The 70,227-nt window shown below is 46.9% G+C and overlaps 5 protein-coding genes and 2 long non-coding RNA genes across 8 annotated transcripts; 2 read left to right on the top strand and 5 right to left on the bottom strand.

The window, feature by feature from the left end:
• Positions 1 to 4,927: 4,927 nt before the first annotated feature.
• Positions 4,928 to 5,866, bottom strand: LOC101685185 (olfactory receptor 6N1). Its single transcript, XM_004775961.2, has one exon. It carries the CDS (start codon positions 5,864 to 5,866, stop codon positions 4,928 to 4,930), a length of 939 nt encoding a protein of 312 aa, XP_004776018.2.
• A 7,483-nt stretch (positions 5,867 to 13,349) lies between these two features.
• Positions 13,350 to 14,303, bottom strand: LOC101694023 (olfactory receptor 6N2). Its single transcript, XM_004775808.1, has one exon. It carries the CDS (start codon positions 14,301 to 14,303, stop codon positions 13,350 to 13,352), a length of 954 nt encoding a protein of 317 aa, XP_004775865.1.
• A 13,673-nt stretch (positions 14,304 to 27,976) lies between these two features.
• LOC101685499 (olfactory receptor 6N2-like) lies at positions 27,977 to 28,921 on the bottom strand. Its single transcript, XM_004775962.1, has one exon. The coding sequence runs from the start codon at positions 28,919 to 28,921 to the stop codon at positions 27,977 to 27,979; it is 945 nt and encodes a 314-aa protein (XP_004776019.1).
• A 4,923-nt stretch (positions 28,922 to 33,844) lies between these two features.
• On the bottom strand, positions 33,845 to 36,698 carry LOC101685785 (olfactory receptor 10C1-like). Its single transcript, XM_004775963.3, has one exon. It carries the CDS (start codon positions 36,107 to 36,109, stop codon positions 35,165 to 35,167), a length of 945 nt encoding a protein of 314 aa, XP_004776020.2. The 5' UTR covers positions 36,110 to 36,698; the 3' UTR covers positions 33,845 to 35,164.
• Positions 36,699 to 46,083: 9,385 nt separating this feature from the next.
• Positions 46,084 to 47,455, top strand: LOC123393733. The gene is made up of 2 exons (XR_006608542.1): positions 46,084 to 46,425; positions 46,585 to 47,455. It is a non-coding gene; the product is annotated as an uncharacterized LOC123393733 (long non-coding RNA).
• LOC101694304 lies at positions 46,939 to 55,643 on the bottom strand. 2 transcript variants are annotated; one of them, XR_006608541.1, is made up of 5 exons: positions 54,861 to 55,643; positions 54,007 to 54,188; positions 48,436 to 48,571; positions 47,285 to 47,415; positions 46,939 to 47,206 (listed from the first exon to the last, which is right to left on the bottom strand). It is a non-coding gene; the product is annotated as an uncharacterized LOC101694304 (long non-coding RNA). The 2 variants fall into 2 exon arrangements; XR_006608540.1 differs by having other exon boundaries at positions 54,007 to 55,643.
• A 31-nt stretch (positions 55,644 to 55,674) lies between these two features.
• MNDA (myeloid cell nuclear differentiation antigen) lies at positions 55,675 to 66,995 on the top strand. The gene is made up of 8 exons (XM_004775811.3): positions 55,675 to 55,811; positions 55,927 to 56,060; positions 60,293 to 60,577; positions 61,675 to 61,823; positions 62,276 to 62,443; positions 63,431 to 63,853; positions 65,238 to 65,426; positions 66,683 to 66,995. The coding sequence occupies exons 3-8, from the start codon at positions 60,313 to 60,315 to the stop codon at positions 66,815 to 66,817; spliced, it is 1,329 nt and encodes a 442-aa protein (XP_004775868.1). The 5' UTR covers positions 55,675 to 55,811; positions 55,927 to 56,060; positions 60,293 to 60,312; the 3' UTR covers positions 66,818 to 66,995.
• Positions 66,996 to 70,227: the final 3,232 nt, after the last annotated feature.

Genomic DNA, 70,227 nt, shown 5'->3' with positions numbered 1-70,227 from the left:
TTTAGATCGATTCTCTTATAAGCGGCAAACAGCTGGATTAAAAAGATCTAGTATGATAAGCTTTCTATTATAGTAGGTGAGCTTAACCATTTACATGTTTCATGATCTAAATAGGTTTGGAACTGTTTCTACCAAAATATGTGTTTCCTCTTTTCTTTATTCATCTCTCTCAGAATGTTTGTTTCCTTTCTTTTTCTAGTTGAAATGATAGAATTTCTTATATTTTTCCCTATAAACTTTTTTCTCTGCTACTTTGAAGATGCAGATAACCATTCTCCTTTTAATGATTATCCTTTTTCCTTATTTATTTATTTTAAAGATAGATTTAAATATTATTTTAGAAAGAGAAAGAGAACCTGCAAGTGGGGAGAGGGACGGAGAGAGAGGGAGAGAACCTCAAGCAGACGTCACGTGGAGCATAGAACCTACCATGGGACTCCGCCCCACGACCCTGGTCATGACCAGAGCCTAAAAATCAAGAATCAGACGCTTAATGGGCTGAGCCACTCGGCGCCTTTTTTTTTTTTTTTAATGTTTTATTATGCAATATTTGCAAATATTCATGAAACTATAGAATATATTAAGCCCATAGATCTCAACTAATAATATATAATATTCTGTCATTTTTACCTCATCCCTTTTTTAAAAACATATTTTTTAAAGATTTTATTTATTGATTTGATGCAGAGAGAGAGTGAGAGCGTGCAGCCAGGAGAGCGGCAGGCAGAGGGAGAGGGACAAGCAGGCTCCCTGCTGAGCTCGGAGTCTGACACGGGGGGTCCATCCAAGGACCCTGGGATTGTGACCTGAACCAAAGACAGACACTTAACCAACTGAGCCACCCAGGTACCCCCAAAATATCTTAAAATAAATCCCAAAGATGTTGACATTTCCTCCTAAACACATTTTCTTCACTAACCACAATACACTGTCACATTCTAAAGATTCAATAATTTCTCCACAGCGCATGAAACTTGGTCCGCGACCGAGTGCCTCCATCCACCCCATAATCCATGTCCTTTCACATTTGGTTTATTTGGATCAAGATGCATGTGACTTTGGTTGTTGTGTCTTCTAAGTCTTTTTAAATTTAAAACAGCACTTACTCACCCTCCACCCCCCACCCCTTCCCTTCATGTCTCTCTCTTTCCTGTCTCCCTAAATCTAAAAATCATGTCTCAAGGCATCTGCCCTGTGGAGACATCTAGAACAAAGTCCAGTCAACAAGCCAGTGGACAGCATGGCCATGTCCCCATGAGACTGTGTTTGTGCCCCTGTTAACCCCTGACTTCCCACCAGACTCCAACCAGGGCACTGCAGTCATTTTAAAGCAAATATTTATCAAGTTAGCCTAACTTCAACCCTACTTTTTAAAACAGCTTTATTGAGAAGCACTTTATAAGCCATACAGTTCACCTATTTAAAGTATGCAATAGAATGGCTTTTAATATATTAACAGATGCCTGCAACCACCCCCACAGTCAACTTCAGAACTTTTTTAACACTCAAAAAGAAACTCTGTATCTTTTTTTTTAGGTTAGAGCATTCTTTTTAGATTTTATTTAAATTCAAATTGGTTAACATATAGTGCATTATGATTTTCAGGGATAGAATTCACTGATTCATCAGAAACACTGTATCCTTTGGCCACCCCCACTCCCAACCCAGGTGCGCCCCCCACACACTTCCTCCACTAATCCAGTTTTTGTTGTATAGATCTTTCTATTCCAGATATTGTGTATGAATGACATCATAGGGTACGTGGCTTTTTTTGTGTCTGCCTTCTTTTGTGCAGAACAATACTTGCAAGGTTCCTCCGTGCTGTGGTAGGTATGAAGACCCCATTGCTCACTCTGCATGAATATACTTGAGTGTTTGGATAGGTACGTGTTTAGTTCATTTGGTTTTCCATCAGTGGACCTTTGGATGTTCTCTATGTTTTAGCTACGATGAATAACGCTGCCATCAATATTCACGTACAAGTATTTGTATGGACATATACTTTCACTTCTCTTGGCTATACACCTAGGAGTACAATTGCCAGGTCATGTGACAACTCTACTTTTAATCTTTTGAGGAAATGCCAGGCTGTCTTCCAAAGTGGCTGCGTTGTTTTGCATTAAACATAAGGTCCTGATGATGAACATTTTTTCATGTGTCTGATAGCCATTTGTATGTCTACATTAGAGAAGTGTCTGTTCATATCTTCTGCCCATTTTTTTTTAATATGATTGTCTGTTTTGTGTGTGTTGAGTTTGAGGAGTTCTTTATAGATCCTGGATATCAACCTTTTGTCTGTACTGTCATTTACAAATATTTTCTCCCATTCCGTGGGTTGCCTCTTTGTTTTGTTGACTGTTTCCTTTGCTGTGCAGAAGCTTTTGATCTTGATGAAGTCCCAAAAGTTCATCTTTGCTTTTGTTTCCTTTGCCTTTGGAGACATATCTTGAAAGAAGTTGCTGTGGCTGATATCGAAGAGGTTACTGCCTATGTTCTCCTCTAGGATTGTGATGTGTGCAAAAACAATGAATACTGTTACACTGAAAAGAAAAAAAAATAAAACAAAAACAAACAAAACAACAACAACAACAAAAAAAACATAGGTTCCTGGTTCCCTGCCACCACCACCACCGGCATATGTGAGTATTGGGCCCTGTGATGCTAGCCATCCCATGACATGTGAAGTGCAAACTCACCATGGGCTTGATTTGCATTTCCCAACAACTAATGATGCTGACCATCTCTACATGTGCTTATTGGCCACTTGCATATCTTCTTTGAATAAGTGTCTGCTCACATCCTTTGCTCATTTTTCAATTGTGTTATATGCTTTTTTATTATTGAGCTGTAAGAGTGCTTAATATATGATAGATGTAAGTCCCTTACCATATACAGGGTTAGCAAATAATCTGTCTTATTCTGTGAGTTGTCCTCTGCAAGTGTTCAGATTCCAGTGCCCTGGCTGCCATGGTCTGCTTGTTTCCAGACCCATAGCCTAGCTATCCATCTTTTTTCTCCTTTTTCCTGTGCTTTCCTGGCCCTTTTAAAGACAAGAGGGCCCCAGCTGGGAGGCTAAAGCTTTTGTTTTCTTAATCAGAGTCCCTGGCTGACTTGTTCTGTAGTGTTGACAAGTTGTTCCACCTCCCTGGGTTTAAATCTCCAATTTTATGAAATAGATACAATCATTGCTTTCATAAAATAGCTGATTCCGATGTATCCTTTCATTTTTCAGCTTCAATGTAACTTCCTCCAGAAGAGAGGTGGGTGTGTGTGTGTGTGTTTTATAACTAGTTACCACAATTTTTATTAACTTGTTGTAACTAAGTATAAATTAATTACAATGTTAATATCGGTATTCTCGATTCTTCCCAACCAGCTTAAGGCCAGGAACTGGACAGAGTTTATTGTGTTCATCCTTTTATGTAGGCCTTAATATGGCACCAGACACAGTTAGAGCTGAATAAACATGTGCTTACTGCACTGGATGGGGGGGGTGGATGGGTGTTTTTAAGGGGATTGCAATATAAACACTTGAGGATTTCCATAGAAAATTCTATAAAATTGCAGTTTTCTTCCAGTCAGTGTATGCATAATAAACCCTAATGCCAGCTAATAATGAAATCACCACATTTCTCATATGTAAACTATAGGATTATTTTTCACATATTTTCGTATGTTTAAGGAAATAATTAGCTTGAAACAGAATAAAGAAGTAGTCCGATGTAAAGAGTAATCTTATCCTGGCTTGACTCCTGCACTCTCACTGGGAATGGATGTCAAGGCCACCAAGACGGACATGCACAACTGGCCAGAACCCTAGGGCCACCAGCTGGCTCAGCTCTCGCACACGCCCTTTGGCTCCTTTACCGCTTTCCTCTAGGGAACAGTATCTGGGAATTTATTTTTGCATTTTTTTTTTTGCATAATTACATTTTCCTGGATGTTGTTCTAAGGCTCAGTGTAATGATGAGAGGTTTGGGGCAGAATAAAATCTATATCTATATCTATAGCTATATCTACATCTAGATATAGAAATATAATTTTTTTGCTATCAGTTACATGCCAGACACTCTAAGCTAATTCTTTTTTAAAAAATATTTAATTTACTTATTTATTTGACAGAGAGATCACAAGTAGGCAGAGAGGCAGGCAGAGAGAGAGGAGGAAGCGGGCTCCCTGCTGAGCAGAGAGCCCGATTCGGGACTCGATCCCAGGACCTGAGATCATGACCTGAGCTGAAGGCAGAGGCTTAACCCACTGAGCCACCCAGGTGCCCTGACCTTAACACTAATTCTTAAAACAACCTTCAAGAAAATATTTTATACAGATGGTGAAATTAAGAGTGAGATTTTGAGTTACTTTCTAAAGATTATGTAATCAATAAGTAACTGAATGGACTAGGATCTAAACCCAGATGTATGTTGTTAGAATGCTTTCCTCTACGATGCTGGTGTTTTCCATTTGAATACATAAACAATCAGTATACATGAAATACCATTTAAGGGTAAGTGATACAAGGAAAACCAGTTGTATTTGTTCTAAAATTTATTTCACAAATATGATTGTTTAGAATATGACTAAATGCACGTATATTAAATATACAACGAATTTACTCTGTGTGTGTGTGTGAGAGAGAGAGAGAGTGTGTGTGTATTCATAGTAGTGAAGGCGCAGAGCTGACGAAAGCCCGGACGTGCGGTACCAACATCAGAGATTTGAGTATCGCCGCGCTGTACCGTCTTCCCGCCGGGCCGCTGGCTGCGCGTGGCTCCAGCAGACAGAATGTTTGCCTTGGCACTGGGAACCACACCGTCCTCGTCCCAGCTCTGCGTCCTGTGCAGAAAAGCTCTCAAGGCTCATTGGTGGTGACTGAAGACCCCCAGCATCACCGCATGTCAGCCTCCCACACGGCCGGCTCCGCCCACCTTCATCCCAGTGCCCCTGACCCCGCTAACCGCCTCCTGACCGCCTCCTTGATATCCTTGTTGCGGAAGCTGTAGATGAAGGGGTTGAGGAAGGGTGTGAGCACCGAGTAGACCACCGCCAGGGCACGGTCGTAGTCCAGGGAGTAGCTCTTCTTCAGCCGCACATACATGAAGAGGATGCTGCCGTAGAAGATGAGGACCACGGTCAGGTGGGAGGTGCAGGTGGAGAAGGCCTTCCTCTTGCCCGCAGCTGAAGGGATGCTGAGCACCGTGTGGATGATCTGGACGTAGGAGCTGAGGATCAGCAGGAAGGTGGCCAGGATCTTGCAGGAGTTGATAACGAAGTCCACGAGGACGTTGATGGAAGTGTCCGTACAAGCCAAGCTCAGCACGGGAGGGAAATCGCAAAAGATGTGCTGAATGCGATTGGGGCCACAGAAAGGGAGACGGGACACTAAGGAAATTTCAACCACCGGCCCAGCCAGGCCTCCCAACCAACAGCCAACAGCAATCTTGGCACAGAGTTCTGGGGTCATGAGGGTGGGATAGTGGAGGGGCCGGCAGATGGCTAAGTACCTGTCATAAGCCATAGCTGTGAGGAGGTAGCACTCAGCAGCCCCAAGAGAGTGAAAGAAATAGATTTGCAGGAGGCATCCGGAGAAAGAAATGGTCTTCTCCACACTGAGCAGGTTCGACAGCATCTTGGGGATGGTGGCCGCGGTGTAGCCGAGCTCCAGCAGGGAGAGAGCGCTGAGAAAGTGGTACATGGGTGTGTGGAGACGGGAGTCCAGGCGCACCACCAGGAATATCAGCAGGTTGCCCAGGACGGTGGTGAGGTAGATTAGAAGCAACAAGACAAAGAGGTACGCCTGGACCCCCTGAAGATGGGGAAAGCCCAGGATGATGAACTCTGTCACCTGGCTCCAGTTGCCGGGGTCCATAGCTCTCAAGTCATGGCCCTAGATGTGAGGCACGGGAGGATGAGGAAGAATGAGCAGACGTGAGCAGAAGCCCCCACCCCCTGCAGCGTACGGTGCTCCCAGCGAAGGCTTTCAGAGGCCAGAGAATCGACCCTGCCAGCAGCCTCCTTCAGCTTCCACTCTGGTCATCAGCCTTTGAGCACTCTGGTCTCACAGCTCATTCTGTAGTCCCCATAATCTGCTCTGTAACCCAATTATCTTGCTTAATGGAAACCATATAGGTTTTAGAAACTTAAATATTCCTCATCAAGGGTTTATCTTGTTACTTATCTACGTTCCTTGTCTTAGGTCTAAACCATCCTTTACACCGGTAAAATATTGGTCGTGTAATGGACCAAGATTACATCACTTCAATTACATATATTTATTTTTAATTTCAACTGATTTTCTTCTTCAACTTCTGGATACCAAAGATTCTGCCCTTCCATCCTGGGCCCCCTCCCTCGTCCTAACAGAGACCCAGCTCTAGCAGCACCCTCTAGGAGCGTGGAGGTCAGCGTTTCTGTCTTCTGGACACCGACGTGAATCTCAGCCAATGCAAAAGGGGGTAGAGTAAATCTGCGAGTCACAGAAAACAAGGAGGCAAATCTCTCTCTTTGCGTTTCTGTTCCAAACTGTGGCCTCTTCCCTCTACCCTCCACCTTGACCAACCTCAGGCACACTTTGCAGATTTATTGCTTCACAGATGGTAAATATTTACATTGTACACTGAGGTCAATGTAATAAAAATTTATTGAATGTTTTTTGTATGGAAAGCATTATTCTTAGAACAGGAGCTAAATAAATACGTAATAGAGGCGACCCTGAAGTCAGGAAACGAATATTCTAATAGAGAAAATAGAGAAGCAACTAATTGCGAACCAACTGTGTGTGTGTTGGGACATTCCCTCGTCACAGAAACACGCTCCTATTCTCACTTACTCAACAATTAAACAACAAACCCCCCAAATTCCTTCTCCTGACTCACTTATCCCACAGCCACTGGTCTGTTTCCTCCCCTGTTCCCTCAACAATGTTCCCCCAAGGATCTAGCTTTCTCTTAAAGCATTGCAGTCAGACCCCCACCCCTGCCCCTCCTCACTCACACCAGTTACGTAAGAGCCACCAGTTCCCGGTCCTTGGGTTGCCTGGGCTGTCGGCCAGCCTTGGCCAGGGACTCGGTCCTGCCCCTCGGTAGGCTCTCCTCGTTGGTTCTCCGGGTGCCATCCTCCAGAGGTTTCCTACCAGAGTGGTCTCTCCTCAGTCGCCCTTGCCAGTTCTTTCTCTCTGCCCTACCTTTCTAATTCACAGAGCTCAGTGTTGATTCTTCCTTCTTCTTTGTTTCGTGAACTCCCTGCTTTGTCAATGCCATCCAATGTCCTGGCCAAAAGCACCAAATAGGTTGAAGACTTTCCAAATCAAATCTCAGCCAACACTGTGTCCCAAATTCCAGACTCAACACCCTGGTCCCACCTCCCTTGGGACGACTAACAGCCATTTCAAACCTCACTCCTGTGGGCGTCCACCATGGAGGCCTCCCCTCTCCAGCCTGGACAGTCATGGTCTTGTGGCTCACGCACCCAAATCCTTACCATGCTCCTTGTTTCTTTCTTTCTCTCAAATCCAGGATTTTCGCTGGGTTCCAGCTGGGACATCTCTCACCTCTGTCACTATAATCGGCTCCTACCAGATCCTTCGTGTTTATTTGTCTGTCGCCTGATCTTGGGTTTCACTGGATCATTAAAAGTCTTTTAAGTGTAATAGATAGTCCCATCAATTCATAAAAATAGAAAATTGTTTCAAACCACCACCAAAAAAAAGAAGAAAGAAAAAAAGAAAGGAAGGAAGGAAGGAAAGGAAAGGAAAAAAGAAAAGAAGAAGAAAAAGGAAGAAAAAAGAAATGGAAGGGAAGCTCCTTGCTCCATAAGACAATCCTCTCTGTTGCTGAAGAACCTCCATGATACACTGAATCCCCTCATTGACCTGACATCTGACTTTCACCCACTATCCCCAGCGCTGCTCTGTGGAAAATCCCTGTTGTTCTGGTCCAGATTCATGCTTTAAACACTGTCTTCACCATCATCACAGAAATTTCAGTTTGCCAAATTGGTCCCTGTGTTTAGTCTTGACCCTTCTGTTGGCAGCCTACCCTCCTGAGAACACAATTCCTCCCAAATCCGCACATAGACATCTCCTAACTGGGGGGCTCAAGTTCCCCACTTTCTTTCCCTGTCCGCGGCGAACACCAACCTTTCCCACATCTGAATTCCCAGCCATCCTTCCTCAATTTGCTTCCACCTTCAACCCATCATGAGCTGCAATATTTTCCTTTCATAAGTGCTGTGATTCCAAGGCAACTTTCTGTGAGGTTCCTGAAATTAAAATCTCAACTTTATGGCCCACCTCCCAGAGTGCGTGGCACATGTCTGATGCCTCAGAGTTGTGGCAAAAAATAAAAAAACTGATGATAACCAGGATGAGTAGTTCAGACCCTTAGTTCACCAGCTGCTCAACTCCTCCCATGGGTCTCCTGATATTGGAATCAGGGCTCTTATAAAACCTAACACATGTATAAATTAGCATCCATCTTACTTGGGTCCTTTACAACAATACTAAGCCCCTTTACTGCAAGACACTTTAAGAGCAAATCTTTTTCATTTATTTTCTAGTTCTCACCACTGCATTATCCATATCACCTGATTATTTAGGAATAGAAGCAAAGACCTGAGTTAAGAGGGGATGCAATTTTAGATCATCTCGTTCTATGTCTTCATTGTGCGAAAGAGGAAACCAGGACCCAGACGGGGCAAATGGTTTGCTCAGGATCACGCAGGTTAAAACACGGCCAATTTGCTGATTCTGCACCCAGACTGTATGATAGCATCAAGAAAGCAGAATATCTTCGCATTTTATTTAAAAAAATTTTTTGTGTGTTCTGAATGATATGCCTGTGGACCCTGATTATTCTATATCCCTCCCTATTTCCGAACGCCCCATTTCTTCCCAGTGCTCCAACCAGGAAAAAACAGGAGAATAAAATGCCAGAGTGACAATGTCCTTACCCAGAGCTCAACGGTGGGGAGGACTCAGTGGGCCTTACGCTGGGGAGTCCAATCACTGCTCAGAGTCTGGAGCTGCAAGAGCTCCCTGCTCACTTCTCCCCTCATTTACAGTTACAGGGGCACCCCTGGGGCAGGAAGGGAGTGCAACACTTTGACGGAGCCCCTGGGGTTCAGTCACACCATGAGAGCCTCCTCTCCCATGGCCTGTGTCCTTGTTAAGTCCTCAAAGAGGCAGAAGCCCCTGGGCCTTTGGAGCAGCCCTCCCGGAGTTGCCAAAGTGCTCTCTCAGGGAGGGGACTGAGACACAGGAAGTTCATCAGCCAATGGTCCTTCATACCTGTCTGTGAGCTCACCTCAGTAATAGTAACGACCTGCCCAGGTTGAGGTAGAACACCTCTCAGGGCAATGATTTTTTTTCAGCACAACACAGTTATTGGGGTGGGAGCCTGAGTTTCAAATGGGTTCCTGTGTTGTGAGAAAGCGTACACCTTCCAATGATAATAGGACCTTTCTAAAATGTGACTGGCCTCTTGGACCCTGAGTGAGGACAGGGACAGGCCAGCGCACAACACTGTTAATACAGATTCCTGATGCTACCTGTTGCACCTTCCTACAATGGTTTTATCTTCTCTCACACACAGGACCCTCCCCTTTCCTCTCCTGTTCTCTTGGCTTGAAAAGAGCCCTGACTCAGGACTTTGGATTTAAGTCTGGGTTGCTCTCCCAGCCATTTATGGGACACTGGATGCTCAATAGACTGTTAGGTTTCCTGGATCTCCTACAGACAGGCTACTCCTTGAGTCATAGGACTCCTCACACTCACTGAGATGGCCAGGATCAAAGGATGGACAGTAGAGGGAAGGATACAAAATACAGGACCCCGGTACTGCTGATGAGAATGTAAAATGGTGCAGTCATTTTGGAAACCAGTTTAACAGTTTCTCAAGAGTTTAAACCTACCATCACCAGACGACCTGGCAATTCCACTCCTATGTATGTCTACCCAAGAGAATGGAAGAAGAACTTGTAGATGGAAGCACTGATCGTAATAGTCAAAAAGCGGAAATGACCAAATTGTCCGTCAATGGACAAATGGATAAATAGAATGGAGTATTATTTAGTACTAAATGTGAACATTTAACATAAGTATTGATGTGGTTGGATTAAACTCTATGATACAGTATGGATAAACTTTGAACTCATGCTAAATGACCGACACTAGTTGAAAAAAAAAACATATTGTATGATTCCATGTATATGCAATGGCTAAAATAGGCAGATGCCTAGGAGTAAGGGATTAGGGAAGGGTGGGGTGATACAAATGTTCTAAAAGTAGATTGTGGTGAGAGGTGCCCAACTCTGTAAATCTACCAAAAGTCATTGAATTGCACAGTTTAGGAGGTGAAGTGCATAGCATGTGCGTTATATCACAATAAAGAAAATAAATGCTTTTTAAGGAGGTGAAATAAAGACATTTTGAAGAAAAGAGTGAAAGAACTTATTATCTGTAGACACACATTACGAGAAATGTTAAAGAAAACACTTCAGACAGAAGGAAATCAGACTAGATAGAAATTTCAACCTACACAAAGAATGAAGAGCACGAGCATGGCATAAAGTAAATAAATAGCATCAAACTGTGGCGTATTCTGCAACAGCCCTGAGAAGGAAAGCACTACAACAAGACAAGACGGTAGAGGGGCGTCTCAGGAACGCAATCTTGAGTGATAGCAGCAGAATCAAAAGTGTAAGCTGTACAAATCAACTTAAACAAAATACCAAAACATGTCAAATCCCCCACCAGCATCAGATGCCAGGCACTGATCATGAGGGGTGGGAGAGGAGTTGTGTTGGCTGCCAGGGAGCCTGGGGGAGGTTTTGGAGATGTTTCCACTGTCCTATTCTGAACACTCCTTACATGAAGGTCTAATCTGTGGAAGTTCACTGAGCTGCACATCACTGAGTTCTCTATGGATATCTATCTTGCACCTTTTCATTTCTCTGCCAAATTGTAGGCTCTGTGTAATAAAAGGTTGTGGTTCCAAACACAGCAGTTGCACAAAGAGCATCATTTGAGTGAAGGAGAATAAGACAAATCAGGTGGGGGGTGTAAAACAAACTAGGGGACAAGCCAAGAGACAGGCGAGGGCACCCTTCTGTAGTCTCTGGATGCTTTGCTCTCTGTTTTCCACAGAGATTCCTGTTCTGCTGCATTTCAGGTGAGCACGGAGAAGACGGATGGGCGAGGAGGAATGTGCTGCCTTTCTCAGAGGAGGGAGTAGCAAGGGATCGTGAGAATGCCTTCTGCTCTCCATACGTCTAAGGACCATATGGAGAAGAAAGAGTTGTAATGTACAATAATATAGAGAGAAAAATGGATGCAGAAACAGAAAGGAGAGAAATCAAAATAGGTAAAGAAAGAGTAGAGCCATCTCATCCATAAGGGGAGGACCGTGGTTTCTCCCCTCTTTGTTCTGCAGAAGTTGTCAGTTTCCTTATGTTTATATGTTTGCATATTGTATGTATGTACGTGTACATATATGCGTATATACACGTATACATATGTCCACACAAATATGGAACGTTCATAACTTCATAAGCATATGCTGTACACAAGAAAAATAGTTTCAGCATCTAATTAATCTGCATGGCTAAAAAAAGTCTTATGCTTGGGGCACCTGGGTGGCTCAGTGGGTTAAGCCTCTGCCTTCAGCTCAGGTCATGATCCCAGGGTTCTGCGATCAAGCCCCGCATCGGGCTCTCTGCTCAGTGGGGAGCCTGCTTCCTTTCCTCTCTCTCTGCCTGCCTCTCTGCCTACTTGTGATCTCTGTCTGTCAAATAAATAAATAAAATATTTTTTAAAAATAGTCTTATGTTTGAAGGAATTGCTTGAATACTTAGAAAATTTAATAAATCTATTTTAAGATAAAAATCTTAATTTTCAAGATAAAAATCTTAATCTTAAAAGAGTCTGGGAAATGTGTGACTCAGGAAAAAAAAACAAACCTATCATTTTGTGACAAATAGCTAGACTTGGAATTCAAGAATCTTTTGATATAAGAGAAAATAAAGGGTTAAATGGAGTCTTAGAACCACATAATGTTAACAGTGAACATCACCTAAAGAAAGCTTACCTGCCCACCACAGTTTGTGAATAAGAAATAGAGATCCAGAGAGGATAACCGAGGTACGCAGTAATTAATGATTAATTGTCAGTATTATCCAAAGGGATTTAAAGGCGGAGGTCAGCAAGCTGAGGCTGGCTGCGCAGGAGACAGTGGGTGAGTTCACCCGGAGTGGATCAAAGGACTGTAAAAAAGAGTGGGTTCCAGTAGTGATTAGAGTGGGGACCAGAATGTGTTAGTGAGAGCAGTGGGTCAGATTCATTATATTTTTCACTCTTGACATTTTTACTGATACTCAGCAAGTTTAGACACTTGTTAGATTCTCGACATATAGCAAGTAACAAAACTGGCATGATTTCAAACCAAATGCAATTTATAGATTGTAAGAAAGAACAACAAATTATATATTATTTCGATCTCTCTATCTGCATATATGCATACAAATTGTGATACATATTTAGAAGGAAACAAACATAACTTCAAAGAGAAAAAGGAGTCCCATACATTAGATAACATGCACTAGGTGACCATCTACATTATCCTCTCCACGATAATGTCACTGGAATGTGACATCGGAACATCACTCACACGATGAGAAGGGAACCAAATGAAACACTGGGGGGAAACAGTGCAACATTCTTGGAGCCAAGAATAACTCAAAAATCTAATAAGATAGGACCAAAAAGATAAAAAGATGGATTCGAGGAATAAGGAGAAAATGAAGAGATAATGATGCAGTTGAAGCTGAGAAACCAACCTTTTTGAGAAGGAAGAACTGGTCACGTGTGTCGAGAGGTCAAGAAAGAGGAAAGACAAAAAGGGTCTCATGGATTCAGCCTGGGGATCATCATGATCTTGGCAAAGTGTTTTTGGGAAAGGTCTGAGCCAATTCCAGATGGCAACGGGTTGTAAAGTGGGTAGGAAGTGAAGAAGAGGGGGTAGATTGCAATAATCACGTGGAGAAGTTTAACTGGAAATGGGAGCAGAGAGACATAGACCTCTAGCGGGCTGAGAATGTAGGCCAAGGAAATATGTGTGCTTGTTAAGAAGGGAAATTCTAAAGTATTCTTAAATGTTCAAAGCACTGATCAAGTAAAAAATGGAAAACAGTAAAGATACAGGAAATTAAAGAAAAACGTAAACTATGCCTTTGAGAAGACAAAAGGGGATGAGGTCCATAGCATGTGTGATAGTGGGAAGATTACTCAAGGTCAAGACAAAGGCCCATAGAGCTTGAATGAGCCAATATTGAAGTGGAAGACAGACCTTGGTAAAGGGTCAGTGGTGAGTGGGACTGGCTCCCCCGCCTTTCCGGAAGATGGTCCTCCTGATGGCCTTAATGAGTTCCTTGTTACGAAGACTGTAGATGATTGGGTTGACCAGTGGTGTCAGTACAGAGTAGACCACAGCAAGTGTCCGGTCAAGGGTCAGAGAATAGCTCTTCCTTAGGCGCACATACATGAAGATGATGCAGCCAAAGAAGATGAGAACCACAGTGAGATGTGAGGCACACGTGGAGAAGGCCTTCTTTCTCCCTGCAGCTGTTTTTATTTTCAGGACAGCACCAATGATTCTTCCGTAGGAAACCATAATGAAGAGGAAGGTTATAAGGATGATGAAGGCGTTGATGGCAAAGTCCACGAGGACATTAGTGGCTGTGTCCTTGCAGGCCAGGCTCAGCAGAGGTGGAAAGTCACAGAAGATGTGTTGAATTTCATTATAGCCACAGAAGGGGAGCTGGGACACCAGGATGACTTCAGAAATGGGACACAGGAAGCCACAAGTCCAACAAGCAGCAGCCATCTTGCCACAGAGTGCCGGGGTCATGATTGCAGGGTAGTGGAGGGGCCGGCAGATGGCCAGGTATCGGTCGTAGGCCATGGCTGTTAGAAGGTAGCATTCAGAGGCCCCTAGGGAGTGGAAGAAGTAGGTCTGAAGGAGACACCCTGCAAAGGAAATGGTCTTCTTCTCACTGAGCAGATTGGCCAGCATCTTGGGGATGGTGGTGGCTGTATACCAAAGTTCCAGGAAGGAAAGTATACTGATGAAGTGGTACATGGGGGTGTGTAGGGCTGCGTCCAGTCGTATGACTAAGAAGATGAGCGTGTTCCCACAGATAGTGAACAGGTATGCCGACAGCAGCAGGACAAAAAGCCAGCCCTTGATGTGGCCCACTTTGGGGAAACCAAGGAGCACGAACTCAGCCAAGCTCGAGTGGTTGTGAGATTCCATGGAAGGCTGAGGTGGGGGAGGGAGGAAGGGAGACAAACATGGGGACAGGTGACTGCCAAACCCAACTCAAAACTTCATTTGTATTTATTGTTTTGTTTTTTTTTTTTTTAATTTAAAGGCAGCATTTCATTACTCCAACTGCCACTTCTGGGGATACTACTCTAAAGTTAACAACCGCTAACGCTTATGACGCAACAAGCATTTTTACACGTGGTTTGTATTTTACTTCATTTTCACACAAGTGATGAATATCCTTGTTATACACATTTTACAGCTGGGAAAGTTCGAGAACAGATAGAAGGGTGAGATGATAAAACTCATTTCTTAGAGACACCATGTGACAAAAACAGGACTTGAACCCCTGCCCTTCATGCTCTCCACACTGTGTGCCCTTCCCCAAACATTCTATCCACTTCCTCGGGTCTTAATGTTTCCTTCAGTCAAATTCAAAAGGTGAGATTTGTGAATGAGATGAAGGCAGAGGCAAGTCTATTGTTCCCGTTGACTAACACAAACACTTCTCGAATGCACAGATGTCCGGCATCCAGAATCTGACCTCAGCAAGGTGCAGTCCCTGCCCCCAGACAGCAGACGGCCTCGAAGGGAAAGCAGCACAGCAGTCAGTCCTCCTGGTATCACCTGAGAAGTGCAGAGCCACGGAGCGCTGAGGAAGGGGCTGGTTCCTCAGCCCAGGCTGACTGAGAAGCTTCTCAGAGGGAGAACCTCTCGGACTGAATTTTCCAGAAACAGTGGCAGTTAGTTAGCTAAAAGAAGAAAACAAACACTTCAGACAAAAAGCACATGTGTAGGTGCAGGAGAGGAAGAGCAGGACCTCAAGAAATGCACGTTCCCCTCTGTGGTGAGACAGCTGGGACCTTAGCCCCTTAGGAGGAATGTTAGCCAGAGGGACGGCATGATCAGTTTTTAAAACATCACTGATAGTCAACTATCCTGACCTCCAGCTCAGACACAAAGGTGTGAATTTGCCTTGTGGGTGTTTCTGGTGGAAAGCCAAGTGGGTGGTTCACACAACAACCCCACCAAGAGTCAAGAAGCACACATTCTGCATGTCAGAAAATCGATGGTTATAAGTAGAGGTGGGGAAATCATAGCTGGCTTGGCAAAATTTCACACCAAAAAAAAAAAGTGTTGCATATTCTAATTATTTTCAAGCACTGTGAGAAGCAAATGCAAAAAGGGAGAGAGAGAAACCACTGAACCACAGACACAAAACATCACAGAGAGTATGAATACGAACACGGCAGCTGGAGACAGCGACACCACACCCTGTAGAGGTCTTGGTGCATCTGGAGAGGGCTGTCCAAATTCTAGATTCCATGCTGACCATCTGCCGTCTCTTACTTATTTTGCAATTCTAATACTTGATACAACGGCTTTCACATTCAAAGTATTCCAATGTTTTAATAAAACTAGTTAATTTAATAACTGGTAGGGCTCCCCACACTTTCCCCTCGGCTCATACCACCCACCCAAACCCCAACGTGGCTCCCAAACCCGAGCACCCTGCAGTACTGAAAAATTTCGAGTTTGATGTTTTAAAATGCTGGATGGTCTCAGAGCACTTTGTGTGTAAGAAGGTCCTTGTGAACCTCTTGTATCTATAGGAGCTGTGCACTCTCCACTCCAAGTACAGGAGACAAATGAGGTTAGAACAGAAATCTTGGCTTCACTGCATTCTGTCATCTGTGCCCCCTTAACCTCTTGCTTCTACCCTCTTTCTTTTCCCCCCGTCCGACAACCGCTTCTCATCCTTCAAAATTAGACCAAACGGGAGCTCTCTGGTGAAGCCTTTCCTGGTTCCATTGGAAAACGTGACTGATTCCTTCTTCCACGTGCAGTGCCCACTTAGCACACAGCATCACCTTCGTGAGAAGTCTGTCTTCCCCGGGACCTGGCAAGATCTCGGAGAGGCAGAGCTTCATTAACGACTGTGCATCCCGCCAGTACCCAGAGCGACAAGCTCAGAGCTGTGAGCTCAGTGAAGGCTTTGTGAATGTACCTCAACCTTCCTGTAGCCTGAATTTAAGTTATATTTTTAGTTGCACCTGAACACTTCCTTCCTGCCGTTCCCGTGGCATCTCAAGCTCAGTGTACCTACAGGAACTTAGCCTGGAAGATCTGGGCTTGCTTCCCTTCCCCTAGTCCTGTTCAAGAGCCCATTCCTTGCTCTTCCACGGGAATTAAATTCCACAGGTTTTTCTGATCACCTTCGGTGTGTAGTAACTGTGACTGACAACATTTGCTCTTCTCACCAGTTAGCTGTCCTGAAGCCAGCTGCAAGTGTAGGTCAAGACAAACAGGGAATGATTCCAGAAGGGCCCACCCTCTGGATCTCCGATTCTAGCCTCAACAAGTGTCCTTCACCCCGCAGCTGGAGAGCCTGCGTCCCGGCCTCTCTAGGTGACTCCTTCCCACTGCAGCTGCTCCCGGGATGACCCATCTCACGAGATCTTTGTATTCACAGCTCCTGGGTCATGAGGGATCGTCTCTGAAGACCCCACTCTCGACCCTCCTGACGGCACATGGCCAGTCTGTGGCCGCACATGCGGCAGCTTCCTGTCTCTCCACATTTTCGGAGCAGGTGTGAGCCCCGTTAGCCACTCTCAGTTGTGGACTGAATTCACGTATTGAACGGGGGCTCAGGACCATGGAGAGGGTCTTTCTCGTCTGGTTGTCTATGACTCTCAGAGCCAGACATTCCAAGTCCTCACGGGAGTCATCTTTCCACTGAGCCACCTCTCCAATGTCAGAATATCAGCTGTTTTCAAATCCCTCAGTACCGGTCCCACCTTCCAGACCCCCAGTCTGCATCACTAGTGTGGCCCTCGGATCACCTACCAGCAGCTGCGCGTCTCCTGCATCTGTTTCTGTCTTGCTGGGCTCAGACGTATGTGGGAGACTGAGACTGGATCTAGGAGACTTTTCTCTCTGTAGAGAGGCCATCCCCATGGGGCAGGGTCCCCTGAGCCAGCCTGTTTCAGGCCACAAGGGGCACAGACAAGGAAGAGACCTCCAACCCCAGAGGCAGTGGGGATCAGGGCCCTCCTCCTGGGAGGGCACTTGGACGGATGCCATGTCACCTTCCCCACCCGGGCTCCGAGAAGCTCTCCCAAATGCTCCTGTCTCACCATCCCTTCCTTCACACCTACCCCTCCCCTATCACCACCAGCTTCTTAACACAGACTCCTGGACTCCGGCTCTGAAACAGGGCCCCACTGTCCTACTCCTCTTCCCAAAATCACATGCTCCCTCCCATTTCCTGTCTGGCCTCACAAATCCAAAGACTTTGTATTTCCCTGCATCTTTCCAGCCAGATACTCCACCTGATCGTGTGCCTGACCCAGCCCTACTTCTCTCTTCCTTCGGGAAGCCTCCCTGATAGGAGCAGGCAGCTCTGGGGGTGGGGAGAAGTATGGGTCGTAGAGCCTCAGAAACCTTTATTTCAACCCCAGCTCTACCAAAATACCCAATTACGAAGGCTCTACTAGGTCACGTGTGTCTTTCTGAGCACAGCACACGCATGGATACGATTTTTGCAGTTACTCTGTGAGGTGGGTGCCAGGGTGATTTCCATTTCCCATGTGGGAAAACCAAGGCACAGAGAGTGTAATGTGTCCCAGGTCATGCACTGAAAGTGCCCCTGCTCTGACCGCAGAACCGTGCTCAACACCAAGCTCAGAAACGCCGGTCCTGCTGAGCCCCGCTCACGGCCACGCTGCCTCAGACATTCCTGCGTGTCTTCCAGTCCGTGTCGTCCCTGAGTAGGTGTATGCCGTGAGGTTAAGTGCGATGAACACACAAAGTCACCCCTTCATTCCAGAACGTGTCTGTGTACCTCCCGGCTTCCTGTTGTAGAGGTAAATGCGTGTTAATTAAACTCCCCCAAATAACTCCGCAACCACATCGAAGTCACTTCTCTTCCAGCCGAAGGACGGGACCACACCTGTTGTTTCATGGCGTCCGTCCCACTGACTCCCGGCCATGCGGGGTCGCACATCACGGGCACCGTGCAGGGTTGAGTAAGGGCGTGTTCGAGCGGAATTCCTAAAGGATTCGTGAAGGCGGTCTGCGGACGGCGCCGGGGAGCCGGGCTTGGTGTGAACTATGATGGGGCGTCTTAATGAATCTTACCCAGAAGGTCGGTGAGAGCGGTCAGTGATGAAGAAGCAGTCACTCACATTCACTGGGAGAGGGAGATCCTTTCTTTATCGTCTATGTGGTGATGCCATTTTTGTGCGTGCTTCTACATGATGATGAGGTGGCCTTTCTCTTCCTCACATCACCACAATCACCGAGGGGCCTAGGCTGACGCTGCTATTCTGTGAGAATAGAGAGCTCTGTACTTACGAATTAGTCTCATTTCTAATAACTTGTGAGCCATGTCCGTTCCCATACTGAACTGTAGGCTTCATAATGGCAGGGACTGGGGCTCTCTATTTGGTGTCTGTGTTCCACACAGACGCCTCTTGTCTACCCAGTGCCAGCGTCGAGAAGCCCCTAGCCATGCGTTAACCGATAGAGAGACACGCGCCTCCCTGTCCTTACGTGCCTGGACAGCTTCGTGTGTTGTCATACTTGCTCACTTTGTTCCTCTGCCCGGACCCAAGACCCTTCCTTATCCCCTCGGTGGCTCCTCTTGTGACATTCAGTCTATTTCCGATGAGCTTTCGGAGGCTGCTTGAGTCTGGTTCTCATCACCAGGTAGAGTCTGGCTCTACCATCTGCCAACTTCAGGTCACCTATACTGTTGACGAGTATACTCTAGGTCTCCTGTGAGGTTATTCCTGCAACATTCGAGTGTCACCGCTGACTGAGACGCCCGGGGAAGACCCCTAGATCTTTTTCTTCAAAGTTATTATAAAACGCATGTACTTTGAGAAAAGTTGTTCCTCCAACAAGAAGCCCTCCCAACAACGCTGTCACCCAACCCACACCTTCCCTTGTGTCCAGGACATGTTCATGGGATGGGGCCACGCAGGCAGAGAGAGACAGAGGGTAAGAAGCCTTGAGGAGAAGCTGAAAAGAGGAAAGTGTTCTGCAAAAGCTCCTAAGGATGCTGTCTCCGAGCCAGAGCTGTCGGCGGGGAGGTGCCAAATTACAGACAAGCAGAGAACAGGAGTCGCTGCTTTATTAACTTGTCCTGAGCACAGAGTTTGTCCTGGGGTGACGAGTTCCTCTGTTAGAGTGTCCCAGTCTCTACTTTGTAGGTGACATGTAAATATGGAGGAAGGAGCGGGCCAACTGTTTATGAGAGCCACAGGGTGAACACTTCAGGCTTTGCAAGCCCTTAGGCTGTGTCACAACTATTCACTCTGCTGTCGTGGAGGGCAAGCGGCCACAGACAGCAGCTGAAGGGACCCGGCGGGGCTGGGCTCCAGCCGAAGTCTATTTCCAAAACAGGCTACAGATTTGATTATGACCATGGACCATAGCTGGATTGGGATTTAGTTCAGAACCCCCTTCCATGTGCGCATGCACACACACGCACTCACATACACAGGCATACACACTTTGCTTTGATTAACGTTTTTCTACCTCTAGTGTTTCGACACGGCTTCCACGTGTCATGAACCCTAGAAGATGTCTCTCCTCATCCCCAAAAGCCTCCATCCAGCCTAAAATTTGTGTGTCAAGCAAATAGATATTCTTTGAAAAGTTTTCTATTATTTGAGCTTCAAATCAATCTATACATACAAACCCTGTTCACCAAGAAAAGAGGCAGAATCGAAATGAAGCAAACAGAAGCATAGATCTGGGGTCTTATAATTCAGAGAACAGAGATTGAGGTGGTCACCCAAACTGTGTCCTCCTAGGGGACAAACATCGAAATTTTTAAAGGCAGAGGGTAAGTGTGCACGTGTGTGTGTGTGTTTGTGTGTGTGTGTGTGTGTGTGACTTACAAAGAACTTTGATCGGCGTTGGAGGTAGAAAACTAATCTTGGCTGAACATCCTTGGTGGCGAGGGTCCTCACCAAGCAAAGTCTGTGACCCAGCGAGCTGCAGACATTTGTGCAGACATCAAGTGCAGACACTTGAGGTCTGGCCCAGTTCAGAGTTGATGGTCCCATCAGTGAGGACATGCCTGAGACCCACCTCTCTAATGGCCCCCCAACTCCACCGTCAACCCTGACATTTCCTGTCACTTGTCACACCTTGGGGAGCACACATCCACCCCACACCCTGTCACTCAGAACTCGTAGATGGAGCCCTTCGTGTGACAGGTGGAAGGCAGAGATGACACCCACAGGCCCCCAGGAGAGCAGCGGTGCCAGCGGGAGTGTCATATAAACCCCCTCTGAAGAAGACAAATGAAAATTTCAGAAGAGCCAGCCCACGAGGAAGGAAATAAGCTATAATTAAACGGACTATCAAGCCATCACTGGGACCTCAAAGTTTGTTTAGAATTTAAATAAATCTCTTGATTATTATTAATATGAGTAGCATAAAAATATAATTCTATAAGCCCCTGGAAACTAGACGGTCGTGCGCAGGAATCACGCGGAAGCAAGCCGAGCTGAGTTGCACCTGACGCTGCCCGCAGTCTGCCGCAGGCACAGAGCACATCTGTTTGGTTTCCACCTTAATTTTCACTATGCAAATTACCTCGTCGACCCCAAGGGCGTCATAGACGTGTCTACGGCGAGAGACGACAAATGGTTCCTGACTTGGACTTGCCATTAATCATCTCTGTTAGATCGGGAAGTGTCAGTTCTCCACCACAGCCCCCCAAAAAAGGCCTTTGTTTCCTGAGACAAAAAATTATGGAAATGCAGAACAGCTCTCGATTTCTAAAGTGATAATCACAATCACTTTCTTCCCCCCCTTCGGTTTGCCTGTGTACGAATCTAAAAAAGAATAAAAAATAAAAATAAAAGTCCTTTTGGCAATTTTGAAGCTAAAATTATATGCATCTTTTTATAAATGGTGGCAGGCGCCCTACAGCCTCCTGTTGAGGGTTCCAAATGCTGAATGTTGTTTGGCTTCTCGTGTGGATTTAATACTCCCCCACGTGGCACATTTTAGTTCTGCTTTTAAAAAGCCATTAGAGAAAAGATGTACTTTGTTGTATAAACCAAAGTCTCAGTGATAATTTCTTCTAATGCTGTCAGTTTCAGAGGCCACTGAGTGTACCTGAACTATTTTATAATCTGACCCACCTGATGTCGTGGAAACCCTGCCACCAGCCGCCGCTCCCCACTCTACCCCCCGTGCCCCTTTTCTTCTTGAACGTTGTGACTATTCTTAACTTTGGGGGAGATTGTCAAATCCCATGAATACCACATTTGGAAACTGTATGACATTGTTTTTATCAAAAAGCCAATTCAGGGTGCAGAGATGTTTTCCTCATATCGATTTCCTGAAGCACGAATGTGTTCTATCTTATTATAATTTATAAGTGTTAGATAATGACCTTGAATACAAATTTGTAAGAGAGGCTCCAAAAGCCTTGAACATCTTTTGTTAAGTACTTTATATATATTTTTGTTGCTATAATGAATTCTCTTTTCTTAAGATTTTATTTAAATTCATGTACGTGAAAGAAAATATACAATGCCTAACATACACACAATTTCTCTTTAATTATATTTTATGATAGCTGTTGTTATATAATTATGCAATTGGCATTCCCCCCCCCACCCCCCATTGAACTGTGACCAGCAGGCTGGTCAACCCTCCATGTCAATTTTAATAATTTGTCTGTACTTCAACATAAGTAAGAATAAATCTAAAAATAAATACAACTTTTCCCATTGTTGATTCTTTTAACTTCTTTATTCCTTGTGCTTTTCGCTGTGATAACCAGTACCTCTGGCAACATTGAACAGGAACTGTGTTAGCCATTAATCTCGGTTCACTCTCGATCTTAAAGGAAAGGCTTTTCATAATTCACTATGAGGTCGGCTGCATGATTTTTTTTTTTAAGATTTTATTTATTTGCGAGAGAGAGAGAGAGAAGAGAGAGAGAGAGAGAACACTCAAGCAGGCAGAGAGGCAGGCAGAAGCAGCGAGAGAAGCAGGCTCCCTGCCGAGCAAGGAGCCCGATGTGGGACTCGATCCCAGGACCCTGGGATCACAACCCGAGCCGAAGGCAGTGGCTCAACCAACTGAGCCACCCAGGCGTCCCGATTTTTAAAAGTGCCTTATCAGGAGCGCCTGGATGGCTCAGTTAGTTATGTATCTGCCTTCAGCTCAGATCATGATCCCGGGGTCCTGGGAGCCCCTGTCTGGCCCCTGCTCAGTGGGGAGCCTGCTTCTCCCTTCCTCCGTGCTCCTTCCTCTCCTTCCTCCTGTTCTCTCTATTTCTGTCTCTCTCTCTCTCTCAAATAAATAAAATCTTTTTTTAAAAAATGCCTTATCAGGAAGCCTTTTTGGAGTTTTGTTATAGTTTCTCATTTTTAAATTATGAATGATTATTGAATGCATTTTTATTCCTGCATCAAAAGAGATTCTCATCAGGGATTTTTTATTTTTTAATCCATTAATATGATAACTTGTTTTATTCACTTTTCAAATGCTAGGTCAATCTTGCATTCCTGAGATAAACCAATCTCAGTCACAGCCACTTAGTACAGATGACTGAACTGGGCTCAGGGCGAAGTGGAGGGCAAAGTTCGCCTTGATGTTGACGAGTGAGACGGGCCTCCAAGTCTTTCTTCTTACACTGGTTTTATTTATTTTGGGATCAGCGTCAGGAGAGCTTCTTAAAATGCATCATTGAGTGGTATTTCCAGGAATTCTGCTCTCTGGAGGGGCTAAACACAGGACTTACCTTTTTCTTTAATACCTGGTAGAGCCTGGTGGTAGGTATTAACGGGGGACATTTTGCATGGAGCACTGGGTGTGGTATATAAACAATGAATTTTGGAACACTGAAAAAATAAAATTAAATTGAAAAAATCTTGGTAGAACTCAAGAACTCACTTGCTAAGCTATTGGGGTTCTCAGTTTTATTTACAGGAAAATTTTGAACTAATCTGCTATTAATATTTTCCACTGCTTCCGAACTTGACATTGGTAATTTTAAATTTCCTGGGAATGAATCTGGCTAGCTAAATTTTAATTAATGGGTAATGCTGTTTATAGTTATCATCTTATCATTTTAAACTTTGTGACTTAAACTGATAGTTTATTTTTCATTCTTTGTATTTCTTACCTCTCTCTTCCTCTTGTTTATTACTCTTGTAAGGAGTTTGTTCTTTTTTTTTCTGTAGAATGAACTTTTTAATTTCTATATCTTCTTTGTTGTATTTTTATTATATTAATTTCTGCTCCCCTGTGCATACTTTCTTTTCTTCAAACTTCTTCATTTTTTCTCTGATATTATTTTTCTAAGTTCTTACTTTAATTTTGCACATTCCTTCTCTAATGATGCAAACATATAAGGTTATGAATTTCTCTCTAAGAACCACTTTTGCCTTACCCAGAAGTTCAAAATTGCGATTTTTTATTATTGTTCAGATCTAAATATTTTCTACTTTCGTTTCCAATTTCTTCTTAAATCCATAAATTGTTTAGAAATGCTCTTTTAATATCAAAATATGGACATTTTAAATTTATCATTTAGTTATTTATTATAAATGTAATTATATGATGAGTTAAAAGCCAGTCTATACAAGATTAATTCTCTTAACGTGTTGAGGCTTGTTTTATTTTGAGTAATGATTGACAAAAAGAAATTGTATGTATTCAAGGTGTACAATTTGAGGCTTTGATTTACGTATGCAGTAGTCCCTTCCTGTGTGTAGGCAATGTGTTCCAAGCCCTCCCGTGGATGCCCCAAACTGTGGAAATACATACATATTATATTTTTTCCAGTACATACATACCTATGAACAAGTTCGATTCGCAAATTACAGTAAGAGACTTAACTACAGGGAACAAACTGAGGGTGGCTGGAGGGGAGGTGTGCGGGGGATGCGGTAACTGGGGCTGGACATTAAGGAGGGCACGGGAGCTAATGAGCACTGGCGTTCTATGCAAGGGACCAATTACAAAATTCCACCCCTGAAACTAATAATACACTGTATGTTGACTGATTCGCATTTAAGTAAAATCTTTGAAAAAAATAAATAACAGTACTAATACTAAAATGAGACAAAGATGAGGAGATACTGTGGTAAAAGCTGCATGAGTGTGCTCGCTCTCCTGCTTCCAGCGTACCTGGTTGTCCTGCACTCACTCTCCTTGTGCTGGTGTGAGATGGTAAAACTCCTGCCCAGCGGCGGGGGAAGGAGGCAAGAGGCGGAGCGTGGGGCTACCCTGACCTCATGGAGATGCGTCAGAAGGAGGCGCCTCTGCTTGCAGCCCGGGGTAACCGTGGATTTCTGGGGAGAACGGCTCACTGTGAAATGATTGCCACCATCAAGCTGATAAACTATCCACCATCTCACATACTTCATTTTCTTTTTCGTTCTTTCTTTCTTTTTTTTTTTTAAGAGAACTAGGAAGATTTACCCTCTCTGCAAACGTCAAATAGACAATACAGTATCTTCACTTTGGCCACCAAACTCTATGTTAGGTCTTTGGGACAAGGGACGCACAGCTCCAGTGAACCTTATTTTACAACCTAGCGTGTGTTTGATACCATGCGTGCTTCCAGTCGATCCGTATTTTACGTGCCTTCAGTGCGTGGGTCGTGACAAGTAGTATCCTTAAATGTTTTATTTCCTTAATTATGATTTTATCTCTCTGGAGTATTATTTACTTGGGGGGGGTGGATATCTTACTTTGGCGGTGAGCGTGATCATTTTGTTGATGGTTCTCCCACCTGATGGTAGGACTTCCTCCATAGGGACAGTCCCCTTCCAATCCGTGGCAATGCTGTTCTTTCCTCTTGCTTGGGAGAGGTAACACGTTTGAAATGAGTTCAGACTCTTCATCTACTAATTGATCTTGGAAAGAAAATGGATTCATTTTCCTGCTATAGGAAATGTAATGAGAAAACGGAGACAAAATACGCCAGTAAAAATGGCATGTCTGTGTAAGAGACTGTGGGGTTAGACAGGAACCCAGGATAGTTCTACGGAGAAGGGAACCCACTTCTACCTCTTCAAGGGAAAGTAAAAATGGCAGGAAGCCTGAGGCCGAAATCTGGCCAGAGAAATCTTCGTATGTGCCCCATGGCAGGCCACGTTCTCTATAAGTAGGACATTCACTCGGTGGGACAGACAAGTAGTCCTCCACTGACCACCACGACCCACCAAATTCACACGCCACCAACCATTTCTGCCATGTGGTGCTCAGTCAAGGCCACAGACCTTCTGCTTCAGGTCAATATGGCAATGTAGAGACTGTGCCCTGGTGATACGGTGGGAAGGGTTAGAAGCCCTTGGTACTGTCCATTCCCAGCCTGTTTCTAAATTCCCATGTAACCTGGTCAGGTTATTTCCCACCTACTGACTTCATTCTTATCTTCTGTAAAGATAGAGGGATTTTGACAGAGGGAGGGTAGGCCCTGCCTAACCTAGAAGCTCACCTACTTGCAGGCAATATCCGTTCCAAGTAAGTCTTCAAACATCCTATGTTGGCTTAACCTGGACTTGAACTTTGTCCCCTATCTCAGCAGGATAGACCCCTCCACTACCCCATCCACTCCCACAAGAAAGCAACAATCACTTTGACTGGGGATGGGATAGGGTCACAGGTTCAATTTCTGATGTTGTAGCTCCTATAGGATTAACCTTCATGGTTTAATAATATTAAAATTAGTTTCTTCTTACTTAGGAGACCCCACATCCAAAGCTCAGAGCAGAAAATGTAGTCCATATGTGGGCTGGATGGTCATGGAAAATTGACCTGAGACCAAGGCTAAATTGTCCTTAGAAAAACCTCAAATTGGACCATCCATCTTCCTTTACTAAGTGGGTGTTCTTAAACGTTCTATAGCTCTAGTGAGGATTACTGATTAGGGAATGAGGTCAGTGCTATGCTATGTCACCCCACACACATTTTCCTTCCAGGAAAATAAGTTAAAATAAAAACCAAGTCATCCTTGCATTAGAGATAAAGTATCTCAACATCCACATCAACAAAATAGGAAATCCAAAACTCATTTACTCTTATTGTTTTTTTAAAATGCTCCCCAGAATTACTTTAAAAACAAATTTTCTTTTTGTATTTTCAGTAGAGCTGCTGCCATGTTATCCTGAGACAAGACATCTCCTAGAAGATCCTACAGTTCCACATCTGGTCTGAAGTCCCATCTAGATCCTGAGGGGATTAGGATTCTGAGGTCTGAGGGTTGGGGAACTATCAGAATCAACGTCTATGAAGCTACTTTACATTTTCTCAGTCCCTGTCTGCCAACACAGGCACTACTTCTCTCCCTTTCATGGCCTCCCACCACCACAGAGACACATAAAGCAAAACACAAATGTTTATTTCTTGATATTAGTCCGTATGTCACTGTTAGTGATGGAGGTGGTGATGGTGGTGGTGACCGTGGTGATGGTGGTGGTGACAGGGGTGATGGTGATGATGATGGTGATGGTGATGATGGTGATGGTGGTGGTGATGATGGTGATGATGGTGATGATGATGGTGATGGTAATGATGGTGATGGTAATTGTGGTGATGGTGGTGGTGATGGTGGTGGTGACCGTGGTGATAGTGGTGGTGACAGTGGTGATGATGATGATGATGGTGATGGTGATGATGGTGATGGTGGTGGTGATGATGGTGATGATGGTGATGATGATGGTGATGGTAATGATGGTGATGGTAATTGTGGTGATGGTGGTGGTGATGGTGGTGGTGACCGTGGTGATAGTGGTGGTGACAGTGGTGATGATGATGATGATGGTGATGATGATGATGGCGATGGTGGTGGTGATGGTGGTGGTATGACAGGAAAGGGAAGGGGAGGGTGGGAGAGTGAAAGAGGGATGGAAGACCAAACCTTCAAAACAAAACTAAAAATTCTCTGAAAACAGAAATCATGCCTTCTTTTTATTATCTCCTCTTGCTTCCCAGAGCTAGCACCAAACTCACAGGACTCCTGCCATGATGTCACCCTGACGACTAACTCGCGATCTCAAGCTTACAGTGCCAGGCATATTTCTATGACTCACTTCTAACCATCAGCAGCCCCAGCACCCTCACCTCTAACCCCCAATCTTCCCCTTTAAAGAAGAAATTCCCAGCTCCAGCTTCAAACTCTCTTGTACTGTAGGATTCTGGGAACATGGAGACGCGCTTCTACAAGTCATTTCCCCATGGTTTTCCAATCCACATCTGAACATTCATCAGAGAGTCCTTTTGTTTTTTTGTTTGCTAATGACATGTCCCTCCTTTCTCAGAGCTTCCCCAGGAATCCCGTCCTGAGCATAATTCCACAGCAAGCTTTGGTTCTTCCAAATTCTTTCAAACATAGTTCCATTGCTCTGAGTTTGCCCAAATATCTGCACCTGCATCCTTACTTTTGTTTTTGTTTTTGTGTTTGTTTTTCTCATCTGCATCCTTTCACCCATGTTAGGTAGATATGGATTTAGAGGCCATGTCTCTCCGATCTCCACAACTTTCCCAGCTTTTCTCAATCCAAGAATCAGTCCACTTGAATTGGAATATGGAGTGTGTTTGAAAAAATTATTCAATTGATTTTTTGATCAACTGAGCAACTAAATTCTACAGTCACCAAATGATGCTATAGATCCTCAGGGTCCCTCCAACAGAGCCCTGATCCTCTGGGTGACCCTTCTGACGGCCTCCTGCACCTCCTTGTTGCGGAGGGTATAGATGATGGGGTTGAGGAAAGGGGTGAGAATGGTATACAGCAGGGCAATACGCTTATCTGTGCCTTCAGCATGACTCCCAGCTGACCCGACATAGACAACAAAGGCAGAACCAAAGAAGAGGGCCACCATGGTCATGTGGGAGGAGCAGGTGGAGAAGGCCTTGGCCCGGCTGGCCGCCGACAGCAGCTTCAGCACAGCCCTCAGGATACCGCCGTAGAGTCCTAAAATGAGCACAAGGTTGCATATGTTGATCATTCCAATCACTACAATATACACTTGAGCGTGCCAGCCTGTGTCCACACATGCCAGCCGCATCAGCGGGGCCAGGTCACAAAAGTAGTGGGCCACCTCTTTCCAGCAGAAGGGCAGACTGGCCGTGAGGCCAGCTGGCACCAGTGCCGCAGAGAAGCCGGCCCCCCACGAGGCCCCCACCAGCCAAAACCGCACCTTTCTGCTCATGAGAGCGTGGTAGTGCAGCGGGCGGCAGATGGCCAGGTAGCGGTCCAGCGCCATGACCCCCAGCAGGTAGCACTCGGTCATGCCCAGGGAGTGGAAGACGTACAGCTGGATGAAACACACGGCAGCCGGGACGGGTGAGCGCCCGTGGAGCCACGTGTGCAGCAGCGTGGGCGCCGTGGTGCTGACGTACCAGAGCTCCAGGAAGGAGAGGACGCTGAGGAAGAAGTACATGGGTGTGGACAGCGCCGCGTCTGCCCGCACCAGCACGATGACGAACAAGTTCCCGGCCAGCGTGAGGACGTAGATGCACAGGGTGCCCAGGAACGCCAGGGGCCGCAGCGTCCTGGGGGCCGCGAAACCAGCAAGAAGGAAACTCGGGGTCCAGGTGCGGTTCAGCGGGTCCATGACTCCTAAGAATAAGGGACAAAGACAGAAGATTCACTAACTTCGGAATTCTTCTTTTGAAAAATTTCCCCAAGCCAAAAGTATGAAATGAATCAACCTGACAATAAATGAAATGTCATCAAGAACACTTTTCAACCCCTCATTCTTCAAAAGCGGAACTAAAGGCTAGAAGGCAATAGAAGTCTGCAAGTCACAGGCTTGCTGACAGCCGGAGTGGAGTCCCCGTCCTGCGGCCATCCGTTCTTTTCAGATGGACAGAATGTGACCCTAGAGTCAGGACCCAGGGCTTCCTCCCACACTCCCTGCCAGGAAACAGTGGAGACAAGAAATCCTCACGGTCATCCCCTTATGGTCCAGATGAAACGTCCCTCGATCCTTTAAAGCATCCACACCTGCCCCCCCCCCCGTACCCAGCAGTCAGTCGTGCTAACCTGTGCAAGAAGAGAACACACCTTCTTGAAAGTGCCTGCTGGGTCTGCTGGGGGGACCTCTCTGGAGTTCGGGGATGCCCTCAGCAGAGGCTGGAGGAGGAAGCAGTGAGAGAAGTGTTCTCTGAGAGCACCCTCAGAGCTCAGAATGTAAGGCCAGAAGGGGAATCAGTGAGTAGACTCCGTGCGTTCTGAGGAAGGGCTGCCACAGAGAATTCTGTACCAGGAGGTCCCTAAGGAGGGTGCCTGTGAGCAGATGAAGTCGGGGCTCTATGGTATCAGTCTAGAAGAGCTGTGGTGTAAGATAGAACTCGTTCTTTTTTTTTGGGAATTGGCTTTCTAAACTCGTGTTGCCACCAACTCAAAATGAACATTGAGTCTGGCCATTTCTCCTCAACGTCCTCTTCTCTAAAATGAAAAGGTTTAAAGAGATGTCTTATAAGGACCTTACAGCCCTGGTATCTGTGATCCCATAAAGCTACTGACGCGTCCCGACGTTCACCTCTGCTGCCCCACCCCTGCCCGTTACCTGTCTGTTGGGATGACATTAACACTCACAGCGTTCTCCTCATCCTCTCCCCTACTTATAGCTCATGTACCCAGACACACTAAGTGTCCCTGGGCACTTGCTGTGTGCTCCCCAGGGTTGCTGGGTGTGACTGGATCCCCCCCCCCGGGGTTCCTCTGGGGCAGGAAGTTGGGTGCAGGGAGATGAGGCAGATCTTCTCTGATTCTCAAACGATTTTTCTCAACTCTGCACCCCTGGCTGCTGGGCTTGGAATCCAGTCAGGGACGTTGTCTTCGGTGGGCCACCACAAGTCTGTGCGAGTTCCTGGAAGCTTTCTCTGAGGAAAGACAGCCCCTTTCACATAAACCTGTGCACACATGGACGGTAACTCCTTGAGCTTATCAAGTGACATAGGGTCTCTTGGACCACAAAAAAAATGACATTAATACATGCATCACATTAATAAATAGAATGTGTGATATTAATTAATTAATAAAATAAGTGAAATACAACCACTTCTGACTATCAAAGTACAGCATATAACACAAGAGGGAGTATCTTTGCATAAAGGTTCTGAGAAAGCAAACAAACCATAATCCCGTGCACACATGGACGGTAACACCTTGAGCACAAACAACTTCTCCGTGAATCCACATCGTTTGGAAAATAAATTCAAACTCATTTTAACATAATTATTTTTTGTTTTGTCCACTAAATCACATCCAGAAACAAGTACAAAGAAATTATACATGAATTGCAGTAAATATGCATTTAATTACTTTATTTATCATTCATTCATTCGTTTATAATATTTAATAAATGCCGATCACTTCCCAATCACTGGTTTGGTGATAGGCTTAAAAGCCAACAAGGGAGCATTGAAGCATTACTGAAAAGGTGAACCTGAGGGACGCCTGGGTGGCCCAGTTGGTTAAGCAGCTGCCTTCAGCTCAGGTCACGATCCTAGCGTCCTGGGATCGAGTCCCACATCGGGCTCCCTGTTCCGCAGGGAACCTGCTTCTCCCTCTTCCAGTCTGTCTGCCTGTGCGCTCGCTCTCTCTTGCTCTCTCTGTCTCTGACAAATAAATAAATAAAATCTTTAAAAAAAAAAAAAAAAGGTGAACCTGATATCTCCCCGTATCGTGGTTTAATAAACCGACAAACAACAAGCCAACACGAGAAACCTAATCTCTGATGAATAAAAAGTAAATCAGCCAGCACGGAACGTGCATCCCACTTCGGAGAAGGACTGACCTTTCTCTGGGTACAGAGTTTTGCAACTGGCCTTTTACTAAGGTTTTGCTTCCTCTGCAGCCCCAGATACGAAAACGCTCTTCGCTGTTATCCTCATTTCTTGGGTCCATATCGACCAGCATCTCTCTAGTCTCTCCAAATGAATGATCCTGCTGTACCCGAGCGGTCCTATTAATGCTTGTTTCTTTGCTGTCTCTGTATCACATCACGATGGCATCCCTACCTCCGCTTTCAGGAGCCCGACTCTGAAACCGACGTGCATGTTCACTCGCAGAGCCCAGTTGTACGCCGGGATGTCTTGGCATTAACTCAGGATTAGAAGGTGGTCCGTAGGATGTAAGGACCCAGGTATAGGACTTGCAGACATTACCTGGAATCAGTAGCGAAGAAATAAAAATACCTATAAAAGGGCCAAAGGCTTCCACGTGGCCTTGCCAAGCCAAGAACGCTGTTCCTGCTCTTGTCTGTCCTCTCCGAGTCGAGAACGACTCTTCCGCACCTACTGTGCATCAGGGACAGAAGGACAGAAAGACACAAGAACTCCTGACCCCCTTAAGTCATTCATGACTCAGGCAGGGAGATGACATCCAAAGTTACTTATGCTTAAAACACAAGTGAAGAAAGTAGGACTCAATGTGTGAAAAAACTCACAGTGTCATGTTAATATTTGGAAAAAGTGTCTGCTTATTAGAAACTGATAGTGAACCGTGACTAATCATTTTAAGGTGATGGCATTGGAAGTGATTTAAAAATTTCATTCGTCTAAACATTTTTATGTGCCGTATTCCTGTATAAGGCCTTCTTTTTTTTTTTTTTAAAGATTTTATTTATTTATTTCACAGACAGAGATCACAAGTAGGCAGAGAGAGAGAGACAGAGAGAGGAGGAAGCAGGCTCCTCATCTAGCAGACACCCCGATGTGGGGCTCGATCCCAGGACCCTGGGATCATGACCTGAGCCGAAGGCAGAGGCTTTAACCCGCTGAGCCACCCAGGCGCCCCTGTATAAGGCCTTCTTAAAAAGCATGATTTAAAAGTTGGAAAATGGTGTCAAGTATCACAAAAATAATGTGAGAAATTTGGGAAATCATAGTCATTCATTATATTCCTTTATTTAATGCGTCTTTCAGACATCCTTGATTCCTGGGCCTTACATAGAAAGTCGGCAAAATGAGATGCATGAAACACAGTCCTTTCCCTTATGGTGCATTTAGCCGGTAGGAAAAACCATCTGCGGGATAGAATGTCATCCCTGATGCCCGTACAGAGCCGACAGCCCGGTTACGGTGGGAGTGCTGGCTCGTTGTCACCCACTAGTCTCTCCTGGTGGCTAGTATGTCAGCAGGGGAGAGACAGACAAAGCCAGGCCTTGCCTTGAGCCTCACCCCAGCAAGACATTGCCTCTCAACCATGTTTCTCACATGGCAGCACACAGAAAGATTGGCAACATCTGGAGAAAGCCCTTCGGTGAACAGAAAGGCTGCTTCTGCTGGGCAGGTGTCTGGGTGGGAGGCAGCCCCTCAGCACCCCAGTCATTTGTATCCGTTGGGAAACTACACGGAGGGAGACCTAAACTGTCTAGTTTAGGAGAGCGGGAGAGGGAAAGGTTGTACAGTGAAGGTGAGGGGGATTGGAGCAGTGACGAGACCTACGTAAGATCCTGTCTCCCGGGGTTAGAAGCGGGCGCCGATCTCTGTGACACGCATCTGAGTTACAAGAGTTCATTCCTTGCTCGTGTCTTTGTTCCTAAGTCCGCTGGAATACCAAGTACTAGAAACCAATGGGGCTGCATTGAGTTGTTCGTTAACAACTTGTGTCTCCAAAATGCAATGGTGAGTCCCGAGGTGCGCCACACACTTAACCCACAGAGACGGGATCCACGGGGCTTTGACTTAGTATGACTCGAGCCATGGCAAGGACATGCAGCCCCGCGCCATTCCTTGGTGCTGCCCCCACAGAGAACAAAGTCGCTTCCATTGCACCTGCCACCACCCCGCACACGGCTGTCCGGGTGAGGAGAGAGGAAAGAGCAGAGCCCGTCCGCAGAGCGGGGTGCTGCCCCTTCCATGTGGGAGGCCACGTGGACTTCACGCAGGCAGGGCGACTCCTCAGGTTGTGCCCGGTGGGTGCTGGACACGGATCAAAAGAAGATGCTTCCTTTGGAATGTGACCTGTTCTACTGGCTTCACACACAAAAAAATGGGAGCTACTTGGGAAACGAAGCATTTTCACAAGAAGAAATTTCCACTGCAGAATGGATTGGGAGATCTCTGAAGTGGTGACAATGTTTATACAGTGCTCAGAGTTCTATGACTGTCCTCGTATTACAGATCAGGAGACGGAGGCACAGGGAAGTTAAGTGCATCGTCGAAGGTCACAGGAAGCAAATGGTAGAATTAATGTTCAAGCCCAGGCAGACGGGTCATAAAGGAACTCTTTGTTTTGTTTTGTTTTAAAGATTTTATTTATTTATTTGACAGGCAGAGATCACAAGTAGGCAGAGAGGCAGGCTGAGAGAGAGAGAGGAGGAAGCAGGCTGCCCGCCGAGCAGAGAGCCCGATGTGTGGCTCAATCCCAGGACCCTGGGATCATGACCTGAGCCGAAGGCAGAGGCTTTAACCCACTGAGCCACTCAGGTGCCCCGGAACTCTTTGTTATAGGATTTCTTTTCTTTTTTTAAAGAAAACAAAAGAAGTCCAAGAGCAGTTACTTTTTTTTTTTTTTTTTTTTTAATTTTAGGATCTTAGTCAAAAAGCCAGCAAAACTGGGGTTTGGGCCAATACCCTGCCCCCCCATTTGGATATGCAAATCTCAGGCCCTCCTGTCTCTAGGAAGTGTCACAATCACAGGATCAAAGCTCCCTGGGCAGGACGGCATGTGAGCAGCCGATGCTGTGGCTCTCATTGGTCAGAGAGGAAGAGACCACCGGTCTCGCCAAGGTCGTGCCCACCAGAGGGGACCCATCAACTGTCAGACCCGAGACCTGGGCAGGGTCTCTGACTCCTCACAGCCGCTCCAGGAACGTTTCTATCTTCCTGACATAAATGTTGGGGTGATTCTTCCTTCTTCAGGGGGATCTCACAAAGAGGAAAGAAAACATCTGAAAGCAGCTGTCACTGTTCTCCGGTCCAGGGCAGCCGTAACAAAAAGTCACTGGCTTGACTTTTTCAGCAGTAATTTGTATGAAACTGAAAAGGAGAGAGGGTATTCAAGACCCATTCAGTGGCCTGGTCTCCACCGGGCCCGTCTCTCTCCCCAGGCCTCTGACACCATTTGCCACTGGACCAACAATTCACCATCAGCCAAGTCCCGCAGCTGAGCCCGAGTGTTCGTTCTCCAACTTGGCTCAGCAGAAGACGTGGGTGGGGGTGGGAGGGCAGGGCCGGGAAGAGGGCGCAGAATGGAACCGACTTTCTATTTCGACCGGTTTTCTACTTGGCACGTGTGTGCCCAGCGTACCAGACAGGCAAGGCTCTTTGCTGCTTGGTTTCTCTTTCTGCTTAGAAACACGATGCTCGGTGAGAAGGCCAACAACACCCTCACCGTCCCCACCGCGCTCGTGCCCCAGGGGACAGCAAGCCCTGGCGTCGGCTCCCAGCCTCGCCCACGGGCCGCCCGCTCTGCCCGTGCTCACCGCCTCACATCGGGGTCAGAGCTTCGGGCCGCTGCTTTCTGCCGTGAATCCTCTGGGACACGCTCTGGGACACGCTCCCCCTTGGCTTCAGATTGTCTCCCCCCCCCCCGGGCTGTGCTCTCTCCCCAGCTCAGGGGTTCAGCAAAACCATTTACATTGAGACCCTGTTCTTCCCCCGCTTCTCTTTCGTGGCGTTTCCCCCCGGGAGACTGGAACGGAATCAGACCCATCTCCTTTCCCTCAACATCTTCCAGGTCTGATCATCCCGGACTACGTCCTCCTGAGTCGGCCGTGGCTGCATGTTTGACAAATAGACAGATGGATTTGTTCCCCGGTGTTGACTGTCACTCTGACCAGATGACTAAGTGATCAGCTGCTTCCCGCTGTGGCCAGGCAGTGGGGCTGTGACAATAGAGATCCTCAGGGTCCCTCCAACAGAGCCCTGATCCTCTGGGTGACCCTTCTGACGGCCTCCTGCACCTCCTTGTTGCGGAGTGTGTAGATAATGGGGTTGAGGAAAGGGGTGAGAAGGGCATACACCAGGGCTATATGCGAGTCGGTGCCCTTGGAGCGGCTCTCAGGCGGCCCCACATACACCGTGAAAGCAGAGGCATAAAAGAGAGCCACCACGGTCATGTGGGAGGAGCAGGTGGAGAAGGCCTTGGCCCGGCTGGCCGCCGACGGCAGCTTCAGCACAGCCCTCAGGATACCGCCATAGAGTCCTAAAATGAGCACAAAGTTGCAGCCAGTGGCCACACCAATCACTGCTCCGTGGACTCGAGCGTGCCAGCCTGTGTCCACACATGCCAGCCGCATCAGCGGGGCCAGGTCACAAAAGTAGTGGGCCACCTCTTTCCAGCAGAAGGGCAGACTAGCCGTGAGGCCGGCCGGCACCAGTGCCGCGGAGAAGCCGGCCCCCCACGAGGCCCCCACCAGCCAAAACCGCACCTTTCTGCTCATGAGAGCGTGGTAGTGCAGCGGGCGGCAGATGGCCAGGTAGCGGTCCAGCGCCATGACCCCCAGCAGGTAGCACTCGGTCATGCCCAGGGAGTGGAAGACGTACAGCTGGATGAAACACGCGGCGGCCGGGACGGGTGAGCGCCCGTGGAGCCACGTGTGCAGCAGCGTGGGCGCCGTGGTGCTGACGTACCAGAGCTCCAGGAAGGAGAGGACGCTGAGGAAGAAGTACATGGGTGTGGACAGCGCCGCGTCTGCCCGCACCAGCACGATGACGAACAAGTTCCCGGCCAGCGTGAGGACGTAGATGCACAGGGTGCCCAGGAACGCCAGGGGCCGCAGCGTCCTGGGGGCCGCGAAACCAGCAAGAAGGAAACTCGGGGTCCAGGTGCGGTTCAGCGGGTCCATGACTCCTAGGAACTAGAAGCCAAGGCCCCCAGTCCCAGCCCGATCCTTTCCTAATTTATAAGATTGGGTTCTAGAGAGCCAGGCACCTGGATTTTGTATCCATTCCACCATCAGGAAATAGGACATATGGGAAAATTCCTACCTGTATCCTTCCTACACTTTCCAATGATGAAAAGACCAGCAGAACTGGGGTGTGGGAAAGAAAGGAGTCATCCCCCAAATGTGACTGTCAGAGATTCTGGAAGCCCCGCTGGTGCTTATGGACTGTGCCCACAAGCTCTGGAGGGAGAGGTGCGGTAGGACAGAGCTGCGGGGGCTCCGGGAACAGGCCCTGACATCTCGGGTCCGTGGTGCCCGGAGGTGGCTCCTTCAGCAGACACGCTGTGTCTTTTGAAAGATGATCTCCGCAGGAGAAATGCAACAGGAATTCTCATGGAGGAAAACCGTGAGGTCAAAAGTCGCAAGCAAGAAGTCTTGTGGTATAAAAAGAAGAGGCATCTCTGAATCGGGGATTTGGCTTTGGTGCGTGCTCTGTCACTGACGGCGACGCACACAGAGCTGAGCAACTTCTCACATATGCTCCACTTCTTCTCTAAAATAAAATTAAAAAAAAAAAAAGTTTGAGCAGATGTTTTCTAAGACTCTTACAACACAGAAACTGTATGGTTCCCTAAAGTCACCGAAAAAAGTTTTGGGGGTGAGGGTTGAGGTAAGTGACCTACACTAAGGTCCCAGACTTCTCCACCCCCGACACCCTAATGGTCTCTCCTAGGAAAGGTCAGTGCCCTTCCTTCGTCCTCCGCTTCCCGACGTTCACGTCTGCTGCCCCCCCCCCCCCGCCATTACCTGTCTGTTGGGATGACATTAACACTCACAGCGTCCTCCTCAGCATCCTTTCTTCCCCAAGACTCTCCCCTACTTATAGCTCATGTACCCAGACACACGAGTCTCCCTGGGCACTTGCTGTGTGCTCCCCGGGGTTGCTGGGTGTGACTGGATCCCCCCCGGGGTCCCTCTGAGGCAGGAAGTTGGGTGCAGGGAGATGAGGCAGATCTTCTCCATTTCTCAAGCAATTTTTCTCAACCCTGCACCCTTGGATGTAGGGCTCAGAATCCAGTCTCAGGGACGTTGCCTCGGTGGGCCACTACAAGTCTGTGCGAGTTCCCTGTAGCTTCCTCTGAGGAGAGACAGCCCGCCTCACATAATCCTGTGCACTTGGGGACGGTATGAGAAGTGAGTGTCATCTTTCTAAATATTGCTTTGTAAGACTTCTTGATCAGCTTCATTGCCACCAAAGACAAGAGCTGGATGACCCAGGAAGACTTCAGTTTGTCCTCAATTAGTCTTGCCATGGTTTGAGAAAGGTCAATAGCCTCAACATTCTTCTTTGGCTCCCTTCCTGTCCGTGATGACCATGATGACCACCAGCAATGGCTGTCCACGTCCGCTATCACCCATTCACCGATGCACTCATCATCATGTGCCAAGTGCTGTCCCAGACCACCACCACCACCTCCCCCACCCCTGTCACCCCCCTTAGCCCACCACCACCATTACTACTAGGCGGGATACCTATGCACTCCTGATCCAGCTTCCGGTCATCCCTCTCAGGTTATGGCCGTCAGTATCACCTTCATAAACGTCCTGCAGTCAGCATCTGAACCCTGACCTCAACGGGATACCATACATGTATGTGCCCTGGGTGGATATAAAGTCCATATAAATAACAGACAGAAATCATTAACCCATTGGAGAATAACAGATTCTCACTTGTAGATGCAAGTGTGGCTTAACATTGAGGAATCAGAGACACGGGATAAGATCGTAGCAAAACTGAATGGGCCCTCAAGACATTAACCATGAGAGATTTGCACATAGACTACATAGACTTAGAACCAACCATCGTATGTCTTCGGGTCAACCGAGAAAATCTTCCTGCGAGAGCTACAGTAGTTTACTTGGTTTTGACAAATTTACTTTAGAAAACTATGTAACCTCGAGATCAGATGAATCTCTACCAGAGTAAATATTTCTCAGATGGTTGGACAGTTAGAGGTTCTCATTCAGTCATTTCTAGGCCTGACCCTATGCTCCCTGTCACCGGAACACCTGCCCTTCCTCCAGAATCGACGTTTGGCAATGTTGCTGTATCCCCCACAGTCCCAAACACCAACACCCTGAATTTGCAGCCTCATTTATGGATCTGTGAGATTCTCAGACGGACTTCCCCATGCTCTGTAGTGCCTGATTCTAAAGCTACTGGCTGGGCAATGGAGTATATTATATTGACTGCATTTGCCTTCAGAAAGCAATCCATGAGCCACGCACATGCATTTATAAGAAGCTTATACACAAACCCAGATCGATGCAATGATTTGTGCTAAAGATTTGGCAGTGATTAAGTTAAAAGTAGCAAGAAGAAAGATATGAAAGTTGGAGTGTTCAAGTGTACGCTTTTCTTGGCTAAGGAAGACACTTGTTTTCTCCAGGTCATCCTCCCGGAGCCGGCTGTGCTCACCTAACATTTGTTCTGTATTAGCAGCAGAGCAAGACCAGGAGGTACCTTCCGATGCCTCCATCAAGCATTTACAGTGTAGCAAAAGAGAACAATGTAGCAACTGAGGACTGGGCCAGGGTGTTAAGTGAAGAAAGTAAGATTTCCAAAGTGTCAACATTTTACAATATGACTGTTAATATTTGAAGAGAAAAAAAGCCTATGTATGGGAAGCAGTCCGAAATAAGAGATGAGTAATTGTTTAAAAACAATTGTATAAGTGAGTTTTCATTTTTATTCAACTAAATATCCTGTATTATGGACATTATTTATATATAATATTGTTCTGCATGGGGAGGAAAAAAGGAATCCAAAGGTTAAAAAAAGGTGTTATAAAAGTAGCTTAAATGGTATGAGGAGAGGGAAAACCACAGTGATTCTGTTCTTCATGAATTAAATGTTTTTATTAAGTGTTTTTTTTTTAATTTTCCACACTATTAAGAAAAGTATGAGATGTATAAAATACAATATCTTTCCCCAAGATGCTTAATTTGGAATGAGTAAGACACACCCCAGAATAGGCATTTATAAAACAACAGGGGCACTTAAATGTATGAAGAGATATTCAACCTGACTCATAGTAAGATTCATACAAATTTAAATACATTGAGGTGCTTTCCTCACCTTCAGATTGACAAAGATTCAGAAGTTTAAACACACCCTTTGCCGGCGGGGCTGCGGGGAAACATTCTGGTGCATTGATCATAGGAGGACAGAAAAGCTTGATTCATTTGGAGGAAAATCTAGCAATCCTCAGGCTCACTGCACATCCTCTCTTCTATCCCCCCAATGAGTCGCATGGATGTGTGGCTTCTGACTTCTTTCCGCCTCATAGCGGAAGAAAAAAAGCAGTATTTGTAAGCTGCAATGAGGTGCACAGAAAGGCTGCCTGCTGACCCATGCACCTGGCCCAGGGGGCTGATTTCTTGGGGCTCTCGCTTCCCGCTCAAAGGGAGAGGTGCAGGGAGAGGAGGCAGCCTCTCCCCTCGTGTCTGCATCTGGCAGGAAGCCCTGCTCTAGGGACGACCAGAATGGAAAGACCTTGAAAAGTCCATGAATTACGTGGGAGGGTGAATCCAGCACACTGCACTGAGGTCCAAGGGAGGAATGATTGCTGGTGGGGTTGGGAAGGGGACCTCCTCCCCGTCCTCCTCACTAGGGCTTCAGGAAGTCTAATCACTCATTCATTCCTTTTTCATTTACTGTCAATGGACACACACATAGGCTGCATATGACGAGTCGGGTGGATGTGGACTTGCCCGAGTTGTTAGGTCAGCACGTCTGTCCCCACGGCGGGACAATCTCTGCGGCTCACCGTGCAGTACTGAAGAGTAGGACCCGAACATTCATCGGGGGTGTTTTTGGCCTGCCACCGAGGAGTGCCCTGACCCGCGAGCTCCCCTCAGTAAGAGATTCTGCGAGAGCACAGTGCAGGCAAAGATAAGGACCCCAGAGCCATGCATTAGAGCAAAAGGTTAATTTTGTAAGGGTAGGGAGAACCCACAAGAGGCTCCAGGGCGATTTTGGAAACCTAGACCCACAGAAGATGCTTGATTTGGAGTCTTACCAATTCACTGACCCACACGTGATGGCCATGAGAGGTTATAAAATGGGGCTCACTCGGGGAGAGGAATTCCCACAGCAGAAACCTATGTGGCCAATCTGAAATAATATTGACCATCTCGCATGTAGGGTTTATTAGTCTATATGCTTTCCAGGTATAAAATAATGGAGCCCTCACAGGGTTTACTTAAGTAAGATTCCACTGTGGTGGAATTTTCATTTTCCAGATGGGATTGAGTGCCTTGTGCAAGGTCATGGAACAAGAAACTGGTAGAGATCATGATATTGAATCAGGAATCCGGGCTTCAAAGGCCCTTCCGGAACCACCCCATTGCCCTGCCTCCCGGATAGTAAGGTGCTTTGTTATTTATGAAACACCTGTGCACTGTTGGGAGAGCTCAGGGTTAGGCCCCTTCTATGTGTTGTTTCCTTTAATCCTTGTAGAACTGTGTGGAGATCATTATACAGACGTATAACATGAGAGAACGGGTGTTTGCGAGGGGTTAAGTGTTTTACGGGCATAGAGGTGGCAAACTGGGGTTTAGACCAGTACCTCCCCGCCTCTGTCCTGGACATGCAGATCTCGGGCCCTGCTTTCTCTAGGAAGTATCACAATCACAGAATCAAAGCTCCCTGGGCAGGAGGGAATGAGCAGCCTCGCGCTGACGAGGCCCCAGGTGTCGCCAAGGTCAAACCTGCTGCAGTGGACCAGGACCTGGGGTTGGGTCCATGTCTCTCCAGCTCTAGGACTCTTTGTTAATTTTTTTAATCTTTACAGAAAAACAATTAAAAACAATTTTATGAGGACTGTCTCTGCCGTGCCGCAGTCCTGTCTTAGTCACCAACAAGACATACATCCTCAGGAAGGCCGGTCACCTCCTGGGCCCTCAGTTCACTGGTCTGAAGAGCGAGAAGGCAGGACTCTATGACCTCAGAGGAGGGGAAACGAGTGAGGGGTCGGAAAGAAGAGCGGGAGGTCAGGAGTGGCCGGGCCTTCCGGTCCCCACTTCTACTTTCTCCTGAGTCTGTTTTCTACTTTGTGCATTTCTGCTTCATATATTATGGTTCTAATATTGTTTGTTTGTTTGAAAATATGGGACCAGATGATTTCCTGGGTGTCCTGGCTGACTCTCCAAGAGGGTCTGCTTCTTGCTAGGCGAGGCTACAATTGCTGAATGGACACAAAGAAGGAGCGAGCATCCCCGGGCCCGGTGCCTGCCCACCTGTGGGGGACTCTGGCCAGGGTGCGTCCTGAACGGTGAGACAATGCAGCGTCCCCATCAGAACAAATCCAGATGCCTCAGGCATTGGGGTCCAGGAACCAAGGGCTGGATGATAGTCTAACTGGATTCAAACTCCTACTGGCAGGGGGGCAGGCAGGTCTGAGACCCTGACACAGTAGTGACTCTTTCATTTCTGCCATGCCTGGCACGGAACCTGGGTGTATTAAGAGGCCAAGGATGAGTTTTTTCAGCCGCTCCGGAGCCACAGGTCAGGGCAGGTGGAACCGCAGTAACTCAGAGCTCCAGTATTTTCTGAATCTATTGTCTTTAATTGTGTCTCCAAGTTACCCCCTGCTTGTGTGCTTTCCTGTCCATCCATTCTGGGCTGTCCCTCATCGTGGAACCCACCTCCTTCCTACCTGTATCCGTCCTTCACCTGAAATCTGCTCCGCGCCCCCCGACCTGGGCATGAGTACCAGATCCATCCTTTTCCTAGACTAGTCGTGGAACATTCTGAGCCTCAGTTTCCCTAGTGTAAGTGTACATACCACTTCAGTGGACTCTCAAATCATATTTCTGCTGACCCTACTAATGTGTTGGTGATAGACATAGAGGTATTGAATAAAATTACTGATGGCCGGTCTGAAGGGGATGAAAGATCCGGCAACTTTGAGTGTCATTTCACGTGACCTTCCTTCACAAGGGCTACAACCCCCCCCCCCATCTTGCATAGTCAGTGTCCCTTCTGGGTAAAGTCCCAGAGGCCTGGACCTCTGCTTGCTACATGGGGAGTCAGCGCGTGTCCTGTCCTGCCTTGCTTGGTGCAGAGGCACTCCTGAGACGGGGGAATGTGTGGTGGACGGTACAGAGCTGAGAGAGTCCTTCTGGGTGGGGGTGGGGAGCCTAGAAAACATCCAAGGATGGAGTGATGATCTAACTTAGTAAAAAATCCCTACGAATGGTGGGGGACGGAGAGGATGGGGGGGGGCAGGGCAGGGTCCGAGACCTCGGATACACCGAGTCTTCTGTTTCTGTCGTGTGTAACACAGAGCCTGGGTGCATGGAGAGACTCCCAGCTCACACCTAGCAGAGACGGGGCTGCCAGTCTCTGAACAGCATGTCCAAAACAAGCCTTAGCTGGTACCCTGGTCCTCAGTGGATCTCAGACAGTAGGACTGAACTGTCATATCCTTAACCAGATCAGGCTTTGCTTCCACTCCACATGGGTCAAACAAAGGCACCTTGGACCTAACACTGAACCTTCATGCCACACACAGATTTCCCGTAGGGAAGCAGGACGGCCAGACCCATGCAGCCAAGGAATCCCTCCTGCAACACTTTTCTTCTGAGCAGCTCAAGGGACAGAGAAAGGCACTAACAAGTTTGCTAATGAGAAGGCAAACAAGCTGCTTAATTAAGCTGGGCAAGCGAGAGAGAGTGAGGCAAGGGTAGTGCTCCCAGGGGCTCTGCCTGCTTAATGAGGCACAGTCTCGACTTCGGTAATTATCAGCATGACGCCTGCAGAGACCTCCCCCTGCCAGAGTTGGGGAGCGGGCACTTTGGGGAGGCCCCTGTCTCCTCTGCTTGCCTCCCTCATTTTGTACTAATTGGGAACATGGGGATGCAGACCAGGATGTCAAGGAAGCAGCTGTAGTACACCCAACTTCTTAGAGTCCCTTCCCCAGGCCCCGTCAGGAGACAGCAGGGTCCCAGTGTCCTCGGAGCCACTATCTGTTCCCTGTGCTCACGGGAGGAGCTGTGGGTGTGCAGGGCTGGGGGCCAATAGGCCTGAGTATGAATCTAGGCTCTGCCACCAACTAACAGACTCAGAGTCAGTCTAACACTTTCCCTGACCCCTATTTTTGTAGCACTGAAATACAGAGATTGGATTTTGTGAATTCCATGATTTCTTTGAACTCTAATTTTTTGAACTATGATAAATAATGCATTTTTCATTCTGGTACTCAGGAAAACAGCATCAAGGATCTAGAGTAGTAGACTAACTTATGCCTTGAAAAAGAAAAATTCTTGAGACTGAAGGAAGTGAGAAGGAAATAGGAACAGCTCGACAGACCACGGTGTGCCCAGCCCCCACAAAGAGGGGCGTACACCATCCGAGTTCCAACAAGGGAAGGTGCTGCCACATTGTTCTTTCAGATTATTTTTTTAAACTCTCATTTCCTTTTTAAGAAAAAAAAAAAAAAAGATCATTTCCTTCTAGAAAAAAAATAATAAAGTGGGTGCTGATCACCTGCCTGTCCGCACATCCGTTTCTCTGCGTCTGTCTATCCACACGTACAGGGCGCTGTGTCTCCTGGCCGCCAGGGCTGTCAGCGGCGAGCTGGCGCATCAGTCAGAAAACCTGGCATCTGAATTCCCTTCCACAAATCGGCAGTTAGGGGACGCAGTGCAGTTTAGCTAAGCCCTTCCTGCCCTGTTTTCAGAACTGAGAATGCGAATCGTATCGACTTCTCAGGTGACTGCAAGAATTGAGCTAATTTCTGCTGGCACGGAGTGAGTGGTTCAAGAATAAAATCTACCTCTGCGGATGGCTGTTGTGATCCGTTACAGGGACGCCCCTAATTCCAAACAGAACCAGAGCGATGACCCCAGTCCATGGAAAGGCTCAAGAAAGGGCATAACCCCGATCAAGCTGTAGGTCTGTGGAGTCCCCAGGTCCCTTCAGAAGCCCTGTGACCACGTCCGCACTAATTAGAAGTGGTCACTTAGGACGCCGAGCCAGACCGTTCCCTTCAAGGATCTGAACTCCTTCTGACAAGGGGCAAAGCACACCAGAGATCCCGTCTAGAAGGGAGGGAGTTCTCAGCTGAGCCGAACCAGCCTTCACAAGTTACCGGCAGGAATCGGGGGACCTGGGAAAGGAACCTGACCAACGCCTGGTACAGGGAGACGTTTAGTTAATGAAAGTCCCTGTCTTCTTCCCTTTTAGAAGTGCCCCGGCTGCTGAACCCCCCCCAACATGGGGTCACTCATCCTTTTGCCCACGGGGCTTTCTACCAGCTTCGGTCCTCCTGTGTGTTCTGGTGCAGAGACTGCTTCCGCTGCCTTTAAGCACCATAACACACCCTTTTTCATTTTTTAAATAGACTTTATTTTTTATGGTCTTTTTAGATTCACAACAAAACTGAGCAAAAATTACAGGGCTTCCCTCTCCCTCCTGCCCCCACACGTGCCCGGCTCCCCCTGCCCTCAACATGCAGTACCAAAGGGTCTGTTCACAACCACGGATGAGCCCACACTGACTGACGCACCGTTACCACCCAAGGTCCGCAGCTGCGTGGGGCTTTGTCTGGGGGCTGCACGTTCCATGGGTTTGCACAAAGGTGTGATGGCACGCGTCCTTTTTGGTGTCACCCTGTCTAGTTTCCCTGCCCTCGGAGCCCTGATTTCCACCGCTTTCTCCCCTACTCCCTGACAACCACTCTTGTTCCTGTGGCCACCCGTTCGCCTTTTCCAGAATGCCGCATAGTTGGAATTACTCCATTTGCGGTCTTTTCAGATTGGCTTCTCTTACTTAATAATGTGCAGTTAAGGGACCTCCATGTCTCTTCATGGCTTGAAGCTTGTTTCTCTGCAGCATTGAATAATGGTCCAAATGTCTGTGTGATGTGGGTTTGGATTAAGACAAGTGGGCTTCCTTCGTTTCTGTAGATGGTCTCAGAACATTCTCCTGCATTAGCTTTGGGAAAGCCTTCTCCTTCTAGCAGACCAGATGGTGGGTTACCACAATCCGTCGGCTGACTGCTGTCATTTACTTGACATCTCAGGGGTATGGAACTCCAGAGTGTACCCACTCTGGAAAGCACTGCAGAGCAAAGGGTCTGTCGGGCCCCCTAACTTTCCAGAAGCTCTGTGCTCTTCCAGACTTTCTGAGGCTTTAATAAGCCCATCACCCATTTGTACTGGCTAGGGCAGAAAGCACGCATACCATGAGTTTAATCACTGGGGTAATGCAGCCTAGTCCAAAGGCAGTAGTGTCCCGCCCCTTTCATAAATTTGAGTCAGGACGTATATTTATAATGAACTTCTATCTCTGTGAAGCTTCAGGTTTGCCAATTATTAAAAACTGGGTGAACGCTTAGGAACCGTTTAAACCAAAACAGTGTCCCAGAAGGCCCACCCCGATTCTAGAAGATCCCGTTGGGCACTAGCAAAAAGAGAAGCTTTTACCAAGCTCTCCTGCCACAGCTGGTCCGTGGACAGGAGCCTAGGGGAACGTAGCTAGGGGGCACACCGTTCCCATGTGATATGCTGAGCTTCATTCAAGGGCCTATAGGTTTCTAATGACCGACCTGTAAGTGAGCCGAAAAAGAAAATTCTAATGTTCAAACTCACTTCAGCCACTGGTATTTTTTTTAAGATTTTATTTATTTATTTGACAGAGATCACAAGCAGGCAGAGAGGCAGGCAGAGAGAGAGGAGGAAGCAGGCTCCCTGCTGAGCAAAGAGCCCAACGTGGGGCTCGATCCCAGGACCCTGGGAGCATGACCCAAGCTGAAGGCAGAGGCCTTAACCCCCTGAGCCGCCCAGGCGCCCGAGCCACTGATACTTTTAAGTCAAAAAAAGCAAAGAGGGATTACTTAACTTTCGTTTCTCTTGTGCAAGATTACTATTTACAGACAGGAAACTTCAGTCTCTCGGGCTGCTGAATAGAAACCTACAAGTTTGAGAGGTGGGGCCTCAAAATTGCTCCCTAAATACATACCTCTTTCCCCCTTAATGTTAGCACAGTGTGAGATGGATGTCAACGACCACCTCTTTGAGGGACTCTCACCACTGACATTTTTCCTTGTTATGTTTCAGAAAGCGTCATCTGCTCTGTCCTTCATGAGATTGTAACCTCGTAAAGTAGCCTTGGCAGAGCTTTTCTGTTTTGTTTTATTTTGTTTTCCCATTCAGACAAGACGGTGATACCTGCATATCCGAGGATCCGAGTGGAGGACGTAGCCGGGGAGGTGAGACCTGTGCGAATCTCTCTAGGAAAGCCCCAGGGTACCCAGTGGGCAACTACACCATCACCGTGGAGAATGAATTATGGGATTGTCTGGGAGGAAAAGGGATGTATCAGCCGTGTTCGGAAAAGTCAAAACTGATTCTAGTCCTTCCCTCTCTAGATGGCAAACAGACATCTTTCATTCTGCCACCCTGGGGCCTGAGCAACGGGAAATGCGTTCGGACTCGTGGAAATGTAACATTAATTGTCACACGTCTGCTGGCATAAGTGGGCATTTAGAGGAAAGCTTTGTTTTTGTCCCCTGGAGGTTGAGAAGGAAATCTGGTGACTGCTGTTGGGCCTGGCTAAAAGACAAGACAGTAGCATGGGAAAATCATCATGAGCTAATATCCAGGAATCATGATACAACGCCGTATTGTGGGCATTAATACTAAGGGGCTAGCCCAATTTTAGAGTACCCCTCAGGAGACAACCTCTCACCTCCACAAACACAGTTGCACCAAAATGTAGCTTCTTTACTTTTTCTCGAGTCTGTTTAATTTTGTTTTGAGTTTCATTCTACTACAAGGGACAGAGGCATTCTCAACCCTTTTTGGATGGTTCCTCCTTCACTGCGTCACAGACAACTTGCCCTGGTGCCAAGGGGTAAGGAAGAGAGAGTTTTAAACACATGACCCGGCTTGGGGGTACACGTTGACTTTGTGTGGCCTGGCACGTGGAGAACATTCTGTTACTATTCCATGTGTGCTTGCGAAGAGTTTACCAGCCTGGGATTCCACATCCTGTAAATTCAGATAAAGGTTCTTAAGCTTGTGACTTGTGTTGATCGAATCTAAGCCTAAATCTTCACTATTTTTTACCTTGTTCTTTCAGCAGTGGAGACGGTGAAACCACCCCTTCTGAGGGTGAGTGTGTCCATTTCTCATTGTCATTCTCTTGATTTCAGTGGTGTATTTTACAGATAGCTTGCCCATCTGTGCAAGTATATGTACTACGTGTGCACATGTGAAAATAAAGAAAAAATTACTGTATGGTTCTGTATTGAGTAAAATGATAACAAATTATATACATTTTTATTATTATATAAATACATAATTAAACTTTTGCTTTCTTGGGGATTGAATATTTCATCTATATGTAGTGAATTCCATCCGTACTGACATTTTTTTTCCCTAAAACCTTATTATAAGCTACACTACTAAACTGGCTTTCTTCAAGTTAAGCTTTGAATAATATCACTTTTTCTAAGTTTTTGTTAAGCAACTTAACGCTTTATGTGGATTTGGTCGCGGACATATAGGTGGATGTGTATTTAATCCAAATTGAAAACCCTTGTCTCTGAGCTGGGGAATTTGGTCTGTTTATGCACCTATTCTGTGAATATGTTTTAATTTGATTCTACCATCTTTGTTCATTTCAGTTTGCTTTCTTTTTCCCCCTTCTTACCAAGTTTCTTTTAACAATTTTTTATGTCTCTTCTCCTTAAAGACAAATGCTTTAAGCAAACTCTCATAGCCTCCGGCTCCTAACCTCCTGTTACTATGTGATAGACTTTCTGTTTTCTTCTCTGTGGTTCTGCCTGGGGTGTATTTTTGTAAGACTGCCGGTGCAGGCACATGTTCACTTACTTCCCTCGGGGCCCCCAGCGCTTCTTAGACTTTCTCTTTTCTACTGAATAGCTGTTGCCAAAGGGTTGTCCATGTGGCTCTTTGCACTGCCCACTTGCAATTAATTAATTGCAAATTAATTGCAAATTAATCTGAGATTAATTTTCATTGTGGAAAAACGCATCTCACATAAAATTCACCATCTTCACCACTGTTGAGTCTACTGCTCAGTAGTGTGGAGGGCATTGATAGGGTTGTGTGACCACTCCCAGACCTCTTTGCACCTTGCAAAACGGAAACTCTGTCCCTGACAAGCCGCAAGGTCCCCAGTCTCCCTCCCGCAGCTCCCAGCAAACACCAGAAACACTGCTTTCTGTCTCTGTGAATGGGAATGCTCTACGTACCTCATACAACCGCAATCATACAGTATTCGTCTTTTTGTGACTGTCATACTTCACTGAGCATAATGTCCTCAAAGTTTATCCAGGTTGATCAGGTGCCAGAATTTCCTTTCTTTCTTTTTTTTTTTTTTCCTTTCTCCTATAAATGATCACATTTATGTATTTATTTATTTTCATTCAAGTATCATAGTATACGGTGGTACAGCAGTTTCAGATGTACAAGAAAAAGGAGACTCTTAGATACAAAGAACAAAGTGGTGGTTGTCAGAGGGGAGATGGGAAGGGCGTGGGGGAGGTTGGGGGTGGGATGAGGAATGCACTGACCGTAATGAGAATTTCCTTCCTTTTTAAGGTGGAATTATTGATATTCCATTGCATCACACACCGCGCTTTATTAACCCACTCACCCGTTCACGGACACTTGCGTTGCTCCAATGTCTGGGTTCCTGCGAAGGCTGCTGGGATATCCAAGGTCTGTCGCTGTTCCTTTCGGATTCTGCTCTCACTTCTTTGTGGCTCTGAGCCTAGCACTGGAATTCCTGGATCGCAATGATTCTATTTCTAATTTCTACGAGGCTTCATATTCTCTGCATAATGGCTGCCTTGTTCTACATGTCCAGCCACAGTGCACAAGGGTTGTTGTGACTTGTCTGAATCCTGATGGTTCTTGCTGTTTTCTGTTTGGGAGCAGCGGTCCTGGCGGGCCTGTTGTGGTAGCTCACTGTGTTGACTTTCATTTCCATAAGGACTATTCAATGAGTATCAAGTATTAGGGCCCATTTTCTCCTAGGATCATTGTCCATTCGTATAGCGTTTTTGAAAAAAAGTCTATTCAAAGTCTTTGCCCATTTTTAAACCAGGTCGGTCACCTTGTTAGGGTATGGAGTTGACCACCCTCAGTTAGACAGAGAACACTCTCGACAAAGCAAGTCACACAGTGGGTTTATTTCCAGCTCGCTGGGGTCCAAGTATCCGCCCAGCGCAGCAGGTTTCAACAAGGCCCCCGAGCACTCCAAGCCAAGGGTTTATACAGCATTTTCAAGGCACTTCTTCACAGCTACATACATCTCTTGTGCCCCCCTTTGACAGTTTAACTTTGTTTAACCTTTTGCCACCCCAGCGTCACCCTGGCGCCATCCTGGCGGTTAAGTGAGATTTAGGTTTAGAAGAAATTTAACTTTATTTACATTTCCTTCTGCCTCAGCCTCCTTCAGTTTTATGGTGGGGAGGGCGACCTTAGGCCTTGAGGAACTGAGCCATCTGTCTCTGGAAATTGGGCCATTCAAGAGATGGCCCTTTTTGTTGTAAATCACCGGGACATTTGCAAACCAAGGGAGACTCCGGTCTAGCAGGATTGTGACCTCTGCAAGTGAACTATTTGTTTTTCTTCAACATTTGGTCCCTGTGGTGGTATATGGTTAACTTGTTTCTTAGGTTTTAGCTACTTTCTCTTATCTCAAGTTATGGGCACCCTGTGGGCTGGTTAGGGACGCTCAGTCAAATGGCTTCCCGGTCCTCAGGGTGGCCATTCTGATGCTAACCCACTCTTACAGCGCAAGGTGCCGGCTTTGCTTTGCCAGGATGGCTGTGCTTATGTCAGGGCCAGACCCGAGGTGGGTACAGCCTTGCTTTTCTTGGCCTCCACACCTGGAGCTGGTTTCCAGGACTTGTTTTTAAGTCCCCCCGGGGGAAGGGGAGCAGGGACAGTCTAGGGGTTAAACCACAAAGTTATTGTTGAACCTCAGGGGAAGCCTCTGGCTAAAATAAAAATATAAAATAGGTCCTTACAATCTGTGTTTCACTGATTAGTAGTGGTGTTTCTGCATTAATTCCTCACAGGCAGATACACAATTCACAAACAGTTTCTGTCTTTCCAAAGGAAAAGGTTTCCTTTTCACTCTGTTGCTCTCGTAGTTTGATGCACTCAAGTTTCTCATTTTGATGGGCTCCAAGTCACCTCTCTCTTCTGTTCCCGGTACACTGTGTATACCACAGCCTATCTGAAGATCAGTGAATCCTGGGCCCTGGAGAAAGTTTTATTCAGTTTCCTCCCCCCGCAAAAAATAACTCCTTTCTGCACTTATGCTCTCTGAAGGGGAGCATTTGTGTCACTGGTTTCTCTGGAAGAAGCACGATCGCTGTTTTATACAGAGAGGCCAATATTTTGAAGATGCTTCCCCATCTCCAGCTGCAGGGAAATACTGAGTTCCATCCCCAGATGTGCCCATTCAAAGATGGGCAGTTGAACTAAACAGACATTTTTCCAAGGGAGACATATTAATAACCAACAGGTACATGAGAAAATGCTCAACATCAGTCATCAGGGAATACAATGAGCTGTCCCCTCATGCCTGTTAGAATGGCCATTATCAAAGATATGAGAGATAATCATGCTGGCAAAGTTGTAGAAAAGGGAACCTTCGTGCACTGTCAGTAGAATGCAAACTGGTGTAGCCATGGTCAGAAACAGGATAGAGGTTCCTCAAAAAACTGAAAATGGAACTACTATATGACCCAGCAATCCGACTTCTGGGTATATATCCAAAGGGGACTACAGGATATCAAAGAGATATACGTCACCTCCATGTTTATTGGAGCATTATTCACAATAGGTAAAATATGGAAACAACGTACGTGTCCATCAGTGGTGTATGGATAAAGAAAATGCGATGTCTATGCACAGTAGAATATTAGTCAGCCATGAAGAAGGAAATCTTGCTATCTGTGACCACATGGATGGATGGATTTAGAAAGCATTAAGCTAAGCGAAATAATTCAGACAGAGGAAGACAAATGCTGGATGATCTCACTTCTATGTAGAATCCAAAAAAAAAAAAAAGAAAGAAAGAAAGCTGAACTCACTGAAAGCGTAGAGTGTAGCTTACCAGGAGCTGGGTAGGTGCAGAGAAATGAGGAGATATTGGTCAAAGTCTCAAACTGGCAGGTATAAACTGAGCGGGTTCTGGGGGTGTGATACACAGCATCATGATTGCAGTCAACAACGCAGATCACATATTTGAGGGAGCAAACCTCGAATGTTCTCAGCACAAGCGAGGATGGCAATTAAGTGATATGAAGGAGGTATTAGATAAGGCTCAGGTCAATCCTTTTGCAACATGTAAGTGTATCAAATCAACACATATGCCTTAAAGGTACACAGCGTTATGTGTCTGTGACATGTCAATAAAGCTGAAAAGCAGTCGAGGCACAAGACGGCAAACAGTGCTGGGGAACATATCAGATGGCTGAAGCGGAGACAGAAACTCTTGTCATCCAGCTTGACACCCAAGAGCCTGAATCCTGGGAAGAAGGCCCAAGCACCAGAGCAGGGGCTGTTATGAAACACACCCCAAGAAAACCCAGACCAATCCCTGACATGAGTCTGAGTTTGAGTCATGACAAATAAGCAGGAGCAGGAAAACAGCGTGGGAGTTACACAAATCCACTTTAACTAAGGCTAAGCCAAGCTCTGACATGAGTCAGAGAAAGCAGGTTAGAGACAGGACAAAAAGAGAAGCTTGAGAATTACCTTGGCCAATTTATCAGAAATTTATAGCCACTCACAAAATGCATCTAATTAAAGCTTCCAATTAGAAAGCAAAACTTAATAGCATTAATACAGTATAAGATAAATCAACAATCATGGATACTTAAAAACTCTGACACAGTAACTGATAGAACAAGAAGAAAAACACCTTTCTGCTCACCAAAGTAAGACATAGGCAGGGACTTAAAGTGAGTCTCACTAAAACTCACCTCTGAAATCTTAAGAGCGTATTTCATGACCGCAACAAGACTAAATTAGAAATCAATATTACAATATCTAGAACATTTTCAACTTGCTTGAGATCATGTAGCACATTTCATAATAAGCCATTACTTAATGCCAAAGATGATCGGGGATGATAAAATCACACCCCTTAAGACCTAGGGAGCCAGGCAAAAGTAGTGCTAAGAGAAAAAAACATTACTTTTCAAGTGTTTTAATTTAAAAGAAGAGAGTACTAATCTAATTGATAGAAATTGACGTCTTCCAACATTAGGGGGAAAAAGGAGCAAAGCAAATGAGAAGTAGTATATAGAAGTAACAAAGCTATAAGCAGAAGTCGATGCACAAATCTGATTTTGTATATTGTGAAACAGAGGTAAACAGACAAAACAAAGGAGTAAACAGCAAACAAACAGTAAAATAGACACAAAACACAACGAAAATTAATACAGCCAAGTGTTGGTTCTTACAAGATACTAATTCCTGTGCCGGATAACTTGGTAAACATGTAAATAGCTTGGTTGGCTCAGGAACAGGTTTTGTTCGGGCCCTGAAGTACCAGAGGTGGGGAGTTCCGATTGGACGGTGCTCGGCCCGATGCCCGCCACCCGCCCTCCAGTTTTCTTCTCTGAAACTCCAGCTCGCTAGACCTTCATCTGGAGCCCCAGGTCTCGCTAGACCTTCATCTGGAGCCCCAGGTCTAAGACGGAATTTAAGGACCTGCCCGTTATTTCTCGGTGCGGATGCCCTCTCCCTGCTCTAGCTCCTCCCCTTAGGAGACCTCTCTGTCAGCAACACAGACAAAGGGCATCAACCTGGTGGTGACTCTTGCCTGAGGATTTTAAGGGGTCTTCTCAGTCAGCACTTGGGAAGAGGACTTGAGATGACAGGAGGTCACGCACATTTCCCAGACATTCCCACCCCCAATATTAAGAGTTCTTCCATCTCCCAGTGGGCTGGTATCATTACAAGGAAGCCTTGCAAATTCTGGAACACTGATCTTTCACTGGGTTGAGGGCCTGATAAATCAACGTGGATTTCTAGAATGACCCAAGTCACCAACTGCTGGACCACTGACTAGGAGTCAGGGCAAAGGTGCATCTGTTTTTCACTCTTTGGTTTGCCTTTTATCCTTCTAAGTGCACCGACGTGATGAGGGAGCAGAAAGCAAGCGGAGGACAGAGCACTAGCTACACCCCGCGACCACCCAGCCCCACCTTTGGATATGTGTGACATGTCCCCACCCTTGGACACGTGTGCCATTCCTCAGACACTCCCAGCTGCCCTAAAGCTCAGGGAAGGGGGGGGAAACTGATTCACTAATGGAGATCACAGTCTAGCAAGACAGGAGGCTCCCTCCGTCTTCCTGATGTCTTACTCATTTACACATCAATAGGCTAAGTTTCAGAGACCCTTAACTCCATTTCCTAGAGCCCTAACATCACCCTCCCTTCCACAAGTGATGTGGGAAACTGAGGCAGAAGGAAAAGTAAACAAAGTTAAATTTCTTCCTGACCTGTAGCCTGCAGACAAGGACTAGAGACGGGAGAGGATAGAATGCTTCCACTGGGAAACTCCCAACCATCCCCACGTGATTGCTTTGCTAGACGGGAAAACTGCTTTAGCTTGCCAACAGCCAGGCCTCCAGTATCCTGAGGGTCTTGAACATTTCAAAGTCCTTTTGGACGCCTCCCTTTTTCCTTACCTCCCCCAACTCCCTAGTATATAATCCACCATTCCTCACAACCCCAGCGCAGGGCTCTTTCTGCCCAGGGGTCCGGTCCCTGTGCTTTAATAAAAATCACCTTTTTGCTCCAAAGATGTCTCAAGAATCCTTTGCTGGCTGCGGCTTCCAGAGCTTTTATGAAGATTGTGAACCTACATCATAAGGATGTAGGAGTCTTGTTCTGCCTTCCCTTTGGGCCAGTAGCCTGTGTGTTTTCACTGGAGAAACAATGGACGGCATCACCCCCACGGAAGTTAGTTTCTAGTACAGGGAAAAGAAAACATCCTGAATTATGGATATTCCTGTCCTCTGCCTCCTGGCCTCTGGTTTGGGGCCCTCTGACCTCCCCAGCATCCCTCCACTCCTCCTGTTAATGATGAGGGAGCAAAGGCTGGCACCTGGCACCCCCTCTCCACGTGCTGCCCTCCCCTCCTCCCCTCGGTAATACAGGTGACATTCCTCAGGCACCCCTGACGGCCCTAAAAGAAAAACAAAGAGTTAACTTGCTGAGAGCACAGTCCTGCAAGACCTGAGTCTCCCTTGGCTTACAAATGTCCTAGAGATCTACAAACAAAGAAGTTACCTTATCAATAGCACAATTTCCAGAGGCAAATAACTCAGTTCCTCAAACCCTAATGTCGTGCTCCCCACCATAAACAAAACTGAAGGAGGCTGAAGTAGAAGGGAACGTAAATACAGTTAAATCTCTTCTAAACCTAAATCTCACTAACAAAGACGCTTGATAGCAGGATTGTGACAGCCCACCAGGAATCTCCCAAGGATCTGGATGTTAATGGCCGGCCAAAAGACAACAACCGTCAAGCCCGAGGCCGGTATCCCCGCACCCGGTAGGGCCTCTTTAGCGTATGAAAGCTCCATTGAAGCCTCCCTTCCGCTCACCTTCCCCCAACCGCCACCTCTCACTACCCCTACCCGGGGCAGCAGCTCTTCCGGCCCACCGGTCCTTCCCCGAGCTTTAATAAACCACCATTTTGCTCTCAAGAATTCTTTCTTGATCATCGGCTCCAGACCTCAGCCCACCGAACCTCACCTAGGTTCTAGAACTTCATCATTAAGAGCACCCAGTGCGCCCACGTACGCAGAACCCAAGTCTGTCATCAAGAGTCCTGACAACACGCCAACGATATTCTGGGCACCAGCCAGACCCCCCTGATTCCGCCTGACTCACTCCTGCACATTCAAAGGTTTTCAAACCCAGACGGCAACACTCCTCCTTCGCAAACTTGGTTCCAATGAACTCAATCGGTTTTCTTCTCCCTTCACGTGCCCTGGTCTTTGGGACCCCTTTCGTTTCCCGGCCCCTTCCTCCTTGGAAGTCAGACGGTAGGTCACCAGCGCCCCACGTGCTGACGGCTCCTCTTATCCGACGTCTCAGGATGACAACTGTCCACACGGAATCCGTTGTCAGATACAGAAAAAAAACACTGTAGACAACAGTCTTTATTGAGCCCTCAACTCTTCTAGAAGCTTCTAGCCCTGCGAAATATCAAAGCAGTTATTGCTGCGATATGAGCCGGTTAGTCACTCTTGTTTACCCACGAAAAATCCCCCCCGGTCTCCTCCTGCCCGGGTTGCTATGTGAGCGGAGAGGAAGTTGGGTTGGTGACTCACTCTTCCTTCACGGTCTCAGTCTCACAGAACGGGCTCTGGTGTCTTCTGACCCACACCGAAGCCTGCCTGTTAAAAAAGTTATAATGTTGCAATTCCTTTTAGATATTTGTAAAAAAAAAAATACAATAAAACAAAATAAGTGATAATTTCCCTCAGATGAGGACGTTGTTGAGAAAGCCGCCCAGCCCCTCTGACAGGGCCACATGGGACTGAAGGCCTGGCTGGGAGGAGTCTCCGACTCCGCTGCGTTTCGTAATCTGCCTGGGGGGGGGGGGGCCGAGCTCCGGGGAGGCAGCCGAGGCGGGCTCCTCTGTGACGCTCCCCGCTGCCATTGTCTCATCCCAGAAATTATTTTCTCCGCTTTCAGGAGTTTGCAGCACCCTCAAGTGCAGATTCTGAGAGCTTGGCCGATTTATCTTCTTCCTCAAGCCGAACAAATAGTGGTTGCTACATCTCTGAGGAAGATCTCGGGATCTGGAATACAGGAGAATCCTCAGTGAGGTGAGTCCGGACAGGCTTTGTGTAGAGGACCTGTGGGTCGTCCCTCCAGCTCAGGATCACCCGAGGCCAGCGAGTGTTTGAAACTTTGGGGAGCGGGGAGGGACCGGCATCAAGTGTGTTCTGCAAAGTGAAAATCTCAGAGCCTTCATCCTAATCGTCCCACTACCTGGGACAATAGGTATCTGGGCTGTTGCGGATTTTAGAATCCGTCCTGCGGGTGTTCACAGCGTGCGCTGATGTGGGGAAGCGGGCTTGGGCTTTCTTGCCTGGAGGGGGCCCAGGGAACTTGCTGGCTATGGTGGGCGCTGGGGTAGGGCACATGGGTGTGGTATGAAAAAAGTATTAGGCAATGATATGAAGCAAGAAAACACGTCTGGACACAAACTATATTCTGTGGTATTATCCCAGTTTCACAAAAGAGAAAACACACACACACACACACACACACACACACAGAGCACAGAACGTTTCTCAAGTTCATGGGCACGCTCACTCAAGCACATGGCGCCCTAGCCTGTGCTGTGGGTCTGCTCTTCCAGGGGTGGCGGACAGGCAGGCTCCCGGGGCTCCTCTGATGCAGAGGCAAATGGTCAAGTTTGTGGAAATGGTGGAGTTTTTTGAAAACAGGAGGTTGGAGACAAATCTGTAGCCACATTTCGGAAGATGCTTTGGTCGTTCTGTAGGGCTCAGTACACAGACATTTCATGTACATTGGAGACAAATGTAACATCTTAAATACAAGTTTCGGAATTTCCTAAGTGTTAGATCAGCTTTTTTTTTAAGCTGAGCAGTGTTGGTCAACTTCTCTAAGTATTTTCTGATTTTTTTTCTTGCTTTGTTCAGTCACTAACATATGCTAGAATCAAACTAGAATCAAGATTTTGTCCATTTCTTCCTTGTAGTTCTCTCAATTGTTAACACGTGTATATGGATATATGGTGAGAAATATGCTCTGTGACACTATTTATAATATGAACAATAGAAGCTCATAATAAAAAATGTATATTATGACTGTTGGACCAATACGCAGTTAAAACTGCTCTGTCTTTCTGAAAGGTAGAGCCTTTGTTGGGCCCTAGAACTCCGGTTCTGATTGAAATCTTCGTCGTAAGGTCTGTTGAAGGCTGTACTGACAGACTGATTGCTGTCTTGAATGTTTCCACCTACAGCTTCTAGCAGCAACTTTTTAATAAACTTTTAGTTAGTTTTTGTCCATGACACACACGTAGATTTTTTTTAAACCCGTTTAGACATGTTGCCTTTTAGTGGTCTTATCACTTGATGTGCATCAGGTGAATTGCTGTGTGTTGACTAACTTGTAACACGCATCTGTACTGTTCATCCTGTGCTTGCTGCTTCTTCCCAATACTTTAAAATTTGTATCTTCGACCTCGCCTAACAGGCCATAGCGGTGTGGGCACACATCCTGTTCCTATCTACCCCACCATGCTGATCTACTTCCTGTTTTGTTTCTCTTCGGTTGGGGCCTTATTTATTTTTAAAATATTGGAAGAGCCTACCAAGGTCTTGTTCTCTCTTTTTAGTTGGTAGCTTTTTTTTTTTTTTTTTTTCCCCTGACCTCATGTATTTTCTTGGGGGAACACTTTCCAAAACACTGCTTGCTTGGCGTCTTCTTGTTCCAAGTCTTCTATCTATTGTGTGGGTCAGTATCACAGATTCATCTTGTTGTGTTGCATTTCAGTGCCATTGGACCCAGACACAGAATTCTGGTTTCAAAATTATTTTTTTCTTCAGTGTAGGTTGGCAACACCTCTCTGAAACATCTGGGTTCACATATGTTTTGAAATTTGGAATTTGAGTGGCCTAGGAAGGGCGTCTGGGGCCCATACCACATCTCAGGGATTTTGTAGTAAGACCTGAGTCCTGGCTCTCAGCCCACAGGTGCCGCCAGTTGTAGGGCAATGCTGCGGGAAACTGGGACAAAAAGAAATGCATGTAGATACGATTAAATGTGCTTGTAGCCTGCAGCCCGTTGAGCAGGACTTGAGGCCAGCAGAAGATAACCTTCCTCCAGGAAGCTCCTAGCTGTCTGGGTTTTTGTTTTTGCTTTTGTTGTTTAAGCTCCTTGCTGTCTCAGTGGTAATGCTTTGCCAGAGGGAAAAACAACCTTAGTTAGGCTGAAGCTAAGCCTTCAGAAGTAGCCTGTGCCTCTTCTTTAGCATATGAAAGTCCTTTTCAAACTTCCCTTATCTTTACTTCCCACAAACCCCAAGTCTGCCTTCAGTCACCCCTCAACCCCAGTGCAGCAGCAGCTCTTTCTGCCCCTGAGTCCTCCTGGCCCCAGGCTTTAATAAAACCGCCTTTTTGCACCAAAGATGTCTCAAAAATTCTTTCTTGGCCCTCGGCTGCAGGCCCCAACAATGCCGCTCAAAACCACATCAGCTGGACATGTGAGCACCTGCTTTAAGGTGGAATTTTTTAAAAAGAAAAAAAAAAAAATCTACATAGGCTCCTGAGATCTCACATCAGATATTTTTCTAACAAATTTTGTCATCAAATCGACATGTACCCACACAACTTTTTGTCTTCACAATTTTGGGAAATTTCAAAAGTGTGGATTTAGAATTTGGGTGAAATACGATATGTAGGTACTCCATGCCAGTTTGCTGTTGAAAATGTGATTCTGAAACTTTGTAAATGATCCACTCTTTTTCTCTGGATGTCAAATATTTCTTGCTATTTTGGATATTTTTCAGTTTCCCTACATTATGTCCTGATGTGGGTTTTTCCTGTCCTTTCCTATTTGGCTCTCTGCTGGTCAGTTCCTCAAGGATGTTCATGTTATTTTAATCCCAAGAAGTATATCTCATTATTTCTTTAAATATTTTCTCCTTTTCATTTTATATTTTATTCTTTTAACAAGTAACAGCATGTGGGTGTGGACACTTCGACCTTGTACCCTGAGAGGTCCCACATGCATTTTCTATCTTCTGTTTCTGAATCCATTCTGTCTGCTTGTGGGACAGGCTTCAGTCTCATCGTACAGGTCGCTCACTCACATCCGAGTCTGTCTGTTGAGGTATGTGGTCGCATGATTATGATCTAGGAGCTAAGTCTTCTGAACTCCTAAGTCTAAGCTGTTAACAATCAGAGCCATGTGTTGAGGGAAGATATGAGAGGAAAAAATAATGACAAAAGCGGCATTTTTCACACGTAGTGATTTTCATAAGCTGAGTTAGATTCTGAGTTTAGGACACGATGTAAAAATATCCAACATAAGAATACAATTGGATTCAGGCTGAACATGTCTGCACATGCACATAACTTGGCAGAATTTGAAGATGCATTATACTAGTTTCGTGAAGACCATATATTCTCTAGATTTACTTTTCAGGAAAAAAAAGAAGAAGAAGAAACCAAGAAAAGGTAAGAAGTACATTTCATGCAGACAGCCTGACAATGAAAATGCCATGCAAATTTCTTGAGCTTAAATATGAAAAATGGAAAGGGGAGAAGTCAGGAAGACACAGTATTCAAGGCCTCCAACCCGTGCTAAAGATCAAGGAGTACTTCCCAAAGAAAACAGAGAACTACTGAAGGATTTCAAGATGGCTAGAAGTGTAGGGTATGGAGAGATAACTGAATAGACAAAGTAGCCCGAAAGGAAGAAATTCAAGCAACTCTTACGTAATTCTGGCCAATCAGGGCTGTGATTCTGCACAAGAGAGCCGGGGGCCAGGGCACAGAAAACATGGGGCACATGGCCCGAGCCTCAGGGAGAGAGGATGTGAGAAGGTATGACTAAGGGAGAGCCAGGTGCGCTGGGCAGGCACCCAGTGGGGAGTGGGGGGGGCGGGGAGACGGTCACTGGGAGTGAGAGGCTGCAGAGTCAGGAGCCAGCAGGCCCACATCCAGGGGCCCACTGCAGCCCCAACAGGGGATGGCAGGAGGCCGTGGGGACTCCGACCCCCGACAGCTCTCACTCCACACAGGGCATCAACTGCCTCTTTCCAGACCTCCTGCCACCACACCCACCCCCAACCCCACCCAACTCAACTATCATTACTAAAAGGAAAGAATTTCTTAGAAGTCCCGAATGTAGCAGTTCTCAACCCAGTTCCCACAGTGACACACCTGGAAATTAAGTTCCTCTTTGTCACACACACTGAAGGACAACACCTTGGCATGGGTGCCTCCCTCACACAGACACAACCGAACTTTTAAACCATCCGGATGAAGGTATAACACCGGACGGTACTTGTCTCTTTCAGGCTCAGCCGCACCCGGAGCGATGGGGAGTGACTACAAGAGGATTATTCTGCTGAAGGGACTGGAGGCCATCAACGAGTACCAGTTCAGCATCGTCAAGTCCCTGCTGGCCCGCGATCTGGGACTCACCGCCAACATGCAAGAAGAGTATAATAAGGTCAGGATTGCTGACCTGATGGAAAAGAAGTTCCCAGGACCTGCCTGCGTGGACAAGCTAATAGACCTATTCAAGGACATGCCACCACTTAAGGACATTGTTAAGCAACTCAGAAATGAGAAGATGAAAGGTAATAAGGAAGAGCGCACACCGACTGCTCCCCCCGGGCCCCCTTCCCCAAACTGAGTAGAAGAGTACTTGGTTGGGGCTGGCATACCCTTTCCTAGGGCATGACTCACGGCTGGGACCACACGGGGCGCAGGGACCAACATGCTGACAGCCCTGGGTGTCCCCTTTCCTGGGATCTGCCCTGGAGGGTGTGTTGGGACAAGAATGAAAGATAGAGGGAGTGCATGAGAGCGCGAGGCTTCCCGTGGCTTGGAAATGTTAGCAAATCACAAAATAATCACTAATTTTAAAATAATTACATTCGACCAATGAATGTGCCTTTTTTTTTTTTTAAAGATTTTTATTTATTTGACAGAGATCACAAGTAGGCAGAGAGGCAGGCAGAGAGAGGGGGGGGGAGCAGGCTCCCTGCCAAGCAGAGAGCTGATGTGGGGCTCGATCCCAGGACCTTGAGATCATGATCTGAGCCAAAGGCAGAGGTTTTAACCCACTGAGCCACCCAGATGCCCCTGAATGTGCCTCTTCTACTAACACTGTTTGCCACGTGATCATCTCCCCTCTGGTAACAAGGGTGCAGTGTTCTTAACATAAAACCTACTTCTCAGGGAGATGGACTACTTGCCTCTGGTAGGCAACACAGTGAAACAAAATTAAAAAAAAAAAAAAAAATCCAAAGGCCGATGTCCCCATTTTGTCACCTCACCAACCTGTCCCTTATGTCCTTTCATTGGTTTCTGCTATTGTAATAGATCCTTTGAAGAACAGGACCAAGCAGTGAGTGTGTGAAGACCTTGGATTTTTAAGGAAATGATGGGAGAACGGGCCTGGGAACGGGTGGGCTGGAGGCACCTGGGAAGCCGGAGGATGGGGAGGACGTGCTCAGCGCATGGGGAGCGAGTTCGGAGTTCGGAAGCCACCACGGAGCAGGACACAGTCCCCGGCCTGCGGTGGGGCCGTCGGTCCCCCAGGGCCAGGCTGGCTCCGGCAGGGCAGGCGCACACTCCAGGGTACCTAGATCCCAAGCGGGAGCCGAGAGGACTTGGCTTTGAAACTGCCCCCCGCTCCCGGTTCAGCGCGTCCTCCTTGTTTTTGTATCAGTCGCAAAGAAAACGAAAACTGAAGAAACTCCCAAGAAGAAGCAGCAGCAGCAGGGCGGAGCGGGCGCCGCGCCAGCCGCCGCCACCACGAGCAGCAGGAGCAGCAGCGCTCTGATGGGCGGGACCCAGGAGGCGACCGCCGCGGCCCAGGTAAGCGGGAGGAGGACCAGGGGCCTCCGGGCCCAGGCGGGGGCTCTGCCACAGGACTCCCCAGTTTCCTAGCAGCGCTGATTTGCCCAGTGGAGGCCTTGTGGGCCACGTGCTTAGTGCCTCGTGCCCGGCCAAGGGAGGCACATAAATGTGATGGCGTCGCCTCGTCTGTGCAGATGTTCTGGAGTCTGGAGCTCTCCCCATCCCGACTCGGGGGCGGCCCCAGGAGCGACCCGTCTGCATCCGTGAGCATCGCCCTCCCGGGCTGTCCGCTCTGCCCGCCCTCACCCGCCCTCACCTGTGGCCTGTCACTCTAGGTGACAGCCGGGGACGCCTGGCGTTTCTCCGGACGCCACGCTCCCTGTGAGAAGAATCTGCAGCAAAGTAACGAAACTGTGTTGTGCTTCTTTTAATCCTGAAAACCGCTAACAGGAGCATTAAACTACTTTCAGAAAAGAAAAACTGCCGCCAGAGGGACGGCCGCGAGCAAAAAGAATAAGGTGGCCCCGCCGCAGACTGGGCCGGCCTGCGGTCTGGGGGGCAGCACGTCCGCAGCGGCCGCCTGGCTTCCACCGCCCCCGGCCCCCGCGGCCGCTCCGGTCTTCCCCGCGCTTCCCCAGGTACCGCTCCCCGCTTCTCCTTGCCAAGTCTTCCCGCACCCGGGAGCCGCCGCCGCGGCCGCCGCAGGCATCCCAGCTCGCTTGGGCCAAGGGGCTCCCCGTGCTGTGGGTGGGTGGGTCACAGGAGGAGAAGCCACAGCCGCAGAAAGGACGGTGGCAGTCGCCGCGGGGCCTACCCCGGGCCAGACCAGTCTAAGTACGTCGCGGCTGTGGGGGTGAATGGTTGGGCTCCGTGTGCCACGAACCCAAGACCCAGCCTAGCCCGCCGTACTCACGGCCAGACAGGTGGTTTCCTCTTCATGACCTGATTCGCCGGCTCCTCATGCAGACCAGGACACAGGGAGCAAGGGGTCTAGAGGGGAACACGGCTGTCTTCCTGTTGTCACCCAGGACTGCTGTGGACTCATGGTTCCAGCCCATATCCCCCCCGGAGCCATGGAGAATGGGGACCTGGGAGCCCCTAACAGCCCTGTTTCTCGAGCGGGGATGACATGAGCTGGACCCTCAGCAGGGCCCCAGATACACCGAGAACCTGGAATCTCCATGGCTTCTGTGGACGTCAGTTCCCCCCTCCAGGGCTGTCCCTGTTGTCTGTTCTTACACTTTTTTTTTCTTGAGTCGTTGAACACTAAATGGGTGGGGGATAGATTTGAATAAAATACTTGAATCTTCCTTCTGGGCGAGGCTCTGGTCGTCCCCGATTCCATGAGGATCAGGCTTTCATTCAGAAAGATTCTGTCGAAATGCGGGTGTTCGGGCTCCTGGGCTGCTGTCTGCTACCTCATACATCTGTTAGAGAAGCCACCGGCTTGTCAGCTTTTCCTTTCTGTCAGGCAGTTCCCTTCTAGCTTGGCTCCAGCTCCAAATACCTTTGAGGGTCGCTGCGGTCCCCCGGCTACCATGAAGGCTTTGCATGTGAGAAAGTGACCTGCTTGGAATTCCCTGCCCAGACATATAAGTCTGTTTCCCTGTTTCTCTCCAACACAGAGCCAGACGGTGAAGGCCCCACATCAGGCTGCTCCTAGAGGACGTGTCCTTCAGCAGGGCCCCCTGACGGTCCTGGTACTGAAGGCAATGGAGCCATTCGAATACGAGTCCCCGGAAGAGGGCAAAACCAGAATGTTTCATGCTACGGTGGCCACTCCCACTCAGTTTTTCCATGTGAAGGTTTTGAACAGCAGCCTGAAGGAGAAATTCACAAAAGAGAATATCATTACTATATTAGATTACTACGAGTGCAGAGGAATCCTGGAGATCAACAAAACCTCATCCGTGTACCAAGCGGACCCTTCCCAGTTGATCGTGGTCCCAAACAGCATCATCAAAAGAGCAAGTGAAACCCCCAAGATCGATAATCTTTATAAGCAAGCATCAGGAACATTTGTGTATGGATTATTTCTGCTGCATGAGGTAAATCCCTTAAAATGTTTTTTTTCCTCTCCATCCGTACCTGAAATTGAGTGTTTTCACTGGCCAGGTTCTGCCCATGGACCCGGGGATGGAGCCTGGCTCCGGCCTGTGACCCGACTGCAGATAGGAGGTCGAGTGTGCCCCATGACAGGAAACAGGACGAGGAGCCTGCTCGTCTGCTAACCGAGATACCTTCATGCAAATTCTTTGAAAAGGAGTCCCTAGAAACCTTGTCATTTTACCAGTAGTAATTATTTTCACCCTCCATGAGCAAGGACAGCACAGGGTATAAATCATAATTATATCGCTGAGCTCCTCCATGACTGTATAAATCTTTTTTTTTTCTTTTTCTTTTTACTTTGAATAACAGACTGCCCTAACCAAGATTAATTCTGGCTGTAACACACATTCAGAGCGATAAATATTATTGGCTTCTATTCTCCTGAACGGGGATACTTTCAACATGTAGGCAGATAATATAATCATTCAAGGCTGTGCCCCCTAGCCTGTTTATTATAATACATTATTTATAAAGAGTTGAAGACGAAGCGTTCATATTGCATGATATTTGGAAGACGTGGCAGTCTAATTCCATTATTTCCCCAAAAGGCGGAGGGATGGCTGGAGAGTTTTACTGCTATGGCATGTCCATGAGGACTAGTTGATGTGATGCATTCAGTAATCCCCAAACTGTTCCGAACTCCCCTGGTATCCCAGAGGATCTCATACGATCTTACATGCTTCATGATCCTAAATGCCTCTCTTCCGAGATGGCCCCTTAGTTTACTCCCATTCCTGTCTTACACTGTCTTTAAGAGACCAGAGAAATGCATTTAGAGAATTGTGAAGTTATAACTTAAGAAAGTGAGAAGCCATAGACCGTGAACTGTAGGATCCTGGTCAGTGGAGATAAGATTTGGAGAAGAGTGGGTACAGGAAGAAGGTTCAAAAAGAGAGTGAGGTACTGGAAACTTACTTGTTATATCAGTTTCTTATAACCGACTGAACGAATAGTCATGGTCGTGTCGGTTCCTTTCTGCCTAAGGACAGGAGCTAAAGGAGCCCGCCAGAGTTCAGCTCCTCTGATTCCAGTTACCTTAAGCAATCAACGCTTCCCTTGTGGTGAAGCAGCAGAAAATAGGAAGAAACCTCATTGTTCTAGAATTGCAGAAAGAAAATAGCTAGAATGAGAAAGGGGAAGAACAGACAAAAGCAGGATAATCAAAGGCAAGTTCCCCCGAGAAGCCCTTGCCGCAGCGGTGTGTGCGTCGCGTCTGTGATTGCTTCCTCAGGTCCAGCATTTCCTGAGCCACCAGGTGCCGCCTCGTCCACGTGGAAATCACTGCAATGACCTCAGACTCTGAACACTGCGTTTCTGTTACAGAAAAAAGTGAATCGGAAGACGACAGTGTACGAGATCCAGGATAACACAGGAACGATGGAGGTCGTGGGGACCGAGAGGTGGCACGACATCAAGTGTGAGAGAGGAGACAAGCTTCGACTCTTCTGCTTCCAGCTGAAGATGATTGATCAGAAGCTGAAACTCACGTGTGGGACTCACAGCTTCATCCAGGTGGGATCGGGACAGAGGAATGTTAGTTTGCCAAAAGAGGCAAATAATTTTGTTCAGGTTTTGAGGGCGCCAGGTTCCTGTTTTCAGACACGTAGGGTCCAGCAGGTGGGGGGGAGAACACAGCCATACCTTGCATTCATTTTAAGTGGAGGATTTTTAAAAGGCTGCGAGGAAATGACATTCACATAGAGTTCAAAAAGATAGGACGCTTAAGCTAAACAAGGAAATATTTGAAGACGTTAGGAAGGCAGGGAGGCAACTTCTCATAATGGTTGAGAGCAGAGCTTTGAACAGGATGGACGTGATTAGCGTCCTGGCTTCAGGAGTCACCACTTGCCCGACGCTGGAGAAGGAGCTTGGGGTTCTCTGCAAGGGTCACAGTTTCTGCGTCATAGGGTTGATGTAAGACCGTACATGGTTAGGGGAGACCATACACATCTGACTGCCCTACACAAAAATGGAAATCCGTCTGCACCAGGTAGTTTTCCCCAGCAAAGTAGGCACTGGAAAGAGTTCTAGGCAAAGGCCATGATGGACGCATATCCTCCAAACTGAGAGACAACACAGTTTCCGTACAACAGAAATGCCATGCATGATGTGGAGACAGTGGCAAGATGAGGCCAGGGGGGGAGAACGGGTCAGGAAGCAGATGGGGTCTTTCTTTTTTGAGAAATAAACGGAAATGGCACATTCATTGTGAAAGTAAGTAACCACTTGAAAAATTTCATGCAGAAGAATGCCTGATGACTTTGACATTGTAGCACAAAGTACTCTAGTAATTCTCTGGAGAGATGCATTAGGGAGAGGCCGGGTTTGGCGGCAGGGACAGCAAGCAGCAGCAGCACTTGCCAGTTTAAGGATAATTCTTAAAGTCATGGGTGCGACTTATTGCACAAGAGAAATAATACTATGATAAGTGTATATTCATATGAATAAGTATATATTCATATGAATCAGAAACCGCCTGGCTGAGGGCTCACTGTGTGCTGGGAACTGAGACAGTGACGAAGACACAGCCGTACTAACCGTTTCATTGATAGAGACCCTGACAGATGTCATTATCATTGAAAGGAAGACGACAGCCCTCCTTGGTACAGTGCAGGACTCAGGAGAGAGAGAGAAGGAGCCTCCAAGGGGATGGGGGATGGACGGAGCCACTGACAGAGCCGGAGACCCAGTGCCTGTGGGAGGAAGAGCTGCACACCTTTGCAGCAGCCCCTAGGGTCTCACCACGTCTTTCTCCTCTCTCCTCTAAGGTCGTCAAGGCTAAGAAAAGCAAGAAGGATCCAGTCAATTTTGGTGTAAAGGTGGAATTTGATATGATGAACTCGCCTCTGGATCAGTTCATGGGTTTTAACAGTGGTCTGGTCAAGACTGAGGATTTCTATTAAAGAGAGATGCAGCAGGAGTAGCCCAGCACATTAAGGGCTTTTTATATCTGCGTTGTAGATTATATTTCTTTATTTTCATAAAATTTACTTATATTTTTCTGTATTTTCTAAGAATATTACATTTCGTATCTAACACAGTTATAGTGTAAAAAAAAATAAAACTTCCTTTTACAACGGGCATCGTCTGCCGAAGTGTCTCTAAACCAGCAGTGAGCTGTGTGACGGTGGTGGGTCTGTGTGCTGTGAGCCACTGGGGGTAGCGGGGTGGCTCTGGACCTCACCAACATGGGGTCTGCGTGCAGACGGTGGCTTCCAGAGGGCAAGGCCCTCACTGGGGTCACCTCAGGTGGCGCAGGTTGGTCCCACAGCCTATCTGAAGATCAGTGAATCCTGGGCCCTGGAGAAAAGTTTAGTCTGTTTCCTCCCCCCACAAAAAATAACTCCTTTCTGCACTTATGCTCTCTGAAGGGGAGCATCTGTGTCGCTGGTTTCTCTGGAAGAAGCATGATCGCTGTTTTACACAGAGAGGCCAATATTTTCAAGACGCTTCCCCCTCTCCAGCCGCGGTGACGTGCCGGGTCCCCCCCCCCCCCCCGATGTGGGGACACACCACGCTATCTCCCTTCAGTGGTGGTTTCTTAATTCTCACATTTTAGGTGTGTGGATTCCAGACCATGTGACCCAAGGAGGGACATGAAAAGAACAAAAAGTTATAAAATAGTGACAGGCATCTACTCGAAGTGCCGGCACATATCACCTAAAGAAATTAAATTCCTAAAATCCATATATAATAAGTACGCAGTTGACTCGGGTTCAGGGGATTGCCGAGAAGCCTACCCCCCAGAAGCAACAGCGTGACTCTATCCTGGGATGGGGTGAGAGAAAGCAGACTCAGGTAAGTACCCCAGAGGCCCCGGGGGGGCGGGGCTTACCTGGGAGGGGTTCCTGACCGCAGCCAGGGAGCAGGTGTCCGAGCCGAGCCTGGGAGCCACGCCGGCCACTCGGTAAACATCACTTTGCGTGGCACCTACACAGCTGGCATCCGGAGAGACGAGAGCTCCGCATAGGGGGCCTCACTGACTGGCTGAGCCCTGGTTGCCCTCACTGGGGCTGGGATCAGGGGAGGCCCAGCAGCTGCTGTGGGGTTGAGCCCAGAGCAGAAGGATGACACAGTGCTGGCTGGTGAGTGTTACCCCAGTAAGACTTATCTTTCCAATCTGGGCAACCAACTGACCAGACAAGGAGGCTGCACATTAGGGGTAAGCAGCAGAGTGGACAGCTCCAGACCCATCCTGCCAAGACTGAAACCAAGCCTCAACCTGACTGAATAGGTCTTTCCACTGGACCCTTTCTGAGGTCCTTAATGTTCCTCTCTACTCTACTTTTTTTTTTTTAAAAGATCTGTATGTTTTGGAGAGAAAACGGGTGTGGGGGAGCAGTGCAGAGAGGCAGGTGGAGATGGAGAGAGAATCTCGAGCAGACCCCTCACTGACTTTGGAGCCTTATTCAGGGCTCAATATCATGACCCTGAGATCATAACCTGAGCTCAAATCAAGGGTCAGACGCTTAACGCACTGAGCTACCAGATAGCCCTATTCCTCTCTACTCTTACGACTGGCCCAGTGCATCCTCATAAGGAATACTAAAGTCTGTGATAAAGAATCATGAAAACCCACAGATTTTTGTAGGACTCATGCCGATCGCCCTTGATTTCTGCTGACTTATCCACACTCTAGTAAAGTAAAACATTTTGCAAATACTACTTCGTCTTCTCTTCCATGTCATGAGCCTGAATTAACACAATCCATTTCTTCCTTCAGATGACTGCAATCTCTGTGATTAGCTGTCATGTGGGGACCCTATTTCCAGTTGTGACCTGATCCCTGTAGCCCAGATAACAGCTTACTACAATACCCACTCCCAGTGGGTTCCGTTCACTTGACTTCTTGGCTTACAGTTCACCAAAGTGCATTCCTTATCCCTGACAGAGAAGTAAAGTGTTTATCAGAGCCTCCGCCCTCTCACAAGCTCAGTGCTCTTTGGGAATATGAAAGCTTTATTGTTGTGGTCATATGAAGCTCATTACTCACTTGTGTTTTCTGTGTGTAATTGAGAAAAGCAAGGCTAATAATAAAATTCAATCACTGAAGTAATGGATCCTAGGCATAGTCAAGAAGGCATCCACTGAAAAAGACATTTATAAATATTCCAGGAGGGTTCACATGTTCTTGGTGCTGTGCCTCTGTTAGTTTCCAGGAATGCCAGCTGTTAATAATTAGGAGAATGTGTCACACATTACTGAAACCTCAAGGAGTTCAGAGCAGACCTTCCTCTACCCAGGAGGTGCCATCAAGGGAGGACGATGATACATGCTTCTCCCAAGATCTCCTCCTGCCACAGCCACTCTGAGAACAAGGAAGGAGAGACAAGCAATTGGGTGACTCACCTTCCCATTTGGGTCTAATATAAGGGACTTGATTTCCACTGACTCATATTAAGGTTCCTGGATGAGAAAGGTCTAATGGTGTAACTCTTCAGCTATGAATATGTTTCAAGACAAAAGAGGGTATTTATGCTATCATTTCATTCATTTTGAATAAGATACTTTCAGGAAGGAAATTGGGGTTTTCCTAATAATATCTAAAACTGTGAACATTGGTGGATGCAGTCTCCAAATCACCTCCTAAAAGATCAAAACTAAAAGACCAAAACTCTTTTTCTGGGAGAAAACAATCTCACAGCACTCTATGACAGAGCCAGCACTAGCCAACTTTTAAATCAGTCCAACCAGTATGATTTTCCATTGTAATTTTTCAAAATACTTCATTCTCTCAGGATTTCACAAGATTTTAACATTCTGCACTTCAGTTTCCAGAGGTTTTCACTAATTTATCTTTCTACTCTTAAAAGCAAATAGCGATTTCTGCCATTTCTAAAGACTATCTCAAGGTCTAGACACCTATACAAAGCTCCGTGTGGTAAGACCATTAGGGATTTCGTAGAGAAAGAGCCAGGTTAAAGATCACATGTACAAAAGGGCATTTTCTCTTAAATAAGATATTTTCTTCTTGTTCTTCCTTTGCTCCATTTTTGTTAAAACAAAGATAAACTCGAAATGGATAAAAGACCTCAATGTGAGACAGGAATCCATCAGAATCCTAGAGGAGAACATAGGCAGTAACCTCTTTGATATCAGCCACAGCAACTTCTTTCAAGATATGTCTCCAAAAGCAAAGGAAACAAAAGTGAAAATGGACTTCTGTGACTTTATCAAGATCAAAAGCTTCTGCACAGCACAGGAAACAGTCACCAAAACAAGGAGGCAACCCACGGAATGGGAGAAGATATTTGCAAATGACAGTACAGACAAAAGGTTGATATCCAGGATCTATAAAGAACTCCTCAAACTC

The sequence above is a fragment of the Mustela putorius genome, unplaced genomic scaffold, assembly GCF_011764305.1.
Source record: "Mustela putorius furo isolate JIRA1106 unplaced genomic scaffold, ASM1176430v1.1 tig00000997_pilon_pilon_pilon, whole genome shotgun sequence".
Lineage (NCBI taxonomy): Eukaryota > Metazoa > Chordata > Mammalia > Carnivora > Mustelidae > Mustela > Mustela putorius.
The sequence above is the reverse complement of the archived record's forward strand: the minus strand, read 5'-3'. Positions and strand labels throughout refer to the sequence as shown.

Bases quoted from the DNA above. Each gene is read 5' to 3' on its own strand.
- LOC101685185 (XM_004775961.2), bottom strand. From the start codon at position 5,866: ATGGACCCCGGCAACTGGAGCCAGGTGACAGAGTTCATCATCCTGGGC.
- LOC101694023 (XM_004775808.1), bottom strand. From the start codon at position 14,303: ATGGAATCTCACAACCACTCGAGCTTGGCTGAGTTCGTGCTCCTTGGT.
- LOC101685499 (XM_004775962.1), bottom strand. From the start codon at position 28,921: ATGGACCCGCTGAACCGCACCTGGACCCCGAGTTTCCTTCTTGCTGGT.
- LOC101685785 (XM_004775963.3), bottom strand. From the start codon at position 36,109: ATGGACCCGCTGAACCGCACCTGGACCCCGAGTTTCCTTCTTGCTGGT.
- MNDA (XM_004775811.3), top strand. From the start codon at position 60,313: ATGGGGAGTGACTACAAGAGGATTATTCTGCTGAAGGGACTGGAGGCC. The intron at 60,578-61,674 runs GTAATAAGGAAG...TTTTTGTATCAG, and splicing joins CAGAAATGAGAAGATGAAAG to TCGCAAAGAAAACGAAAACT. The intron at 61,824-62,275 runs GTAAGCGGGAGG...AACTACTTTCAG, and splicing joins AGGCGACCGCCGCGGCCCAG to AAAAGAAAAACTGCCGCCAG.